The sequence below is a fragment of the Euprymna scolopes genome, chromosome 16 (genome assembly GCF_053919585.1).
Source record: "Euprymna scolopes isolate OS-2025 chromosome 16, ASM5391958v1, whole genome shotgun sequence".
In the NCBI taxonomy this organism is placed as follows: domain Eukaryota; kingdom Metazoa; phylum Mollusca; class Cephalopoda; order Sepiida; family Sepiolidae; genus Euprymna; species Euprymna scolopes.
The window spans coordinates 56,035,915-56,097,732 of NC_136497.1; the positions used below are offsets into that span (position 1 = coordinate 56,035,915).

At 36.4% G+C, this 61,818-nt stretch overlaps 2 protein-coding genes and 1 long non-coding RNA gene across 6 annotated transcripts in view; 1 reads left to right on the forward strand and 2 right to left on the reverse strand.

Moving 5' to 3' along the window:
• LOC145295974 (uncharacterized) overlaps positions 1-2,722 on the forward strand; it is a 114,138-nt gene extending 111,416 nt beyond the window's left edge. The window contains exon 3 of the long non-coding RNA XR_013869930.1: positions 1,766-2,722. This is a non-coding gene — a long non-coding RNA (uncharacterized LOC145295974). The remainder of the gene's footprint in view (positions 1-1,765) is intronic.
• Positions 1-5,391, reverse strand: part of LOC145295972 (ankyrin repeat and SOCS box protein 11-like) — a 27,048-nt gene extending 21,657 nt beyond the window's left edge. The window contains exon 1 of one of the 3 annotated variants that reach the window (XM_080141902.1): positions 5,245-5,391. In XM_080141902.1, the coding sequence (XP_079998028.1) occupies positions 5,245-5,299 (55 nt within the window). In that variant the 5' untranslated portion in view covers positions 5,300-5,391. The other 2 variants (XM_080141904.1, XM_080141901.1) reach the window with 2 other exon arrangements.
• Positions 5,392-32,533: 27,142 nt separating this feature from the next.
• On the reverse strand, positions 32,534-59,354 carry LOC145295973 (RWD domain-containing protein 3-like). Of its 2 annotated transcripts, XM_080141906.1 has the most exons (6): positions 59,224-59,311; positions 44,097-44,150; positions 43,708-43,914; positions 40,586-40,944; positions 35,476-35,603; positions 32,534-32,756 (listed from the first exon to the last, which is right to left on the reverse strand). In XM_080141906.1, exons 3-6 carry the CDS (start codon positions 43,859-43,861, stop codon positions 32,651-32,653), a joined length of 747 nt encoding a protein of 248 aa, XP_079998032.1. In that variant the 5' UTR covers positions 43,862-43,914; positions 44,097-44,150; positions 59,224-59,311; the 3' UTR covers positions 32,534-32,650. The 2 variants fall into 2 exon arrangements, with proteins under 2 accessions (XP_079998032.1, XP_079998031.1); XM_080141905.1 differs by lacking the exon at positions 44,097-44,150 and having other exon boundaries at positions 59,224-59,354.
• Positions 59,355-61,818: the final 2,464 nt, after the last annotated feature.

Sequence of the window (61,818 nt, forward strand, 5' to 3'; positions counted from 1 at the left end):
CGATTTGAAGTTAATTTTTTAAATTCACGTGAACACTAGGATAAAAGTCAAATATAAACAGGTAAAATTATAGAGGGATAAAAGGTGAATCAAATGAAGTATAGGTTGTTCAAGCAGTTACATTCAATTTAGCTTAAATTTGCGGTTTTTGAAAAAAAGTGCAGACTTTCTTTTTGGCGGCACTGCACATGTTGGTTCCCAGACAATGTTACAGAAAGCACATATTATCGCCATGGATCGGCACTACAACTCAGTGACATTAGTAAGGTTCATAATGATTGCACTGCAAATGGGACTTGTTGATACTTTTCCACAAAATAGAAAGCTTTTTCCAGTGTCCATGAAGAAGGTAGGCAAGCTTGCGAGAGGTGAAAGTCGCTATCGATGTCAGGACAGCATAATCTGTATGGTATGGCAAGGTCGGACACCAATTACATTTATCTCAAACTTTCATGACCCGTCACGAATTGACGTAGCAAACAGAAGAAATGAAGATAGAACACTTGATGAAGTTCTGATGCCACAGCTTGTTGAGGACTACAATCGCCACGTGGACAGTTGCGGCAATAATTATCAAATGACATGCTTCCATTGCTCATGCCATCATCACCTTTTCATAAAATTTTTAATGCATGCCTGCTACAATTCATTTGTCATCTGTGTGTTCAAGCAAGAAGCCGATGACAAAAGCTCATGTTTTTTCACTGGATATATCCAGAAACTTTGCATTGACCTGATTGGCAGACAATTACCGCTCAACAGCCATCCACCGAGGACAAATAGAACCATGCCTCCCCACCAACGCCTCATAGCAGGCAACCACTAGCCTGAAATTCCAGAAACAACTGCTTCCAACCATGTTTGCACTGTTCTGCATGGAAAAACACCTTCAATACAACAAAACACACCCTGGAGTAGAATATAAGGAAAACCCACACAAGAAGGTCAAGACCAACGTGAGGTGCTCTGTGTGCAAAAAGTACCTCTGTGTAAAGCAAGGCTCAACTTCTTAGGCAGACTACGATTCCAAGGTGCAATACTGGTATTAGATGGCAGCGAAGCCTATTTTCTTTTATATCTATAAATTTGAACTCATTCTGACCACTGGTTTGTATGATACTAGTAATTTTCTGACCCTGACAAATTTTTTTTATTTTTCGCTGAAGAGGTCAGGTATGGGGGTAAGTTAGAGTGGGAGGCTCGGGTCTAGTAGGGTTAAGTTCCATAATTATTGGTAAAGTAATAAAGAGCTAGGTACCTAACTTCTGGCCAATTAACAAAATGGATGCCTTATTAATTTACTCACAGACAGCCAACATGGAAATTAAAATGCTTATAACTTCTATGAAATATTTTTCACGCAAACAGGTCACAATGGTTCGTAAAACAAATATAAATTGTTTTGGACTATTTCTGCTGCAATGTGTTTCAGAACACCGGTATTTTTCCACTCAAATAAAGAAAACACACAATGTCTGCATTTTGTGCCAAAAAATCAGCCACGCGACCAGCACATGCAACTCCCATGCGTCAATGTGCATATGCATTTTTGTGTGGGTGTATATTATATTGATTTTTTTTTTCATTTTATCAAAAAAAAAAAAAAAAAAAAAGTTGATTCTTTTCAAATAATTAAAAACAATAAATTTTTTATTCCAAATCTAATCAAACATAAACACAATTAATGTACATTTGTAACTCTTGATTGTGACAGATTTGGTAAGGAATTAATTCTATTCATTTGTTTTTGTTTTTTTTTACTAAGAGTGACGTCTGCTGTAACAACACGATTTCATGAAGAGAGAACGTCTGCGACCAAAAAGGTCTTAACTCGACTAGGGAGCAAGAGGCCTCCCAAATGCGACTTTGATGCTCCCAGTCGTCAACGAACCCAGCAACCAAAGGGTCTCAGTAGCAGTAACAGTAGTTCAAACAGCCCTTTTCAGCACTACCTTTTCCACACTGCTTATGCAAGCAACAAACTACTTCTATGCAACTACTACTGTCTGCCTGCTTCCTGAAACTACCCTTCTACAACCAGTGGACTTCGGTTCACTCCTGCAGTCTCCAACGCTTCCTGCAGCCTTCCAACGCTTCCTGCAGCTTTCCAGTACCTCCTGCAGCCCTCAGCAGCATTCCAGTGCCTGTACACGTCAGACTACCTGTTCCAGTGCCAGTCAATGTTAGGCTACCCACTCTAGAGCCTGTCAATGTGCGGCTACCCATACCAGTATCTACTGACGCCCAGCAGCCCTGTCCCATCCCAGTACTCACTGTTGTCGGGTTACCTTATCCTCCAGTATCTACTGACATCCAGCAGCTTTGTTCCAGTATCCACTGTCAGCTGGTTACCTCCTCCAGTGCCGACTGATGTGCAGCAGCCCTGTTCTACTATCCACTATCATCTGATTACCTCCTCTACTGACGTCAAGTTACCTGCTCCAGAGGCTGATCCTGTCTTACTCAGACTGACCACAATCTCCAAGCCTTTCGAATTTGCCTCTTGCATTTATTTCTTTTGGTAAACAAAAGATGATCTGTCATCTTCAAATGAATTTCAGTTTGCCATTCTTCTTTTGCTAATGTCGTTATCTTTTTCTGTGTCTACCTTATAGTTGTACGGTCGATTAGCGCACCTCCATACTGCCTCCTGACTCGCTACAACATTTCCTTTAAAAAATTTTTTAGAATTATCATTTATAATTATCCATTTTGTGAATAAAATCATAATTTACCTAACATTTTTTTTAACTTAATTTATTTTAATGGGTTTTTGTCTAGAATTTCCCCTATATTAAAAACAAAAATAAATAAAAAAAAATATCTGTATGATGTGAGGAAACGAAAATATCATGTTCCAAAAGTCATGTAAATTGATCAAAGTAGTTTTATTTTTAAATAAAATCAAATTTTATGGGTATTTGAAGCAGTGACTTTTTTTTTTTTTTTTTAGAAAAACATCTCAAGACACAAAAGGAGATAACTCAACAATAATTCAAACTTACGAGATTTTTGTTGACATGTCTACGAATTCCAATTAATCACTTAAAATAATTGTTTATAAAATAAAACATACCGTTTTTATGCTTATGCAAATATGTTTTAAACGAATTTCAGGTGAAAACATTATGTACGAAAAAACAATCCAGTAAAAGGTGTGCTAGATGCATTTTTAGTGCTTGTTAAAATAGTCAACAGACCGATTTTTTAAATATGTGGTTTTAAGCAAAAATAACAGTACTTAGTTAATTGTCACGTCGAAAATAGTAATATATCAAAAAATTACGAAAACCCATCCATTCCAATAGAATAAACTGCTATTGTGTTTTTAGTAAAACAAAAAAAAAGTCTATCGTTACCGTCCAAAACAAAACATCAGCCATTACTGGAGCAAAAATGGAATATAAGTATGTCCCTGTATTCACAATCTTCAAGATGTTCACATCTAGGGAAAATGCAATTTCCCCCAATTTTCCGTAAAAATTACTTTTAATTTTAATAGTTTACTTGATGAATTTTCGTAATTTTTGGATATGCTACTATTTACGACATGATAAGTAAGTACTATTGTTTTTGCTTAAAACCACATATTTTTAAAAAAATCGATCTGTCGCCTCTATCTTAAGCACCGTATTTTTAACAAAAAATCATTCACACGTTCTTTTAATTTTATTTTTTAACAAAAAATCATTCACACGTTCTGACATTTTGAATTTAAAAATGGCAGTCTCTAAAATCAAGGGACATAAAGTCAGTTTGTTCATAGGGAATTTGTCGCACATCAAAACATGATAAAACTCGATAATTCGATAAATTCTATTTTTACTTGTAATTATTTTTCTACTACTAATTTGGGGAATTTATACTAATTTCGACATAACACTATGTAATAATGTTTTCACCTGAAATGCGTTGGTTTAAAACATCACCAGTCTACACAAGCATCGATTTTTCTTTATTTTTGTTTTTAATATAAGAGGAATTCTGGACAAGGCCATTTTATTGTTGCCAAAAAATCGCTATATGAATTCGCTAAATAACAAGAAAGTTTTCGTAACACGTTTGGTGTTCCGTAAAAATCTCAGAATAATGGTAAAATTACATATTGATATGTTGGCATTTATTTGCTTCCAACAGTCCCAAGATGTGGCTGAAAAGGGCGGAAGCCAAGGAAAACCGGCCCCAGGGAGAGTTACTCTGGTCGGATACAAAAATCGCTGGCATTCCCGATAAGGGTATCTCAGGCGATCGCGATCGGTAATAAACTCCCTCTCACTTTGAAAAGAGGGGGGTGTAATGCTTGGGAGAGTGCACTCACTGCAGTGGGCAGTGCATCACTGAAAAACAAGCCGAACTATACCTTATTCCGAAAAAGAAAGGGTCGATAGTCCAAGCCAGTCCCTATAATTGCCAGAATTAATGCCAACGCGAAAAACTAACATATTTATGTTTGTTTGTAAAACTTTTCTTTTTTTTTTCTTTTTTTTTAACTTGGAAAGGAAAATATAATTTCGAGAAACTAACAAATATATTCAACAGTTGACTGGTTCAAAGTGATGTTTTGATTATATGTAGTGAAAATTAACTAAATTCAAAAAAGTTTATTATTGAAAATACCATAATAAACGCCAAACGTACCAGCCGCTGCTTGGGCCAATGCCGATTGACCCATATAGTTTTTCACGTTGACATTGGCGGCAGGTTCCTCTAAAAAATATCTCATCCGAGCTAAATCGCCATCCCTTGTCGCCTGATGAAGTTCTGTATCTTCTATGTCGCCTAAATAGTCAAAGACTGGATGTAGCAGTTTTTGTATTGGATTCATAATCGCCAACTTTTCTTGTCTTGTAATGTGATGCTAATCTCTACGGTAGACCGTAATCGATATAAATTAACCGTGCGCAAAGGAAATAAGAAAATAGTCACAAGTCAGGTAGGTATCGTGATTTAAACGTAAATTGTTTAAAGTGGAATAGGTTTCAACATTATCCTAAAACGACTTATATTTTACAAAAGCCATGTTTTAGTAAAAATTGAAAATAACATTAAAAACAAATAATAAGCGAGTTTTATCTTACTCATGAAACACTGAAATGAAAACATGCACGGAAAAATATAAACATCAGTTTTATAAACAAGTCGAAACGAGGTTAAGGGCACATAACTCAAATTTATACTTTTTAAGCTAAAGACAGGAACCTCTTTTTTGGTAAATTTTTACTTTAACTGCAACTCAACACCCACCTTTAAATTGACGACTTATTAAGATTTTCGGGTATGCTGAAAACGAATATCGCATTCAAATTTGGGACAGACAAGTAATTTCTGGATATTAAGACATTTTTTTCCAATGTATTACTTAATGAATTTCAGTGGCCGTCGGCATTCTTAACATGGGAAAGGATGTTTTGTAACACGCATGCGTATTACTACTTGTTTAGTTGGGGAAAATATGGCCGCCAGTGAAAACACATGGGATTACATTAGATAATAAAGGTCTTAATATCCAAAAAATGACTTGTCTATCCGAAATTTAAATGTGATATTCGTTTTCAGCATACCCGAAACCTCTTTAAAAATCGTCAATTTAACGGTGAGTATGGAGTTGAAGTTAAAGTATAAAAGAATACTCTCTTAAAAAAAAATAAAAACAAGAAAGAAAAAGATAAAACATTTTACATTTTGGTACTTGTGTATTAGTACTGCCACAGAACATTTTTGGTTTTAATTTGAAGAGTGTAAAAGAGAGGGAGAATATGCAATTTCAGAACCGGAAGAATCGAAAGTGTCAATAAATATCAACAATACAATAGCAAAAAGTAAAACATTTGTAGAGTGAAGATGGATCGACTGGTTTCTGAATTCATGACAAAGTCGAGAGCGTGGATCAAAACTACTTTCTCTAGAAAGAGAAAAAACAAAAAAAAATATCACCAACTAGCAACGACTCGGGAACAATTACAAACATTTAAAAGAATAATTTTTATTAACCAGAAAAGGATCATTTTTTTGTGTGTGTGCTATATATGTAAGTCACAATCCTTCTTGAATGTGCACTGTCTCCCCATCTGAACTTAAAAAGATTGGGGTCCAATCCATTAATAATGAGGTGAGACGTGTATTTTTATAAGACAAGAATTCCGGAACATTATTAAAGTGGGGGAAAAAATATATTGTATTATTATAAATGTATTGCTGGAAGCTCATAGTGAGTGAAGAAATCCTCTGAAACTGAGTTAGTTATTAATTTAACGAAAAAAACTTTATGCGTGTGAAATACTAGGGAGAAAAGTTTGTAAACTTAGAATATTCATACATTGTTGCTTGCGTAAGCTTTCTTGGTAATGGATAAAGTATTTCGTTCATTTTCAGTTTTTTTTATGACACTTTAATTTGTGCTGCTTTTGTGTGTGTATACATGTGTGTGTGTATACATGTGTGTGTGTGTGTAAGCAGTTGAGGCCTACAGGGTGATAATTTCGGGCAGCGGTTATTCAGTCTGCGAAAAAATGGTTGGAGATCACAGAATCATTGCTGGGACTTTGGTATTTTTTTTTTTTTTTTTTTTTACTCCTGTTCACTCCTTACAAAGCATATCACCACTTGGACGTAAGGGGATGCCTAGGAAAGATTAACAAGATATTTGTTTATGTTAAATTTAAACTTCTGCATATCGGTAGAGCCAGGGAAGCGGGTAACAGGAAGGGAATTCCAAAGTCTAGCTGTCCGAAGGAAGAAACTATTAGAATAGAAAATTTTCAAGCTTTTAGGGGCAACAACAGTGAAGGAGTGAGGTCTTATTACTAAGCGGGTTTGTCGGGGATATGTACGTCGAAGGGGTACAAGTGAAACAAGTTCATCAGAACACATTCCACTAAAATATTCTTTGTGATGCTGTTCATCAGAACACATTCCATTAAAGTATTCTTAGTGATGCTGTTTTACGTCTGTTAGATGGAGTCCGTCGTGTGTGAGAACCACAGGTAGTAGTAATGGTGACTTGCAGAAATACTGTCTAAACTGATATAATTTTGGCATGCTTATGTTTTTATATCTAGAATGTTCCAACCTGTTTACTGTCTTCATACACAAAGAGATAAAAATATATCCTCATGGAGTTGTGTGTCAAAATGACGCATTACAGCCGTATCTCTTATGTGATACAGATTTACGTGGATGACCAGTGACAAAATCAAATTGTTTCTGAAATAAATAGATTCTGGCCATATAGATTCTTCTGTTTACCTGACGAGCGACTTGATTTAGTTTTTCACTGCACATTAATTATCGAAACATTTATTGAACTAAAATAAAATTAGGAAAATACTAATCACACAAAATGTCTTTATTATACAAAAATTCTGAAATGATTGAACGTTGTTAAAGTGTATGACTTAAAATTTATAAATAGTTATGAATAGTTATTAATGGAATGTGTGTAACTTTTTTTTGTTTTGAGAAAACATTTTTAAAGAAAATTCTAATAGCACAAAATAGCAAAATAGTTTTTTTAAGTTTTTGTTTCTTTTTATACAAATTTGTCTCCTCCTGCCTGTTCTGCACTCTTCAAAATAAAACCAAAAAAAGTTGTTTCGTGACAAGTGCCTACAATGAAAAAGGGAAAATTTATGTTTTTCTTTGGAAGAGAAGGAAGAGGGAGAGATGGAGGGATACTTTAATTTTCTTGATTCGGATAATGTAGTTTTGGTTAAATTTCAACACTACGGTATGTTTTATGTTTTGTACATTAGTAAATTAAATTAATACCCTTCGCTGAATCACCTTCCATAACACACACACACACACACATGAGATTTTACTTGTTAGGCGATTACATGTAAACATCCTGAAAAAAAAAAATTGGTGATTATTTAAAATTACACTTCATTAAAAAAAAAAAAAAAATACAGAAAATACATGGTGTACATACATGTGTTGAGTGTTTCAGCAGGATGTATGTTCGAATTTTTGGTGTGTGGAGGTGCAGTGTGATGTGGGAATGTTTTATGGAGAATATCTGTCTTACTGACATTGTTTACATCTTCTTTGAAAAGTCTGCGGTTTCTAGGAAGGGTCTGTCATGTTGCAGTTTAAATAATATATGAGTGCGGGCTTGTCTGGAAACTGCTGAAAGGTCACTTTCTTGTATCTTGGTTTTGTACTCGTACCAGTTGTTCTGTACTTAGGTCAGTGAGATCCTTTGCATGTTGATCATGCTACTTGTTCTGTAACAACTGTTTGTTGAGTAACCAATCCTAAATTTCCTCTTCCCGGACATTGTTCTTGATGTATTTTGTGGGGAGATTGTTAACCAGCTTCCAATTTGAAACAAAAATGTAGTAGGCAAAAAAAAAAAAAAATAAATAAATGTTCTGTCAGCAACAGTACAACTTCAAAATAGTCAATATCGCCCACCTCCAGAAGAGAGGGAATTCCTGTCCGTGATAACCGTGGTAAAAGAAGACACACTCCAATCGCCAGAAACACCCACACACACAGTTTGCAGGACACTGCCGACTCGTCTCTAGCCTCCTGCTTTTATAGTGGCCGGGAATTATCCATTTGCATAATCACATGAGAAAGAAACGTGATTTTCTGAGAGTTGCATGGGGTAAATGCTAATAAAAACCCCCGGACGCCATCTTGGAATTCTCTTTTTCCCCCCAACCGGTGACACAACAGACGTACCCGAGGTAAGCTCTTTTTCCCCTCATTTTAGTTATTGCTACTTCTGCTACACTCCCCTCTGATCTCATGATCACAAATGGGGCAGGGGGGCAGTCGTCTCTGTCTGGTACTTCTCTGAAGAACCGGAGGCAGCACTTCCTCCCTGCCATCCTCCTCATCGCCATTATTGCCACTAGTCTGCTCCATAGGCGGTGTTTCACAATCAGGGCAAGGGGGCAGTATTCGTTTCTGTCGGGTACTCCTTCGTAGAGGCAAGACGGGTGGTCCTTCCTCCGCTTCTTCAGTATGTACATTATATGGCTCAAAATCCTCTTCGTCGTCCTGCATCATACTCTCTGTCTTTTCAGAAGACATCATACTGTCTGAGTCTCCCTCTTCCTCCGATGTAACAACATAATGGCGAGGGCGCAAATCCTTCACGTGACGAGGCACACCGTCCACCAAAATCGACTGAGGGCTGATCACCTTGGTCACCTCACCCTTGCCGAACCTCGTGGTACATCGATTTTGCGGTCTTCTGACCCATACGCGATCTCCAACCTGGTAAAAGCTGTTCTTGGGACCTGGGGACGCAGTTGCGAGATTGGTTTCCTTTACCCGAACTTCGTATTGATAAATCCTGTTGGCAGGCGCAGTGGAGGGAGATGTGTCGTCTCTTGGTGTGATGTTATACCAGTAGACAGCCTCCTGTATGGGACAACACATTCTAGCCGCTATTCGTTTCACTGTACGATGACATCGCTCCGCTATGCCATTCCCGGCTGGAGCGTATGCACAACGGAATCGCAAGTGAACTCCCCATTTACATGCAAATGCTTGGAACATATTGCTGCAGAAAGCTGTGTCATTGTCTAAAAGGAGTTCATGCGGCGCGCCACGCTCGAGGAACACTGCCTCCAACTGATGAATCACGCTTGCCGAGTCCTGCCTTGCCAATTTCCTCCAAATGGAGAAACGCGATGGACCACAGTCTGTTAAAGTTAAAAAATGGAAGGTGCCATAATGCGTGATATCCATTCCAATTCTCTGCCAATTCTCGTTAACTTCCAGCTTTCCCTTTTCCCACCTGACTGGCGCTGGGTCAATGGACTGACATTCCTCGCATTTCTGTATGACCGTTCTGACAGTTGCTTTTGTCGTGGTTGGACATCTTCTCCTGACAAAGTAGGTAGTGCGTCGCTCCCCCGGATGTCCACTATCTTTGTGAATAGCCATGATTTGACTCTCATCCAGCTCGTCTGTGTGGACCGCGCCTATCACTGGGTCAAGACCGTTTTTCTTTTTCATTGCCTCAAACCACCGCTGTGGCACTCGTGTCAGTCGGTCAGCAATGTTTCGTGCTGATGGAACCAGCGTCACATCCACTGTCAGCCCGTACTCTTTCACAAGCTCCTTAAGAGTGCTTAATCGCCTCCTAATAAGCATCTCGCTTGCTGCTTTGGTGCGTACTCGCGCCTTTCCAGTTAGCGTGTCCGAGACCCAATGGTATACGCAAACAGAATCTGTCTTTATGTGTAGCACCTTGCTCTGCCACTGGAGAGCCAAATTGATGCTTTTCAATACGGCATTCAGTTCAACCAAGTTGATATGTTGAGAGTCATCTTCAGGTCGCAGCCAATATGCATCTTCCAGCACAGTTTCACACATCTCCAAGGCTGCCCCAATTGCTAGGGAGCTAGCATCGACCCATACATTCAGCTCTTTGCCGTCCACACACCAATTTCCCTGTGCCGGATCGTTCTGCTGTGCAGATTTTAAGGTTTCGAACATCATACGATGTAGTACGGCGTCCCTTGCTTCATCATCCCAGTCCTTCATTACCGAACTTACTCTCCTTCTGAGTATTCCGCAAGCCACACGAAGCCAACCGCACACCGGAAAGTGCCCGACAAGTCGACCACACAGGGAAAAGATTGTTCGTCGCGTAACAATACTGGGAGCCTCCGGAATTGCATTTCCTCGCTTTCACCGCAGTTCATTGCGTTCCATCCTGACTGCCAATCCCAGCACCCGTGCACCGTCCTTCAACTGCTCCGGGTTCTTGCACTCCAACCCGAACTGCGCGAGGTGTTCTCTCACACGGGTCGCGGGCACCACGTCTTCATTGACAAAAATGTCATCAATGTAAGCAGATGCTGCGCGGCTTATAACTTCTTCCTGAGATAGTACTTCGCTGACAATTGCTCTCATTATCAAGGGAGCCACATTCAAACCAAACCCCAGACGGGTCAGACAGTATTTTTTCCCATCGATTTCCACAGTCTGGTATGGCCACAGTGTCTCATGGACCCGGACTTGTAGGTATGCTCTTCTGAGGTCCAGTAGAGACACGTTAGCACCTTTTTGTCTCCACTCACGCAGCTTAGCCGCACAAACATCTGCGTTGGCCGTAAATGCGTCTACGTAATGATTTAGCTTCCGGTAGTCCATTACCGGGCGCACTTTGGCTTTGTTCTGCTGTATCACAGCCATCAGGGGAATTAGACCTTTGGGGGGTCCCAATTTATCCTCTGGGTATGGCACGAGCCAACCATTATCTATCCAGGTGTGGAGCTCCTGCGTGTATTCTTCACGAATTTCTGCTGGCACTGGGTACTCTGACACTCGATTATGCAGCCTTTCAGGGGGGTGGTCCACAGACCATTTCCACGATGCGGTCCACGTTCGGTTTTGATGGTCAAAGGTAGCAGTGAAATCTGGTTCATCGATAGAAATGGCTGCGCATTTAATACTTTTCCTGGCGCCCAGCCGCACTGATCCTGTAGGCTTGACAACGACACCTCCTAGAGCTTTTATGGCGTCGATCCCTAGAAGCAAGTCAAATCCCAGTGGCTTGCCATGCACCACCAACACATCGACTCTGGCAGACACACCTTCATCAGTGGATACAGAGACCGTTCCAACACCGCAGCACGCATGGGACATTCCACCAATTGTGCTGACATTTACGTTTGTTTTTCTCCAAGACCGGCACCGGTCTGCATGTAAAATTGTCCTGGAGCATCCTGTATCAATAAGCGCTAAACATCGCGTCCCGTCAACATGGATGCTCATCATCGGGAGCGTCGTGTTCACATCTTGGTTGGGAAGGAGACTGGCGCTTATGCGTCCTCCCCTTGCTCGTTTCCCGAGCAGTTCCGAGCCCAGTGTCCACTCTCACTGCAACGGTAACACTGTGTTCCACGTTTTCGACAGTCCCTTGCAAGGTGGCCTTTAACATTGCATTTGAAACAGGTCACGTTAACAGGATTATTCTGGGCCCTGTTGTTGGGTGAGCGTGTGGCCGCAACCACATCCTGATTTTGTTCGCCAGTCGTCGTCAAAATTCTCGCTCTCGACATTAGCTCCCCCATGGTCAGGGCTTTGATGTTCGGCACCTGTTGAAGAGCAATTGAGATGGTGTCAGGGAATCCAGTGACAAAAATTAATTTTGTGAGTCTCTCTGAGCTTTCTCCTGTGAATCCGGCCAATCCAACCAACTGCCTGATTTTGTTGCCGTACACATCCACACGTTCACCAGCCCATCTAACCATAGTTATTTTTCTATATGCTGCAAACGCGTCATCAGTAAATGCCTCCTTTAATCGAGCCTCAATCTGGTCTATTTTCTTTTGATCGTCCTCCTCCATTTCCATGTAGAGGGCCAGCGCATCGCCTTCCAGGTATAAAGGTAGCAGACTCGCTATGTCATCCACGTGCTGAAGTTGTGCGACAAGTCTCACTTTTTTCAGCCACGCTACAACGTCTCCCTCGCCAGAGAACGGCTTGATAATATCACTGCTTATTCTGCACCTTCGCCATATTCGGGCCGAAATAGCTTGAAACAAAAATGTAGTAGGCAAAAAAAAAAATAAATAAATAAATGTTCTGTCAGCAACAGTACAACTTCAAAATAGTCAATATCGCCCACCTCCAGAAGAGAGGGAATTCCTGTCCGTGATAACCGTGGTAAAAGAAGACACACTCCAATCGCCAGAAACACCCACACACACAGTTTGCAGGACACTGCCGACTCGTCTCTAGCCTCCTGCTTTTATAGTGGCCGGGAATTATCCATTTGCATAATCACATGAGAAAGAAACGTGATTTTCTGAGAGTTGCATGGGGTAAATGCTAATAAAAACCCCCGGACGCCATCTTGGAATTCTCTTTTTTCCCCCAACCGGTGACACAACAGACGTACCCGAGGTAAGCTCTTTTTCCCCTCATTTTAGTTATTGCTACTTCTGCTACACAATTCAATAGCAGTCCTCCCAGAGATATGATGACATGATTTATCAGAGTAGTTCTTATGTCTATGCCTTGATTGCATATTATGGCTTTCTTCATAGTTGACTAGATGATCTGTATGCACCGTTCTGCCATTGGGGAAATCTAGGAGGACAGGTGATGTGCTCAAAATCGTATTCTTTGGCAAATTCTCTGAAACAATGAGAGCTGAAACGTGACGCATTGTCACTGATAAGCCTTTCTGAGACTCATTGCTCAACAAAAATTTGCTTGGTTAAATTAACTTCTTTGCTGGAAAATTCTTTTAGTTTGCAGATGAAGGAGTATTGTAAATAATAATCCACAATGAGGACGTAATTGTGCCTGTTCAGACTGAAGATATCAGTAGCCACGATTTACCATGGTCATACTCAGATCCCATCTGGCATGACGGATTCAGCAGTTTGGGATTTCTGATGTTCTTGACATATGGTGCATTGCTGTATTATCTTCCCAATGTCACTATTAATGCCATTCCAGAAAACACAGGTTTTTGCCTTGAGCTTGCACTTGTCACTGACTTGGCGACCATAATGTATTTTTTTCTAATAATTCAGATCACCTTGATTCAGAGATTAATATCCTGTCATCTTTGAGCAATATACCATTTTCTATAGAGAGCTCATCTCAATTAAGACCAATACAGTTGAATGCTTTTACATAGTTCTCTGTGCGATTTTGGCCACACTTAAAGAATCTGTTCCCTCAAGTCACAGTCTTGAGTCAGCATTTATTGCTTAACAAATCTGTGTTAATTTCTTCACTAATAATTGTAGAAAGTCTACTTTAATGTTTAAATCAATGAATTCTTTGTTCTTTTTGTTGAGGAGTCTGGATAGTTTATCTGTCAGTAATATTTCTTTGCATCGTCAATATTTGATGATTATATCATATTTCTACAGTCTTAATAGCATTCATTGAAGTCAGAGAGGTGCTGCTGTTAGGTTCTTGAGGCAGATCATTCCCAAAGTCTTGTGGTCTCTTTCAACTGCCATAAATATAAGTGCAAAATCGTTTGCATCCCAATACAATAGCTAAGAGCTCCTGCTCGATATTAGTGTAACATTGTTCTGTTCGGGTCAGAGATTTTGAAGCAAAAGCTATAGGTTTGCCATCTTGGATTAGGGCTGCTCTCAAATCTCTAGACGATGCATCAACTTGTGTTATGGACTTTTTAGAAGAGTCATAATAACAGAGGAGCATTTCCTTACATATTAAATTCTTTATTTCTTGCAGCAAATTCTGGTGGCTAGTACTCCATGCATAGTCAACATTTTTTTCCTTGGGGCTTGCCGTGAGATCTGAAAGGCTAAGAACGAATGGTGCCATGTATGTAATGATTCCTAGTATCTTCTGTAACTCTGTTGCATTAGTTTGACTAGGAAGTGATTTTATTTTCTCCACTTTTTAGGGATCTGCGTAGGAGCTTCTCAGAGCACAAATTTTTTTTACCTTAACAGTGTTCAAACAGGCTTTGAAATTTAGTAGGTGATGTCCTTTTTTTTCTCTTTAGAATCTCTTTGTCACAGAAAAGACCTTTCGTGTATATCTATACTTGATCGTTATTTTCATGGCAAGTGTTCAACTAAACTTCACTCGATACCCCCTCCTCCACAGAACATTTCCAAAAGTTGAAGTCAACAGTTGTGACTTCCTGTTTAGCTTTATAGACCAATAGCCATTTTTTGTGTCAAGATTAGAGAATAATTAAGTGCTGGACAGTTTGTTGAGAGTTCCTATATTGTTGGTGTCTTGTGGTGGCAAAGCATGATGCCTTTGTTTAAGTCTTTGGAGTCTACGAGGGGCGTGCAATAAGTAATGCTCCTGACCAACTTCTAGTTATCTGATCTAGCTGAGATTTTGCATGTGCAATGATTTATATCTCTACGGGTTATGTGGTAAATTACAACTCTGAACTAATTGTGGTTTCTGTTTTACAGGTGTTTGAATTGAGTCAGGTGTGAAATGGAGCCTGTTGAATGTCGAGCAGTGATCCGGTTTTTGTATTTGAAAGGACGCACACCACAGGAGACTTTTGATGAAATGAAAGAAACTTATGGTGATAATGCCCCATCATATGACCTTGTAAAACGCATGCATCGTGACTTCAAACATACCCGGAAGTCTAGTCGCGCCCACTTCTGCCATTGATGAGGTATTGTCCGTCAAGATGAGGCTGCCATTTTGGAAGATCGCTGCATTACTATTCGCCAAATAGCCCAAGATGTCAAGATTAGTACAGGGTCCGTGGAAACTATGATTCATGACCATTTGCATATGCATAAGGTGTCTGCCAGATGGATTCCCAGGTTGCTCACACCATTCCAGAAGCGAGAACACGTTGAATGCTCGAGGATGAATTTGGAGATGTGCCAAGAAGATGAGTCAAAGTTTTTCAAAAGACCGATTACACAGGATGAAACTTGGGCCCATCACTATGATCCAGAGACCAAAGCCCAGTCAATGCAGTGGAAGCACTTAGACTCAACACCTCCAAAGAAGGCAAAGGTGCAGCCTTCCGCTGACAAGGTCATGCTCACAGTGTTCTGGGACCAGGCCAGAGTAGTGATGGCAGATTTCCTGGCAAAGGGTACCACAATTACAGGAGCCTATTATGCTTCACTTTTGAGGAAATTAAGGGAAGCTATCAAAATCAAGAAGTGGGGCAAGATCAGCAAAGGTACCCTCTTCCTGCAGGACAATGCTCCAGTCCACAACTCGCATGTTGCCAGATCAGAAGCACGGGCATGTGGATATGAAATCCTCCCTACTCTCCTGACCTTGCACCCTCTGACTTTCACCTCTTCCCAGCCATGAAGTTGTTTTTGAAAGGAAAGCATTTTCCAGATGATGCAGCCTTGATTTCTGAAGTCACGTCGTGGTTAGAGGACCAACCTGGGGTGTTCTACAAAAACGGTATCCAGAGCTACATCAACGGATGGCAGAAATGCATAACTCTGGATGGTTCCTATGTAGAGAAAGACTAATAACTGTGCCAAGTTTTGTTGCTCTACTACTATGGGAAGTGGGTCAGGGGCATTACTTATTGCACACCCCTCGTAAACATAGGCAGAATTTAATGTTGCTCTAGCGCACATACACAATACTTTTAACCCAGTCTGTTCGTTCATTAACCTTATTGATTATCTCTTAGGATAAAATTTTATACAGTTCTGCCTTTATGTCATCCCTCATGTGAATGGCCATTTTCTGGATGCATGAATTATCAGAAGGTCATCCGATCGAAGTACGATTTGGTATTCTCCTGCAAACTTCCCAATTCATCAAATTGATCTGAATATGTTTCTATCAGACCTTTGTTTAGTTGATTGGAGCATCGTCTGAAAGAGTAACTGGAGCACCTGCTGCATAATTAACTGGAGCACCTGCTGCATAATTAACTGGAGCACACTTTGTTCTCTAGATGGAGCAGTGTAGAGTAACTAACTTCAAGTCCTAAGGGGAGGATAATACTAGTATAGCAGGGGCCTCGAAGGTAACTAAATAGAATTTAATATATCTCCATTCACCCTTGCATGCACATTGAATGTGTATGGATCTATGTTGTGGGATACTGAATCCGTTTTAAACTGTGGTTTCTTTCTCTCATGCCGGGACACAGTTGTCCATTTTGGTCTACACATTCTGGAAACATTTGCTGGAATGTACATAAAGGGAGTGCATTTCCCTCTGCATCTGTGTCCACCTTAATTCTCAATTCATGCACGCCTTTCCTATTTGGAAATATTACATCCAGTGTGGTCAATGCCTCTGACTGAGTGTTCTTTTTAACATGCTTTTCCACCGAATAAAAAGATATTTTCTCAAAGTCATCATTTATCTGGTCCTGAATGTTAATAGAGTTCTGACGATTTTTATGTACGTGCTGTATACTCGTGTGAAGTCCTTGTTTTTGATAGACCTATTCGTCTGTGGCTGCCTCTCAGAGTTTCTTTTTACTTTTTTGTTGTGACACACCTTAGCCCAGTGGTTCTTCCGACCATAAGATGAGCTAAAGAAATTCCTTTTTGATGGATGCATCCACATTTATCACGTTGTTGGGTTCATAGGTCCATGCTTTATTGCGCTGTTGCATATCCCTTGTTGTTCGCCTGTCTGTCTAGTATAGTTCACTATGTTATAGTTCACTATAGTATAGTTCATTATAGTATAGCTCACTGAAGCCTCGAAGCTCTTGCATATATTGAGTAATTCTGGCATAGACATAGTTATGCTAAAGAGCTGTTTTTGTAATTCTGGATATTTTCTTCCAGCAATAATGTGGTCAGTCACTTCCATCTCATGCTCGTCTCTGAACTTGCATTTTTTGTGCCTGCAACTTACCTCTTGGCAGAAAATCATAAATGTCTTCTCTTTCTGTGAATAAGTGGAAGTGTAATTCAAAAGTTTGTTTATGGCTCTATTTATTCTAGAAACTTCTCCCAAATTGCTGCTAGATTGTGTCTATCAGTTTTGTTTTCAAATGATCAAGTAATAAATCCTCCTTTCAGGATAATAAAAGAATATGGTCGACTTGCTTGTCCTCTTGGATGCATTTCAGGAAGAAGTACAACTTATCTGCTGCTTGAAAAATTGGATGGATTCCAAAAGTTTGACTTTCCCATAATATAAGTGTTTCGCTTATATGGTTAGACATCATCATTATTATTATTTTGAACAAGGGATTAGAAGAAAAGAATTAGTAACTAACAGTTCTGTTCATCAAGTTTCCAAGATGGCATCCTTTTGTTTTAGATAAACATATGTGGGACTCCTTGCTTTGCAACAGCTGATAACAAAAACAAATATTACCAAACTTTAAAAGAACTTGTTTTAAGGTTTACATCCGCTGTAACATTCTGTGTCCCTTTGTTTGAGTTGGTATCAATAACAAGAGACAACACAACAGCATGTTCAGCTTACAAGAGTCACATCATAATAATGGTGAACATGCTTTATTCAAGGGCAAGTAACTCCTTCTGACTAATTTAAAGGAACTCATATCATGACACAAGCATTTTAACACAGTTAACAATTATTTTTGACCACTAATCCTAAATCCGAGAGGTTGTCAGTCAGGGCTAGGATTAAGTTAGAAAACAGTAACGAATGTTTTGAAAAATAATTTATTAGGGAACATGACTGCAATAAATAGGAATGATATTATCAGCTATGAAAGGACATATGAGGTAAAAATGAGTTCTTTAAAAAAGTTAATTAATATCAGGTACAAAATTGACTTACCACACAACCAATCCACCATGATTTCATTTTTAAAAACTATTTATCACTGGATTTTGATTTGTTTGTTGATTCCTTAAATTCATAATTCAGTTTTAGTTGTCTTCTGATTCAAACATACGTAATTTTACATACATGATTCTTGTTTTTGGGTTGTTTTTTTTTTTAATGTAATTATTATTTATACTGAATCAAATTTTGTTTAAGTAAAAATCAAATTGTATTCCTTTTTTTCTTTTTTAAATGCAATTTTTCAAGTAAATAATAAACGAATTTTAGACTTTAAAATCCATGAAACAATGAAATGTTTATTTTAACGCAGTAATAACTTTTCCTTTTGAGTTTTTGCTTTTCTTTCATTGAATATTGAATAAGTTCAGTTTCAGTATAAATTGTGTTTCTTATTTTTCTCTTTGCCAATGCATTTTTCCAAGTTTTCTAATTCTTTTTGTAAAAAGCTCTTATTCATTATTGACAGTCTGATTGCTCAACTGATCTTGCTTGCTTGTACCTCAGGTATGATGTCAGTTTTCAGTGACCAGGCCTGTTTTACGGTGGTCATGCTTAACATCGGTAAGAAGGGATAATAAAGAATGGAAAATAGCTGAAACCAAAGTTCAAAATCGCCTCGTTTTGTTGGTGTTCTGTTATTATTAAATTACCGTCATCAAATGGATGTGTTATATGGCCGATGCTGGTTAATCAATAAAAAAGAAAAAAATGGATTCAATGTGAAGAATTCGGGACTTTCCAAGATTGTCTAACGGAATGCATAATTTGACCCAGAAATATGTGAAAGGATATCGGTTAAAGATTGAAAACAATAGGCAAAGGAAATATTAAACATTACAATACGAAAAGAATATTTTTATAAATAAAATCGTCACAGGGAAAAAGCAGTACATTGATCAGGGAGAGCAAAGCTGCTTCACCATTTCTTCATGTCCAATATCCAACATAACCACATACCTCACCCACGTACCTTTCAGAAATGTCAAAACACAGAGTAATAATTTATCATCAAAAGCTGATTTGTCAGTGTGAAATAAAAGCAATATATTTTTTTGTAGATCAACTGTGCTGTGATTTTTACTTCGCTGCCAGTGTGTGTATATATTTTGTGCCAACAACAAAAGTAGATGTTAACATTCATATGGACTTGAAAAGTACATTTTGAACGAGCCACAACGAATACATAACAGGTGCAGTAAAATATAATAGTGACAGTTATTTCAACCAAATAAATTTTTTTTTTTAATTTATTTACTATTATCCTCATCTTCATAGTTGTTGTTTCATAATGTTTCAGCCAACTATTCCTCTGGCCTTCATCAGGTGGTTAACTGTGATGGTTCCAGGTGAGCATTGTCTGAAGATAGCGGTTTCAATCCTACCCAAAGTCGGCCAGAGGATTAGTTGATCAAAACATGGTGAGACGACAACAACTATGGAAGGCAGTAATTACTGAGGATACAGTTAAGAGACTCAGCTTACCTATCCTATCATGGTTAACCACCTGACAAAGGCCAGAGGAATAGTTGGCTGAAGATGAGGATAACAGTCCACAAATAAATAAGTAAATATACAAATTACTCATCTCAAATAATAAAATAAATAAATATTTGTCCGTTTGAAAGAGATCATGATTCAATGAAGTGGGAAGAAAGATCATCAACCATTACACCCAGTGGTGTGTTGGGTAGCAACAAATCCCCTCCACCTCTGCCTATTCTGAACCAGCCTAGCCAGTGAACCCCAAGAATACTGCATAGCTTCCTCCCCCTAACGTCCTCTCAGCTTTGGCTAACAGCATTCAAAAATTGCCTGAGAATCCCTGTCGGCATTCCTCAGTCAGGGCGTCTCAGAACACAAGCAATAAATTTGCCCCACCTGAAAGCCGGTTGGCTGTCTCCAAATTTCACCTTGTCTAATAACTTAGTTAATTTTAACTATTCTAAACATTACGCAGGGATAACTCATGTAATTGCATTGTTTTAGTGACATAACTGACTGGTCAATGAATGTCACTAGCCAAATCATGTTAAGATAGCACTGACCAGCTGATCCCACAGCTCATTCTTTTCCTTGTTTCATATATCATATATTTACATAAATAAATAGGTAATCCCCTAATTTACATTTATGCCGACATTTAGTTCAAAACAATTTATTTTTTAATAAAAATCATGATTTATGCATTTATTGTATTATGAGACAATGTTTTTGGTCTTAATTGATGGATGTGTAATGTGAGTCTTAAAGACAATCCAGGATTTGATTACATCAAAGGAAGATTAAATGTGTAAAGTATATGGAGATGTTTGCAGAAGAGTAGACTTTGATGGTATGGCTATGGTGAAAGAATGGATGGCAGATCTTGGGTTAGTAGATGTAGAACAGTTGAAGTAGTAGGTTCGGTACACAGGGTAAAGTGGTGCAAAACAGAAAAAAAAGCGATAAAGGTGAACTTGAGACAAAAAGGATAAATAAAGACCTGGCCAGGGAGAGATTAGTTTGGAAGTCAATTTCTAAATGTCGTCCAATCCATGCTAGCATGTAAAATGGGATTCAATGATGATCATCATCATCTATGAGATGCCTCCAATAAGTTTCCAGACTTTTTTCATATGGGTACTTTTATTGATTCTAGTTCCCTTCAAAGTACTCTCTTCCCACTGTCATCAGCATACAAGATTCAAGGAAGGCAGGGAGTCTGTGAGGGATGATGAGAGGTGTGGGAGAAGTAAGGAAGTCAGACTACCAAAGTTGATTGGTCAAATAAAGAATTTCATGGATAAAAAGCGTCATGTGTCTATAGAGACAACAAGTGCACAGTTTGATGTCAGTGTGGGAACTGTACACACAATTATTTGCGAAGAGCTGCAGATGTGGACGATTTGCACAAAGTTTGTCCCAAGGGTGCTCAGAGAAGATAAGAAAGAAAGATGTCATGACAGCAGAGAGATGGTCAAGCTGATCAATTCAGGTCCTGTAGCTCAGGCCTTGTTCCCTGTGATTTTTGGTTATTACCTAAGCTCAAAGAATACCTTAGAGGCTGTCATTATGAGAAAACTGGGGAGATGAAAGGGGCTGTGACAAAGGTCATTGACACGTTCACACGAGAGGATTTCCATGGAGCCTTCCAGAAGTTGTTGGAACGGTACAACAAGTGCATTGCAGCCGAAGGAGATTACTTCGAAGAGGACTAGAGTTTCATGTGTGTATTATCAATAAAAGTATCCATACAAAAATGTCTTGAAACTTATTGAAGGCATCTCATATATAATTTTTTCCTTACGGGATTGTCATCCAGTAACTAGCGTTGTGCCATTTTAACATTTATATAACAATATAGTGATTTATTATGTTTGCCAGATATTTGCCGTGATGGCGACATTGAATACTGCTGTGAAGCTTGTTATCATGCAATGTATAAAGTAGTGTTTGAACGATTAATCGTAATCGGGAATTGGAAAAATCGACAAATTTGGGGGTATTGGAATCGGTATCAGAATCGAAAAAATTGCTGCATATTTTCCGATGCCAAAAAGATACTTTTAATTGTTTTTTTTTATAATCAAAAAATAATAAATATTTATTGATTTTAAAATACCAGTAAAGCTAAAATCCATAGATCATACTCCACAAGTGTAATTTTACGTTTAGGAAAATATCTGCATATTTAACATATTTTTTTTACAGAAATCGGGGGAAATAACAACTCTATAATTAAATATTTAGAGATTTATAAAGAATTGAAATTGGGAATTTAGTACAGAATCTGTAATTGTATCGGGATTGGGAAAAATATTGGAATCGTCTTATTAAAGTATAACATGACGTTACATTCCTTGTAAACAATACATTTCTTTTTTTCCAGTTTATTTGGCCTCCACAATGAGAAAGAACATGTGCAAAAGAAAAGCAGGAACTGATAGTAAGCGTCAATTTAATTAAGTATGGGAAAATGAATTCTTATTCATTGCGAATCCTTCATAAAGACCAATGTGTATCGTTTGTGAAAGCACTCTCTCAAATAATGCAAGTTATGATCTTAGCAGACATTATAAGAAACACCAAACTGAACAAGAAAAAAAAAAAACAGAAGTCCTTAGTTCTGATTTATGGAAAGAATATGTGGTAAAGGAAAAAGAGGATATAACCAAGAGGTAAATTATATTTGTAAAGAAAATCTGTGATAGTTTAGTGATGCTTGAAGCATCTTACGAAATTGCTTTCGTGTGGGCTAAAAAGCATAAGCCTTACTCTGACAATGTAGAAATTGTTAATCCCTGCCTCCAAAAATTTGCAAAGCATGCTGGTGAAAAAAGTATAAAAAGAAAAGTAAATGAAATTTTATCTATTTTTATAAAAAAATTTGCAAAGCATGCTGGTGAAAAAAGTATAAAAAGAAAAGTAAATGAAATTTTATCTATTTTTATAAAAAAATTTGCAAAGCATGCTGGTGAAAAAAGTATAAAAAGAAAAGTAAATGAAATCGCTTTATCAAAGCAGATGATTGTTATCATGCAATGTATAAAGTAGTGTTGGAACGATTAATCGGAATCGGGAATTGGAAAAATCGACAAATTGCATTGTGGAACAAATGAAAAACCGTGTATATGCATGTTTGTTTTTTTTGTTAGTCTTGGACGAATCTGCTGACATATGTGATGTAGCCAAATTTAGCATTTTTCTACAAAGAATTGATGATAATTTCAAGGTTTTTTTGAAGAACTTATTGGCTATGGGTCACTCTATGGAAAAACAAAAGGATCAGACATATTTGAAAAAGTAAAGTTGTGTCTAGAAAATTAACAATTAGATCTAAGCAAACTTTTAAGTGTCTGTACTGATGATGCATCGTCAATAATCAGTAAAGTTGCTCCAAAGGTTTTTAGGTCATCCTCTCCTTAAATATCATTGCATTATTCTTCAAGAATATCTGGGTGGAAAAGTTTTAAATTTGCAACATGTTACGGTATCAGTTGTAAAGTGTGTAAGCAAAATCCGAGCAAGAGGTTTAAACAGAAGACAATTGAGAGAATACTGTGAATTGCTAGATGAGGAATTGGTATTCTTGTCCTCTTTTTTTTCTTTTTTTTTTTTACATAGGCATCACCACTTATCAAGGTCAAGAGGCCACTCGAGGATAAGGGTTAAAGTGTGTACAGTAGTCAATTGGACAATATAGTAATCGTTAGTAATGGAAATTCGGTAAATTTGTTAACTTAAGTGGAACTACTCATAAAAAATTTGTTTACGTTGGACTTGAAGACAACCATATTGTAGTCAGCTGGAAAGCCGGAGAACGGAAGACAGTTCCACAGGCGTGCAGTTCTAAGAAAGAAGCTTTGTTCATGAAATCTACGTTTAGGTTTAGGCACAGATAAAAATTGGGGGGAATTATTGATAGTGTTTTCAGCTAAACGAGTGTTTCTTGTGAAAGTTTGGCGAGGGGGAACCATAGATTGAAGCTCAGTCGAGCACTTGCCATGAAAATAACAATAAAGCAAAGACAAACTCGCAACATCTCTTCTGTGAGATAGAGGTTGCAGAGAAGAGAAAAGGACATCTCCTACGAGGCTACAAAGTCTATTTTGAACTCTATCAAGGTAGGATAAGTCCTTTCTAGCAGCTCAGATGTGGCAACAGTACTCCATCCTTGGACGTACTTAGCTCTTATATAGAGAATTGCATCAGCAGTGAGATATGTACTAGATCGATTGAAGGATCCCACCATTTTTCCAGCGGCCTTGGCAACGGATTTGATGTATGTATTCCATTTCAGATCAGGAGTAAAGGTCAAGCCCAGAAGCTTGTCAAAACATGAGGCCTCCCCAAGACAAGAGCCATTCATTTCAATTGATGCCAGATTGGAATCAGAGCATTGATGATGTAAAGATAAAAGTTTGGTTTTAGAGACATTAAAATTAACCAGCAACCTCTTTCCCCATTGTACCACGTGCTCAAGATCAGAAGAGAGAGAATCGGAGAGAACTTGGTCATTTATGGTATGGTCGTATCATCAGCATAAATGTCTACGAATGATGTAAGGATGTGATTTGGAAGATCATTAATGTCGTCCTCTCGCCCAGGTCAAGCAGATGACTTTTGACCTCGCTGAACTGGTCTGACCGTTGATCGTCTATCTTTCTCTGAGAGGACTTACATGAATTCTCAGTGTCTCAGGTTTCATGTTGATTCTGCTGAAAATCAATTAGCTTGCATGCACACCAGAAAAGGAAAACAGACTCAGGGAGTTCTAACGACGAAAAAGTTAATTTCACAAAAATTACAAGTTTTTACATATGTACATCGTTCAGTTTTATTACACCAAAAACATCAAGATTCGCCAAAATTTTATTCTTTGTTCTCTATGATTGCGGTCAGGATGGATGGAGGGGGTTTGGAGTATTCTTGGAGCATGCATTTTTCTTGAGATTTGGCTTCAATCTGCTCAATTCGGCCTTGCCATTTGCTTAAAGACTAAGGTAACAGAGTTGGTCAAGGCAATCCGCCAGACCAACCAGAATCCAACACATTAAACGGGGAATTCCCAACTCTTTGTGTGTGTGCATCTCAACAGGTCGTCTATAGCCTGTGAATCTGGAACCAAAACTAAATTTCTCTTACACACCCCAAAAGGTCAATCCTGTCACTCAGAAAGCCAATAATATCTGTCTGTTTTTACAAAGCACAGTAAATTCATCCCTTTTTATAGGTCACCTGCCACGGTCCAGATTCAATTAACGTTTAACAGACAACCTCAGCATATTTACCCGGCCTTACTCAGAGTTTTAGGAGATTTTAATTCCCCCCAATGGGGAGCAATATCGCTCCTCCAGACGGTCATGTCATATTTATGTATATCAGGAAGAGAGTTAGGCCCAGGATGGACTCCTGAGGAACTTCAGCATTAATACTGTGAGCTTCTGATTTCTGCCCATTAACCACTATTCTTATGAACCTATCAGAGGTCTAATAATTGAGAAAACATTTCTTTTTTTTTACATGGAGGTCACCACTTTTCAAGGCTCAGAAGCCACTAGGAGATAAGGGTTATTGCGTGTACAGTAATCAATCAGATAGTATCGTAGTAATTGTTAGTATTGGAGATTTGATAGTGTCTTACTTAAGGGGGCAGTTCATCAGGAATTTTTTTATCCTAGCTGGAGATCTTGTGAAGTAAACCTTTATGCCTTTGATATGTCAAGACCAATTGCCCTAGAAAGGTTGCCTCCGTCAAGAGCTTCGCTAATCCTATGAGATATAACTGTAAGCACATCTGTTGTAGAACTAGCAGAACAGAAACCATATTGTGTGTCACTAAGAAGGTTGTTTTTGCTGAGATAGTTGATTACTTTTCCAGAATATCTGGGTGGAAAAGTTTTAAATTTGCAACATGTTACGGTATCAGTTGTAAAGTGTGTAAACAAAATCCGAGCAAGAGGTTTAAACAGAAGACAATTGAGAGAATACTGTGAATTGCTAGATGAGGAATTGGTATTCTTATCCTCTGTTCTTTTCTTTTTTTTTTACATAGGCATCACTGCTTATCAAGGCCAAGAGGCTACTCGAGGATAAGGGTTAAAGTGTGTACAGTAGTCAATTGGACAATATAGTAATCAATAGTAATGGAAATTCGGTAAATTTGTTAACTTAAGTGGAACTGCTCATAAAAAATTTGTTTACATTGGACTTGAAGACAACTATATTGTAGTCAGCCGGAAAGCGGAAGACAATTCCACAGGCGTGCAGTTCTAAGAAAGAAGCTTTGTTCATGAAATCTACATTTAGGTTTAGGCACAGATAAAAATTGGGGGGAATTATTGATAGTGTTTTCAGCTAAACGAGTGTTTCTTGTGAAAGTTTGGCGAGGAGGAACTATAGATTGAAGCTCAGTCGAGCACTTGCCATGAAAATAACAATAAAGCAAAGACAAACTCGCAACATCTCTTCTGTGAGATAGAGGTTGCAGGGAAGAGAAAAAGACATCTCCTACGAGGCTACAAAGTCTATTTTGAACTCTATCAAGGTAGAATAAGTCTTTTCTAGCAGCTCCTGCCCAGATGTGGCAACAGTACTCCATCCTTGGACGTACTTAGCTCTTATATAGAGAATTGCATCAGCAGTGAGATATGTACTGGATCGATTGAAGGATCCCACCATTTTTCCAGCGGCCTTGGCAACGGATTTGATGTATGTGTTCCATTTCAGATCAGGATTAAAGGTCAAGCCCAGAAGCTTGTCAAAACATGAGGTCTCCCCAAGACGAGACCCATTCATTTCAATCGATGCCAGATGGGGATCAGAGCGTTGATGATGTAAAGATAAAAGTTTGGTTTTAGAGACATTAATATTAACCAGCCATCTCTTTTCCCATTGCACCGCATGCTCAAGATTAGAAGAGAGAGAATCGGAGAGAACTTGGTCATTTAGGGTCTTAGATGTGCTACCATAGATGGTCGTGTCATCAGCATAAATGTCTACGAATGATGTAAGGATGTGATTTGGAAGATCATTATTGTGGCCCTCTCGCCCAGGTCAGCAGATGACTTTTGACCTCGCTGAACTGGTCTGACCGTTGATCGTCTATTTTTCTCTGAGAGGACTTCACATGAATTCTCAGTGTCTCAGGTTTCATGTTGATTCTGCTGAAAATCAATTAGCTTGCATGCACACCAGAAAAGGAAAACAGACTCAGGGAGTTCTAACGACGAAAAAGTTAATTTCACAAAAATTACAAGTTTTTACATATGTACATCGTTCAGTTTTATTACACCAAAAACATCAAGATTCGCCAAAATTTTATTCTTTGTTCTTTATGATGGCGGTCAGGATGGATGGAGGGGGTTTGGAGTATTCTTGGAGCATGCATTTTTCTTGAGATTTGGCTTCAATCTGCTCAATTCGGCCTTGCCATTTGCTTAAAGACTAAGGTAACAGGGTTGGTCAAGGCAATCCGCCAGACCAACCAGAATCCAACACATTAAACGGGGAATTCCCAACTCTTTGTGTGTGTGCATCTCAACAGGTCGTCTATAGCCTGTGAATCTGGGACCAAAACTAAATTTCTCTTACACACCCCAAAAGGTCAATCCTGTCACTCAGAAAGCCAATAATATCTGTCTGTTTTTACAAAGCACAGTAAATTCATCCCTTTTTATAGGTCACCTGCCACGGTCCAGATTCAATTAACGTTTAACAGACAACCTCAGCATATTTACCCGGCCTTACTCAGAGTTTAAGGAGATTTTAATTCCCCCCAATGGGGAGCAATATCGCTCCTCCAGACGGTCATGTCATATTTATGTATATCAGGAAGAGAGTTAGGCCCAGGATGGACTCCTGAGGAACTTCAGCATTAATACTGTGAGCTTCTGATTTCTGCCCATTAACTACTATTCTTATGAACCTATCAGAGGGAAATGGTCTAATAATTGAGAAAACATTTCCAGCTATATTTTTTTCTTTTTTTTTACATGGAGGTCACCACTTTTCAAGGCTCAGAAGCCACTAGGAGATAAGGGTTATTGCGTGTACAGTAATCAATCAGATAGTATCGTAGTAATTGTTAGTATTGGAGATTTGATAGTGTCTTACTTAAGGGGGCAGTTCATCAGGAATTTTTTTATCATAGCTGGAGATCTTGTGAAGTAAACCTTTATGCCTTTGATATGTCAAGAGCAATTGTCCTAGAAAGGTTGCCTCCGTCAAGAGCTTCGCTAATCCTATGAGATATAACTGTAAGCACATCTGTTGTAGAACTAGCAGAACAGAAACCATATTGTGTGTCACTAAGAAGGTTATTTTTGCTGAGATAGTTGATTACTTTTCCATTTAACACAGATTCCAGCAACTTACTCATGACACACAGGAGACTTATTGGTCTGTACTGAGAGGAAGATGACCGATCACCTGAATTCTTAAATACAGGGCATATTGATGAGATTTTCTAGGGTGATAGGAAGCAATTCTCCTTAAGACAATGTTTAAACAATTTTGTAGGTATGGGCGCTAGTTCTAGTTGAAGTTTTTTGAGTACTATAATTGGAATACTGTCAGGGCCAGTTGCTTTACTGGAATCAAGGTTTTTGATTAGCTTAGAAATATCACATACAGATATTTGTATATCACATAGTGTGTTTTTTGATACAGGAGGAAATATTGGGGGTTGGCGGCCATGGTTGCAAAGGGTAGAATTAGCTACAAAGTTCTTGACAAAGAGTTTGGCTTTGTCTGATGCTGATGAGATTACCTCAGGTCCATTGATGATAGTTGGGATAGAGCACACGCTTCTGTTCAGGATTCTGTTTGCTATTTGCCAAAACTGGTGGGAACCAAGCCACTGCTCAGCTACTTTAGACTTGACGAACTGTGCATACAACACTCTTGCATTTTTTATTACTTTTTTACAGTGGTTGCTGGCAATTCTGAAAACAGCTTTAATCTCAATACATCTATTTTTTTGGAAGCAATCAAAAAAGTGATTTCTGTGTGCAATGACAGCAGCACATTCTGCAGAGAACTACGGCTGGCTATGTGGTTTTTGCTGGAACTTTTTCGAGAGTATAAAACCATCTATACCTACAATTAACCATTCTGTCAGGTCTGATACTATAGCGGATGCATTCTTTTTAAACATGGAACGCAGAGGTAGATCTGATATAATTGTACGGAAGCTATCACAGTCAGCCATAGAGTATCTATATACTGTACGATGTGTTGGCTCTCTAAAGGACAAGTTTTAAGACGGTTTGGAAACTGAAACACATTGTTCATGATTTTCTAGATGAAAAAAATGAGTTGCCCGAGGAAAGGGCACTTTTGTGTAATGAGAACTTGTTGTTAGATTTTGCATTTTTGTTGATCTCAATTACCTCAATCTTAAGCTGCAGAGCAAAGACCAACTGTTTCTTTGCTTAGTAAATGATATTAGGTTGAGAAGAAAGTACTTGCAGAATTTTTAGTTTGGATTTCGAAAGATGTATTTTCAAATAAGCTTTACTTCATATATCATTTTAAAGAGCACTTTTCACTCTAATCGTTTAAATTACAATTGTTTTAAAACAATTGTCTTCTTTTCAGAACGTTGAATACAAGATGGAAAAAAGCAAGTTCGTACAATTTTCTTATTTCAATTCAAACTAGGCTGAAAAGCTACTGAAACAGCTTGTGATATCAATGAAGCATTTGGCCCAGGAACCACTATTAAATGCACAACACAGTGGTGGTAAGAAATTTCATGGTGGCAATGAGTGTCTTGAAGATCATGAGCATAGTGGTCAGCCATCGGATGTTGACAATCAGTTAAGAGCCTTAGTCGAAGTCAAATCCATGGACAGATGTTTGAGAACTTGCTTCCGAATTAGATGTAATGTATATGATGATTTCCAACCACTTGATAAAAAAAACTGAGAAATGAGTGCCTCACGAATTGTATGACAATGAAAAGAAACACCTTTATGAGGTGCCATTTTCCCTTCTTTTATGCAACAAGAACAACTTGTTTCTCAAGTGCGTTGTAACTTGCGATGAAAAGTAGGTTCTTTACGGCAACCGGTGATGCTCAGTGATGCTCAGTTCAGTGGTTAGATACCGACGAAACTCCACGAAACTTCCCGAAGTCAGAGTTGCACTAAAACAAGGTCATGCTGACTATTTGATGGTATGTGAACATTTTTCAGAAATGAGAAAATTTGCCAAGCGTTATATTTGTTTCTTTGGAACTGCATATAGATGCAAGCAGTCATTTTCTTCCATAGAAATGATTAAAAACAAACTAAGATCACAACTGTTTGATTCCAACTCGAAGGATTGTTGCTTTCAGTCACAAGTTTAATTCCTGATATTAGTGGTTTGGTGAAAAGAAAGCTAAATCAAAAGTCACATTTAAGTTATGCTTAAAATTCTTTCATTTAAAATTGCTAATTGTGCTACATCTGTCATCTTTTTTAATAAATTGGACAATATTTGTTTATATGTTTGTTATATAACAAAGTCATAGAGCATATATTTTTCAAATAAACATGTTGTTATAACTTCAAAATATGCCCATACTACAACACATTTTAAAGACAGAAAGGAAATAGATGTTTGTGTACTGCATCAGAATTGATTGTAAAAAATACTGGTGCATGGAATAAAAAGGTTGGCCACTTCTGATGTAGAGAGTATATGTATATACAATTGTTACTGCTGACTTATATTATTAAATGGGGCTTGTGTTCAGGAGAGCTGAAGAATCATATAATATTATAAGTTAATAGGGATTTTCATAATTAAAAACAAAGATCTAATATACTATAAATACATACTTATAGAAATACATACTAACATGTGTGATACTATCAATGCCTTCCCCAACCCCCCATGTGTTGGGAAGCTGGGTAGAAAGAGAAAAAGAAGTATGACAATGTAGGGAAAATTATGGCTTACCATTAATGTGTCCGCGTGTATGAGCGTCATGTGGAGTCAAGCCGTCGGGGTGGTGGGGAGAATCAAGATCGAGGCGCTCACAGCTTTTATAACTGGGCGATCTTGCAAAGTAACAGAAAGTTTTGCGGCTCGTGTGCAAAATTTTGCTGGTCAGCTACATAAAAGGAAGCTGCGGGGAGAACGGGGAGAATCGGTGATGAGAATCCTTGGAGACAGTTGTATGGGAATCGTTGGAGAGACTGTTGTTGCGTGTGACTGTCTTGCCCTTCTTTTTTAATACCTTTTTTCCTTCCTTTTTTGTGTTACAGACAAAAGACAAGAGCAAATAAGTTTATCAGGTGAACAAAGGCATAGGAAATGAGGCTGATGGAAAGACAATGAATAAGAAATTGTTCACCAACACACACAAAAGGTAGCTAAAATAGTATTGTTAAGCAAGGTGGGGCAGTTTTTGTAGAACAAAGAACTGAACAGGGGATTGGTCAATATATTTTAGAGCTAGTGTGTGAGTGGGTTTTAGGTGTGGCTATGAATTTTGCAACAATCTTTATAACAGTAGCCAGTTGAAGGCCCGAATGTCTCTCGAGAGAAATTGAACAGTTGCGAGTTTGACACAGTCAAAGGAAGATCTTGGCTTGGACTAATTTGGGAGAGCCTTAGGAGATAGAGATGAGCTGATATCAATTGACAAACTCGGTCTCGACAGAAAAAATAAGATATGGACATTAACACATTAGAGGGTTGTTTCCCACGATGGTTTCACACATGCACCCAGAGTACAATTAATATTTACAGAAAATGTTTGAGTTTGTGCTTTCTTTTTTTTTTTACATAAGTCACTTGGAATACTTAAGGGGATGGCTCATCAAGAACTTGTTTACATTGGACTTGAAGACAACCATATTGTAGTCAGTTAGAAAGCAAGAAAATGGAACAGAGTTCCACAAACGTGCAGTTCTAAGAAAGATGTTTTTTTCATAGAATTTACATTTAAGTTTATGCACAGATAAAGAGTGGGAGAAATTATTAATAGTAGTTTCAGCTAGATGAGTGTTTTTCGTGAAAGTCAAGCCAGGGGGGACCATAGATTGGAACTCAGGCAAGCACTTGATATGAAAATAACACTAAAGCAGAGACAGGCTTGTAGCGTCTCTCCTGTGGGAAAGCAGTCGCAGAGAAGGCTATGAAGTCTATTTTGAACTCTGTCAAAGCAGGAAAAGCTGCTTCTAGCAGTTTCTGCCCAGATGTAGCAACAGTACTCCATCTTTGGGCAAACTTGGCTCTTATACAGGTAGAGAATTGCATCACCAGTGAGATATCTGCTGGAACAGTAGAACGATCTCACCATTTTTCCAGCAGCCTTGGCAATGCATTTGATGTACGTGTTCCATCTCAGATCAGGAGTAAAGGTCAGACCTAGAGGCTTGTCAAAACATGGAACCTCCCCAAGACGAGAGCCATTCATTTCAATTGATGCCAGATGGGGATAAGTGCATTAATGATGGAAAGATAGAAGCTTCATTTTAGATGCATTTCTTTTATTTTTCATCCCTTCGGTAATCATTAATGTGTGGGAGACAATGACACAGCCAGAACGAGAAGACAAGATGAAGAAGAAGAAAACCATAGAAGCAACATTAGGGTTGATGATGTTGTCAAATGGGGTCACACATACATTATTTGTATCCTATTCTTTTTTTTTTTCTCCTTATTTCTTTTCATTACAAAAACAGTTATTTGTGTTTATTTATTATATTTCTATCTGTTATAGGGGCTCATCTTGCTATGGAGCAAGCAGACTCCTTACCAGCTTGTCATTGCATACTAACAAATGTGGGGAAATTGTGACACAAAACTCACTTATTTTGAATTGAAAGAAGTCAAAGCAGTGAAAAAAAATTGTAGTTAATTTTATTGCAGTTTTATTACAGTTTTCTGGTAGTTTTATTACAGTTTTATTACAGTTTAATTACAGTTTTATTACAGTTCAGTGAAATTTAACCCACTATTTTTATCTCATTACATGTGTTTTGTATAACTGAAGAAGATGTGCAGATTTAAAGATATTTTCTAATTCGGCCATACTGGAACATTCCACAATCTGAAAATCAGAGAACCTTAAAAAAAGACAAAACAAATATGATGGTTTAGTTATTATCAAATTTAATCCTTAGAATAAAAAAAATTGTTTCAATTCCTTTTCAACATACTTGAATTCCTACTAAACACTATCCTAGAGTATCTAAGGTCTCCTTGTACAGAGATTTGTCAGGACAACCTGGCATAAGGATACTTTCCCTGAAAGTAAACCATGACTAAATATTCAAAATAACATGGTATTTGCAGCACAAATGACCAACATACACTGGCTTTTATGAGAAACTAGCCTGGGTGCCCGGCGTTGCCCGCGTGTTTGGAGGTGTGTATTGAGAAAAAAAAAAAAAGTGGTAGTAGGAAGACGGGCTTGAACCCGTACTGCGAAGGAGAAAAAGAATGTGAAAAAAAAAAAAAAAGTGACATCTTTGCTGTTAAGTCCATCACCAAACCAGAAGTAATGAAGGTTTAAATTAAGGCTAGTCAATCGAAAAGAGGAGATGACTTTCAAAAATGTCATCAAAAAATGTGATCCCCTCTTTGTAAAAAAGTGCCCAGTTGAGGGTAAAGGAATTAATGTTTTAGTTAATTTTTCGATATTTGTCGTCCGAAGGGTCGTGCTTCAAAACGATACCAATCTCGTGAAAATCCGTCAAAAGTTTTAAGTGGACATACATACATACATACATACATACATACATTTAAACAGACGGGTGAGATTTATATTATAGATAGTGTACCTTCTCCAAGTAATGTTACCTCAAGCAACAGCATGAAGCTAGATACTCCACCAGATTAGATGAATTCTTATCCTAGAATCCAATAAGAATAAGAAACCACAAGAAAAATATACTATAACAATTTGGGAAGCAGAAAATTGTTTTCAAGTTCTTTAATAACTCAGTCTTTGAGAGGTTAAGGAGAACTATAATGGAATATTTGAATGTCTATGTATCTTATATAGAGATCAAGTATTAGCCCTAAGAAAGGGACCTCTTGATTTCTGAGAATTTCAACTGAAGTAAAATAAAACAAGAGAGAATTTTACATGCTGTATCATCATCATCATCATCATCATCACACAGTCCGTCAGTCTTGACGATGACTAGTTGGGACCTCAGTGCTTTATCCTTCGGTGTTGGCATAGTCCTCTTTCTGTGTGAAACATCCGGTCACAGGCACTGCATATGTGGGTGCCAGGGTTGTGTCATCTATAGTGTCTCAGCTTTAAGGCTTCTCCAATCTTTCTTTCTATTTCTTTCTTTCCTTTGTGGAAACTGTTCTGCCAACCACTCCTTTCTTTGGCTTGTTCCTCCCAACTCTCGACGTTGATGTTCATTGCCTTCAGGTACCGCTTTGTTACATCTTTGTAGCAAAGCTTCTGACCTCCTACCTTGCGGGTTCCATTTTCCAGTTCCCCATAGAAGATCATCTTTGGATATATATATATTATTCCTTAATTGGAATTCATTTTTGAGATGAGCATTATATATTAATTTATTTTTATTTTTATTTCGGACTATTATTCTCATCTTTATTAGTTGTTGTTTTTGATCTTTTATTATTATCAATGTTTCGGCCAACTATTCCTCTGGCCTTCGTCAGGTGGTAACAGCGACGGATAGGAACTTCGAATCTCATAACTGTATTCTCATAGTCGGGTCCGTACCGATTGGTATACATATATATATATATATATATATATATATATATATATATACCATTTTTGGCAGTTACAAAGTTACGTGGTCATTGTTCATTTCATAGTGGGTTGTTTTTAAACAGTTAAGAGTTAATTTATTTTTATTTCGGACTATTATTCTCATCTTTATTAGTTGTTGTTTTTGATCTTTTATTGGTTTTGTTTATTCACAACGTTTCGGCCAACTATTCTTCTGGCCTTCGTCAGGTGGTAACCGCGACAGATAGGAACTTCGAATCTCATAACTGCATTCTCAGCCATCACTGCCATCTGTAGTTGTTGTCGTCTCACCACATTTTGGCCAATTACCTCTGGCACGCTTTGGGTGGGATTGAAACTGCTATCTTCAGACAATGTTCATCTGGAACTGTAGAGATTCAACGTCTCTATCAACTGCGCCACGGGCCCCGAAGGGCGATCAAGGTTGGATTCTTTGATCTTATAAATCCACATTTATTTATCTGATCTTCTATAGTTGGGTCCGTACCGATTGGTATATATATATATTATTCCTTAATTGGAATTCATTTTTAAGATGAGCATTATATATTAATTTATTTTTATTTTTATTTCGGACTATTATTCTCATCTTTATTAGTTGTTGTTAGGGCAAGCTTTTTAGTCAGTTTTTGGCCGAAAATTTGGCTGTCAAGAGGTCAAAGTTCAAAAGATTTGTCCTTTGCGGTCTCTAGCAAACTATTCAGCCAATTTTGGGTCTAAACATTTGAAATTTTACATAAAAGGGTATTCAGACATGCAGCAAGCTTTTTAATCAGTTTTGGGGTGAAAATTTGACTGCTAAGAGGTCAAAGTTGAAAGAGATGACCTTTGCAGATTCTACCAAACTCCTACGCCAATTTTGGGTCTAAACACTTGAAATTTTAGATGTAGGTTATCTGGACATGAGTCAAACTTTTTAATATATATATACATATGCACATAAAGTTATGAACAGTACATAGGGCCAGAGAAAAGCCGGGCTGAACTGCTAGTTTAAAATATTTCTTAGAAAATGATTAACAAAAGAAAACATTCTTTACCCAATATTTTTCTCTTGGTTTGTTTCTGTGTACGGCTCTTCTGTTAAGACAGTCATCATTCTTTCTTTGCAACTGTGACCCCGAGAATCCACATCAACGCAAGCGGTCTTATGCTGCACTAAATAATTCTAGAAGAAAAATTTAAATCAAGAAAAGAAAAGGCAGAACTATTACTATGAATTAATCACATTTTCTTTTTTTAGATTAGAAAATAAAAATGGATATTCAGTAGGTAGTTGTATGTTTTATTGGGATTTTCCCAATTATATTTGGTAACAAAGATATGGTGACACTAACAAGAAGAAAAGAACACAAAAACAGGTGAGAGCATTATAAAAGAATTCTATTTGCAGGAAAAGAAAGGAAAGTTTCTCGCAAACAACTGGTGTTTGAAGGAACTTATTTTAAAGATGCGTCTTTTTAACAGTTTTATATTTCCTATGTTATTTCACCTGGGTTGAAGAAATAGAGCCTCGTCTTCTGTGTTTCAGTTGCTGATTTTAATCCTCGCATGTGTCCCAGTGTCTAGATGACAAAGACAGCAAAAGACGAACATGTTTCTCTAAGGATCACGACAGACAAAAGAGGAAGAATCTTTGGGAAAAAAAAAAACACTTACGTGGGGTTTAGTGAAGATTCTAAAAAGTTAGCCTGTGATAGGTTGTTTTTAATTGAATCATAGGGTACCCAGTTAGCGACTCCATTATAATTTCAATAATTTGGTTCATGTCAGGGACACCACAGTTTTTAAAAGGGAAAAGCAATATTGGAAAAAATAACAGAGTTCATCCATACAAAAATAAATTAAACTAGCAGGACCTGTTGAAAATCCACAGTGAACTCTTTCATATGTAATATATTGATGTTGGTATTCTGTGGATGTTCAGCGTAAATGGAGATGCCCTAATATTATTGTAGCTCTTAGCATTTATCTAAGCTATAAGGGATACCTGGCATAGCCTGGTTGTAAAATACACTTAAATATGATATTTTAATTTATGCAAATTTTGTATATATTATTATAGAGTCAATTTTCTATCGATTTCCATATATTATAAAGTTGTGATTTCAAAAATAAAAAATTTATACATATGATTTGAGTTCCTTCAGCTATAATCAAAACCGAAACCAAAACTTATGTAGAATTTTTGGTAAAATTATTTATAAAAAAATAGATAACTTGAGTGCCATTACCTATAATCAAAACCGAAACCAAAACTTATGAAGAATTCTTGGTAAAAATTATTTATTACAAGAAATGGAAGGTAATAACAATTAAACGACAGTCACTCGGAAGAAAACAGATGTAAGTGTGACAGACAAAATAACACACACTATCATATTAATATATAAATTTTATTGCCAACAGATTTGGGGAAATAGCCGAATTCAAAGTCACTGATGACATTAATTTTTTATTAGAGTTTTTGCAATAATATATTGCGGTCTACATCGCATCAGATATCAAAATGCTGTTTTACTTTATTTTACTTCTAATAAAGTTATGTGACAAAATTACTTAAGATTAGGATCAAAATGTAGTATCCATTCTCTATCCAGTCAGTGAATGAGAATAGTCATCTTAGTCTGAAGCAATTTACATTTTTGTCTAAACTAGAGTGTCCTTTTTAGAGTATAGAGGGGAAGGTAATTTTAGAAAAACTGACAAAGTCAATCCATATAAAATAAACTAGCTGCATATATCCAGCCTTGCCTAGTCAAAACATATGGTCGAGCGAGGGAGTTTGTTATGTACTATTTAAGATGCATCAAATATCCTAACTTTTTACGAAAAATGACCACACGTTGGATTTAGGGAAGTATAAAACACATCCATCTTGAATAAAATAAAATACGCATCAAGTGTGCTCGAAAGCCAAATCACAACGTAATATCAAGAAAATAAACAAATATTTTACTTGTTTGAAATTTATAACATAAATATATTTTGGAGCCAAACTCCATCCTCGGTATGTTGTTTTCTTTCTTTTTTTTTTCTTTTCTTCTTTCTTGACAAGTTGTAAAGTTGGAGAAAGAAAAGTGTAGCGGACTGGTGGATATATTATATATATTCCCCAGTCGTACAAAATAGGAAAAATGAATTGAATTGAGAAAGGAGCGAACAACGCGTTTATTGAAATAAACGAACTAGAATTTATTTTGTGAAGAAACAAATTAAATGAAAGGATACATCACGTGTTTAGTTTGGTGTACGTCTCTCGCTGTTAGCTAAAGTCTATTGTTTAGAGAGAGAGAGTGAGAAAGTCAATCCAGTTTGGCATGCGTCTCTCACTGTTGGCTGGTGAGAGGGAAAGTCTATTGTTGTAGAGAGAGAGAGAGAAAGAGAGAGAGAGAAAGTCAATCCAGGCCATGGAGAGAGAAAGTGTGTAAGGTGTATGTACTGTCTGTTGGCTCTTACCCCACACATAGTAGCAGGGGACGTGACGCGCGCAGGCGCGCGCCCCGGAAGGGAGCGGTTGGTCCGTCGACTGCTTAGGTTGGGAGCCGAATCGAAAAAAAGGAAACAGCTCAGGTCTCTTGCTTTTGTAGTTGTTTCCGGTGGTCTTTTGCGCATGTGTGGATTTCCTTTAAAGGGAAGTGACATTGCCCATGTGTGCGTACGTGTGCGCATATGTGCGCGTACATGTGTGTACGTTAGCGTGTGTGTGTATGTACGTGAAAGTGAGTTTATGTACGTGAACGTGAATATATGTACGTGTGTGTACGTGCACACGTATGTTTGTGTGCGCGTATGTGTATGACAAGAAACGTGGTTTGAAATGTGAACGCGTGTTTTGTGTGAGACTAGAAAAGCTTGCACAAAAGTCTGTTTGTAAAGAGCCACGCGTTGTATCTCAGCGGTTGTATTTTGAAATGTTGGAACACATACGCTTGACTTCCATCTTGATTCATGAAAATCAAACGCAAAGTAACTTTCATTACTTAAATGGGAAATAACTCCTATAGCTTTAATAAATAAGTTTATTTCCGGTTTTAAATGCAACTGTTGTCAGCTATTAATAAATGAAAATAAATAAAATTAACTATAAAGCAAATGAAAATTAATTAAATAAATTAACTTTAAATAATACTTCTAAATAGAACAATTAAAATGACTATTACAACAATCAATTAATACAATCAAACTAATTACTAAAATACATTTTCTTTAACGTAATATGCAAATGACGTTACTTCCTGAATGCAGATTTCCTTTGAATAAATAGTATACATAGAAATCATGCTCGAATAAAAGTGTACATATGGTCTGTTTTCAATATAAAAATTATTTTGTGAAACAGTGTAGCTTTTGTACATATTAAATTGTGAACAAACAAACATACGGATGGAATACTGTTGCCATATCTGGGCAGGACCTGCTAAAAACAGCCTATCCTGCCTTGACAGAGTACAAAATAGACTTCGTGGCTTAGTGAGGGATGCCCTTTTCTCTACCCTGCAACCTCTCTCCCACAGAAGAGACGTTGCGAGCCTGTCCTTGTTTTATCGTTATTTCCATGGCAGATGCTCGTCTGAACTCCAATCTCTGGTTCCCCCTCGCCAATCTTTCACGAAAAACACCCGTCTAGCTGAATCCACTGTGAAAAATTTCCCCCACTCTATATCTGTGCCTAAATCAAAACGCGGATTCCATGAACAAAGCTTCTTTCTTAGAACTGCACGCCTGTGGAACTCTGTTCCGTCTGCCTGCTTCCCTCCGGACTACAATTTGGATGTCTTCAAGTCCAATGTTAACAAATTTCTAATGAACCGCCCCCTTAAGTAAACACTTCAGCAAATCTCCTCACTAACTTAATGTACTTGCAATAACCCTTATCCCTGAGTGGCTTCCGGGCCTTGATAAGTGGTGATCACTGTGTAAAAAAAAAAAAAAAAAAAAAAAAAACATACAGACAAGAATATGACTTTATTATAATACAAGATTCAAGCAAGCATAGATACCCGGACGGTCCACAGAGTTTTATAATTATCTAAATTAAATTTATTGATGGCAGATAATGGATTTCGAGAAATAGTTGAATATACAGTGACTATATTTCAGCCTCATAATTCTCATTTCCTTATTTTGTCTTTTAATTCTTACAATCCATGAGCAATTTTTCTGACAAAAGGGGAAGAATTGCTTTTTTTCTGGGCCTATCTAACACTTATCATTGACTAGTTTTTCAATCTTGAAAAAGTATCCTTCTTTTTTTTTTTTAGCCCCTTACATAAAGTGACTTCATGCCTTGTCTGGAGCAATTTTCATAAAAAAAGAAATACAGTCATTGAATAAGAAATCAGGTATCTAGCCTTCGGGTTAAAATCCAAGTGTAGTATCTGTTCTGATGCTGGAATAAAAGTGTACACACGGTCTGTTTTCAATATAAAAATTATTTTCTTCATATTAAAGACACATCTTCTTCAGCACAAGACTGTTTCTTACTGATGACTGTATATTCTGCTATTTCTCTAAATTTGTTGTTTATAATCAATAAAATTTAATTTAATTTTGTATGGATCGACTTTGTTATTCTTTTGGGTATTGGCTTTCTTTCTATATAAACTGACAACTTGTTCCAAGAACTTCATTTGATTTTTTTAAAGAAATCTTCAGATTTGTACATCAAATTAACACCAAATACTCAGATTATTAAAAAAAATAAATTTAAAAAACTTGTACGCTCGGAGGGAAATCAGTTTTTTTTTGTATATTTATAATCCTTGTTTTTTTTGTTTTTTTCTGTCAAATGTTTGCAGATGTTCAGTTTTCCATTGTAAGTTTTAGTTTCTGTACTCCGACTGTTTTTTTTTTTTAATTAAAAAAAAAATATTTGCAAACAATAAAGTATGCAAATAGGATTTTTTTTACCTAAAGAACAGTCGAAAATCAAGTCGGGGAACTAAAACTTACAATAGAAATCTGAATCACTCTGCTAAAAATTGAACAGGTAATTAAAAAAATTTACATGATTTGAAAACTTAGTATGCAATGGATCATATTTTGAGAATTTAAAAGAAAATTATTCAATGTTTTTTTCATAATCACTACTCTAACACCAACCTCTCTTATCAAGCTTCACAAGAAATTTTGTAAATTCATAATTACCTTCAGATTTTCTCGATCCCCAATCAGCAAAATGAAAATCAACTTCTGGCAAAATATCAGACGTCCAGATAAATTGTAAGTTTTTGACCAATTTTTTATTATTTTAGTGTACTTTGATTTGGAACGCATGTGATCCAACTGGACAAAAGTGATCCAATTTGGTTGTGCTCGGCTGCAGTTTGTTTCTTTTTCTTCTCTGCTATAATTTGGATAAGTTTTTAGTCGGACCTCTTCATTTTTCAAGAGCTTCTTCTGGTCCACATTTGTTTTTTTCAAAGGCAGACAAAGTTCTGTTGGATCATGGAGGGAGGTGATACTTTCTTTCGCCAATTCTATAAGCTCCATTAACATAGATTCACCTATATGGATTTGAAAATAAGTTTACAGGTAAAGTTTTTTTTTTTTTTCATTTAAAGATTTTAATAAATTAGTAAGCAAAACAAAAGATTTTGAAAAGTTAAAATTTTAAAGTTTAGAACCTAAAATCACACATTTTTTTATTTTTAACAATTTCTTGAAAAAGCACCACTGTAAAATGTTTTTGACTCCTAATGGGGGTATCAGATGAATGGATTCGCAAATCATTTTTATAACCACCGGCTGTGCTAAACAACCAATGAAAACGTTTCAAAATTATTATAAGAATTGTCGAATTTTGGATTCAATCAGTTGGCCTTGATAATGTGGTGATGCCTATGTAAAAAAAAAAAAAAAAAAAAAAAAAAAATCTGGAAAAGTTAACTTACATAATTGATTGTGAGATGATGGGTGCCTCCACAGTACAAATGATGAAACAAGTTCATCTGTGGCACGTGCACAATGCCCAGCAAACTGAACATGTCTATTGCAAACTGAGGTTGATACTCTTAGTAAGTCTCCATATACCATTTCTAGAATTTCACTATGACAGATTGAGTACTCTTCTCAAGCTAAAGAAGCTCACGTAATCCTGCATTTTACATCACTGATGCTGATTTTCCTGATGACATTGCGATGTTGTCTGACAACCCCATTACTAAACTGTACAGGGCTTCATCCGAATGCTACCGATACTGAGTGCATGTCAGTTAACATTCGCAACAATCACGAAATTAAAACCCTCACAAATAACATCCTCAAATGTGTTGAAGACTACAAGTATCTAGATTTACACATCAGGAACTTTGAGAAAGACTTTAACATTAGAAAGGACATGGCTTGTAACAAAATGGATAAGATCTGGAAATCCAATCTTGGTCGCAAATTCAAAATCCAAGTCTTCCGCGTACTTATTGAGCCAATCTTACTCTATGATTCTGAAAGTTGGACTCTTTCAGCAAAACAACAGCGTCGTTTGGATGGATGTCACATAGAATTACAGTAGCACAACAATGATGTCATTGATAGAATGCAGGAACACACTGGAATTGTTTTAAAGAATTTTCTGAAACAGCACCACCAAGACATAAATCTCATACTGTAATAATATTTAGATGTGAGTGTGTAAAGGTATCACAACTATAACGTTATTATTTCATTTAATAGAATACATACAAGAGATGAAAAAAGAAAATACAATTAAAATTTATGTAGAAAAATCTTACAACCTCTTTCCCGCAGAAGAGATGTTGCGAACATGTCTTTGGTCTACCGTTATTTTCATGGCAAATGTCCATCTGAGCTTCAATCTATGGTCCCCACCCCCATGCTAAACTTTCACAACAATCACGATTAACAATTTCCCCTACTCTCTATCTGTGCCTAAATCTAAACGCAAATTCCATAAACAAAGATTCTTTCCCAGAACTGCCTGCCTGTGGAACTCTGCTCCACTGGCCTGTTTCCCAGCTGACTACAAAATGGTCATCTTCAAGTCCAATGTAAATAAATTTTTAATGTTCCGCACCCTTAAATAATCAAATTGTACCCAATTTCCACTACCAACAATCATTACGCTGTTTTCTCAGATACCACTTTACACTCATTAATCCTTATCCTCAAATGGCCTTTGGGCCTTGATTAGTGGTGACTCCCTTATAAAAAAAAAAACTTGAATTATTTCTTATCTTACATCCATGTACAACATCCACTACTTTGTTCAATTTCATGCAATGTTTATTTGTGTCTTCTTCTCATTTTTTTTATAATTACATTTCACTAATAAAACAGTTGTGTTGAACAAGTAAAAAAGACTAATAAATGCCCACGTAAAGTTAAAAATGAGGTAGACTGGAATTTTCTAATTAGAATTTAAGTAAGGATATGCGTCCTGGCAGTGACATCACAGAGAGAGGAAGCCGCCAGTTTTTTGTTGCGAATGAGCAAGAAAGAGCTTTCTCTTTCGATTAAACCAGCTGACGAGAAAGAGAAAAAGAGAGATGTGTGTGAATTTAGATTGCTACTGCTGCTATTGTTGTTGTTGTTGAGGAGGAGGAGGAGCATCATTCATTTATTAATTTTGAATGAATCAAATGATTACTGCTGGCATTAGTTTCCTCCGGTACTTATGAGAAGAACCACATGAAGTTTGACAACATCCCTAAATGAACGTGTTTCTGTGGAACGAAGCAGATTCGAACTTGGCACACCCAGATTGTCAGTCCATATCGTTAAGCTTTTAGCCACCGTCACCTTCCAGCTGCTGTAGTCTAAACCATGAGGAAGGGGTTAGCTGTTATATGCATATAAATGTATGCTATGAGGAAATAAAAAAAAAGAAATTTTTAAAATGCAATTGCATTTGTCAATAACGTTTATGAAAGCTGTTATTGAGAAAAAGGCAATGATACAGATGTTAAGTTGTCTCCTATTGTATTAAGATTAAAAAAAAAAAAGGGTTCTGTTCTTTATTAAGTTCTTTGAGTGATCTCCCTTGTTTGTTGTTGTGGATTATTGACTGGAAAAGAAAGATGGAGGCTTTTTGATTAACGACCATGTGTTTGGAGTTATGTGAATAGTAAACTAACCAGAGAGGTAAGAAGATGGAAACCTGACGACTGTAACTGCAGAAATTCTGCCAGTGAAAGGAACACATTATGGGGATTGAGAAGGATGCACTGTAGAGAAGGAAGAACACGCCAGCTATGCTACACTGCTTGACAAAAGCCTAATTTTAATAAAAAAAGTTGGCTTTTTCTACATACCAGTGAATGTGGTCGCACGTACTAGCATTTTCTCTTTGACTTGATTAATAATTGCCGCAGGTAAAGAAAGAGATGTTAAATTTATTTCTGGAATTCCACTTGATGGATAACCTGATGGAAGAACAAAGCTAAGTAGCACATCATGGGAACCCATTTGAGCACACGGTTCAGATATATTCACGTCGACATGGATTAAATCCTTGGATCCTGATGGAAAGAAAAAAAAAAAAGTAAGAAATTTTTCAAATTTTTAAATAAAAAAAAAAATAAAATCTGCAAAAATGTTTAGGTTTGGATCATAATAACAGGATTTTCTTCTTTTAATGGGGGAACAAGAAAAAAGGGAAAACAGGGAGAGAAAACAAAAACAATTTGTCATAAAAACCTACTGAACAGCAGGGTAGCTGGATTTTAGACAGTACTAGTGCACTTATTGATCCATGCTGAAATAATAATGTTATTATTTAGAAAGCCATTCTTAACATGGGGAGGGGGAGGATATTTTGTACCTATTCTTTATTTTAACCTTACAATTTAATAAAAACGGGTATTGTAAAACTTTAATTAAACTTGAAAATACTATTTAAAAAATGGTGCTAATCAATAAGTGCACTAGCACCTTTTACACTTCTTGTTCCAAATCAACTTTCGGCACGCTTAGATAATCGGAACTTAATTAGTTAAAGAATGTTCGAATTCATTTAGTAAGAATAAGTAAACAGAAACTACACTTTTTATTGTTATTTTGTTTTTAGTTGTTTTTCTTTTGTATTGGAGATAAATTAATTTCATTGAATGAGACTTATACCGCAGTGTAGATAAACGCAATGGGTTCTCTTCTGACTTGGTTCTTACTTTCAGCAGTGAAACAGCTCATTCACAACAAACACTCATCTAACTACAACCACTGTCAGCAATTTCCCCCCCCTCTCTCTCTCTCTCTTTTTCTCTCTCTCTCTCTCTTTCTGCCTAAATCTAAACAAAAATTCCATGAGCAAAGTTTCTTTCTCATGGAGTAACTTCTTGACTGACTATAACAGCCGTTTTTAAGTCTAATGTAAACAAATTCTTAATGAGCCATCCTCTTAAATAATCAAATTTTCACCAATTTTCTTCATTACCGATCATCATTGTGTTGTCCTACTAGTCACTTTACACTCATTGATCCTTCTCCTTGAGTGGCTTTCAGGCTTTGATAAGTAGTGACTCCCTATCAAAAACAAAAAAAAAAAGGGAGGCAGAAAAGATAGAAGATCTATCTTTTGACTGACATCCTTAAAGCCACCTAAAGATTGTATTCAGGTTGCAAAACAAGTCAAGGAGCATCCTATTTCTCATCTAACACTCCTTATGCAAACTCACTCCTGAAATATTTCTCCCACAATGTCTCTTTAGTCAGAACACTATTAGAATATGCCAGGCAAGAGTTCAACGACTAGCTGCTTGAATGGTATAGGAGCTATGGAATCTGCCCTACAAAAACCAACACAAGAAACGTAACCTTTTCTCCCTTGAGTGCCAATGTTTATGCAGTATTTCATTTTGCTCTACAATCTCTTTTATAACCATTATGATCTCTCTCGGGACTTATTATTCACTCCTGTATCAGAAAGAGTTCTACAGAAGCATCATTGGTAACTGTTTCACTACCAATTTTGATTGAACCAGAGGAAAGCTACTTTCTCAATCAGGATCCCTGGATCTTGGAATGAACCTCCAAGAGGTATTAAATACACTAAGGATTCTGCAAATCCAAGTGAAATTCAATTGGACTACTGTATTCTCTTCTGTGTAAATTTCTGCCACATTTTTCTTTACATGGCAACTGAAGTATGCATGGTTTATTTTTGCCGAAATTATTGAATTAGATTTCTAGTGACAAATCACTAAAAATGTTACTATGTGATTTTATGTCAAACTTAGTCTTCTAGTATATTAAATCAGTCTATTATCAGAAATAGCTGTCAGTGCAGCTACAGGATCAATTGTACTTGAAGCACCTCAATTTAGCTTTTGCTGTCGCAGATTTTTTTTTTTTTAAAAGGGGTTTTTATTTACAAAACGTTTTACTACTTCAAAAAAAAGTTTTTTATTCACAAAAAGAGCACATTCCATGGAAGTATTTGTAAAACAAGCACAGGAATGCAACATTGTGGTGATGTGACAGAGGTTGAAACTTGGATGACAACATGAGGTCTATTAGGTTAGAAATTCTTTTCCATGCCCTGTCTAAAGGGTAGAGGTCAGTGGTTGGTGCGCCAGCCAAGATGTGGTAATGATACTCGATGCACAGGTGAATAATGGCTTTTAACAAATATAGAATACTGGCAGATGTCAGAAGTTTTCTAGCCCATGAAAATGTACCTTCTTTGCAGCAGACTTGGCAACAACTATGTACTTATCCCATTTCATGTTGCTTGAACATATTAATCTGAGAAGTTTGGATGTTGGATTCAGAAAGGTGCATATTAACTGAGGATAGGTTGGAGAAAAGTGCACTAGAGCGATATTTTGGCTGTGGGATTTCATCAAACAGAAATGGAGTCATGTCGTTTTTTCTAGTGCGACAAGAGTTTCTACCTACAAAAAAAGAGAGACACAACCCACTACAGATTCGTTCGTCACAAAGACATGCAGGCAACACTACAACCCACAAGCACACAGTTGACACAACACATTCAACTCGATGGCTTGCAAAGAGACACAATGAACAACTGCAAGCTTATTATACTTTCTTTCCTCTCTCTCTCTCTCTCTTTTCTTAAAACAGCAAAGACGAAAATGTAATTCTGAATTTTATAAAAAATTGCATTTTTTTATAAAATGTCTTTACATGTGTTTACATTTATTACACAAAAACAAAAAACAAAAACAAACAAAAAACAAACAAACAATCCAACTCCATAAAAATAGCAACTTAATAAGAAAAAAATAAAAATAATAAAAAAACAAAAACAAAACAAACAAACCAACTACATAAAAATAAGCAACTTAATAAGAAAAAAATAAAAATAAAAACAAAAACAAAAAACAAACAAACAAAAAACAAACAAACAATCCAACTACATAAAAATAAGCATCTTTATAAGAACACGTTTATTTTTCGGAGCCACGGACAAAGTATGTTCTTCTACCTAAGAAGCTTCATCTATGGGTTTGATTATGTGCTGAAACATGCAATAACAGCTCCATAAAAAAAAAAACAAGACCAACAAGGAACATTTAACATTTAGGATAGCTTTTATGGAGAATAACATTTTTAATTTAAATTTGAATGTGAAAAGATTCGGTTTTATACTTGGAAGGAAAGAGAAACGAAGGAATTGAAAGACGAATGTTTATAAGAATACTTATTCTTTTTTCGGGGGTGGGGTATGTTCTCTTCAGTTTTCGGTGGTCTTGCAGTAGCTTTTAGCAGAGAAGTGTTGTTGGCTTTAACTTCGAAAGGGTTTTTTTCTTCTCACTTGATGCTGTGTCTGTCTCTTGTTTTCTTTTGGTTCCTTTTCTTTCTGCTTTCTTTCGGTTCACAAAACCTCAGCTATTTATCTCTCCCCACCGGATCACACAACACGCCGGCTTCTCATCTTCTATTCTAGGTGCACACGCTTCTCATTGGCCAGATTAATTTTTGACTATTTTTCTTTTTCTGACTGGAAGGGTGCATGTAGCCGATGTGTAAAAACACTTTTGAATACTTTGTATGTAACAACCGATGAGTCAGCATTATAGTTTTTCTTCATAGATCTCCACAATGCACATCCAATAAGAGAGAAATATTCTAGAAAAATCAGAGAACTGTGGCAAGCATGAACAAGCGAAATGAGTGACTAGCATGCTAAGCCACTGCCTTTCCTTCTCTTCTCGTTTTGCTTTCCTTTCTTTTTCCAATCTTCCTTTTCATTGCTAATACCAATGTTTACAATTAGTGGAAATAGGAGTTACAAACAAACAAACAAACAAAAGACAATAGTTTACAATTACATCCACATAAACAGGCCACATAACAAAATTCTAATAAAATTATTATCACACTTTGATTAACTAATTCAAGAAGAGTTACACATGGTTTTAATACAAGTCTGGAGTTGAGTAAGTTATAGTGGGTTTGGCACTTATATATGACATGGGCCAGACTATGATTATTTTTCAAGGCCAAATGTTTGAGAAAAAAAGGCCAAATTCCAAAAAAAAGCCACACTTTTTGCAGTAAACAGGCCATTGGTGCTTCTATGTTATTCGAGCGTTTGGAAAAAAATCCAATGTTCCTATCTACTTGCCTCCCTGCAAGGGCAGAGTTAGACACGAGGTCGATTTTTAACATGGGGAAAAGAATAAAAATAAAGATTGCCTCTGTCTAGAAGGATTTCTCCTCCACTGAGGACAGAAAAGAGGATGTGTAGTACAGAACAGATACTACACTTTGCTCCTAGCCAAAAGGCCAAGTAATGGTGGTTTAATTCAAAAAATGTATTTTTTCAATACGTGTTATTACAATTATATTTTAATACATTTTTATACAATAACTTTTGGTTTTCAAGTATTTTGCTGTTATTTATTTATTTTGGTGTTATTTATTTATTTATTTTGGTGTTGTTTATTTATTTATTTTGGTATTATTTATTTATTTATTTATTTTGTGTGTGTGTTATTTAAGCAAGAAGAAATTATTTTTTATTAAATTTAGATGAGAGAATAATTCAATGACTTTTTTGGTAAATGTAAAGTTTAAGCGTGATGCTCTTTTTTAACATTATTATTTAGAAACCTATTATTTAATATAGGAGGGGAGTGTTTTGTAACTATTTCAAGAAGAAATTGGAGTTATCGCCCCTAACAATGGCACCATCTGTATAATGCATAAGTTCCAAAAAAACAATTTTTGTTCAAATTCAACATAGAAAATAATATCCTTCTAGACTGAGGCAATTTTTATTTTTGTTTCTATCCAGAGTGCCCCATTTTGGGGAGCTAGATTTTCCCCACATTAATAACAGACCTTGTATCTAACTTTGTTCTGGGGCAAGTAAATAAGAACAATATTTTAAAATAAAAAAAAAGCTTAACAATCAAAGGGAAATAACATAAAAAAATTTCTGAGACAGAAGCAAATAAATCAGATTTTTTCATTTTGATTTTAAAAAATCCACATTCTTTTTACCCCTTTTTACCCTCTGGGGATGAAATCAGAATTTGTCCAGGGTCACATATTACATTTCCAAATGAATATCTACGTGATCTTTCTTTTGGGTAATTTTCAACAAAACCTGATAGTTGGAAAACATTCTATGCACCAAAAAGTGCTATTTTTGGCAAATTTGACTGCTTTTTAACTCCCTGAGGATGCAACTAGAATTTTCCCAGAGTCAAATATTACGTTTTCAGATGTATATCATATGGTCTTGCTTTTGGGTAATTTTTAGCAAAATCTAATGGTAAAAAAAGATTTTATGTCCTGAAATGTGCTATTTTGGCCATTTAAAGCTAAAAATGTGCTATTTTGGCCATTTAGAGCTAAAAATGTGCTATTTTGGCCATTTAGAGCTAAAAATCACTATTTTTACTCCTTTTGACTCCCTGGGGACGAAACTAAAATTTTCCCAGGATAAAATATTATGTTTCCAGATGTATATCTATGTGGTTTTGCTTGTGGGTAATTTTCAACAAAATCTAATGGTCGGAAAATATTTTATATCCCGAAAAGTGTTATTTTGGCCATTTTGACTCCTGGGGACACAACCAAAAGTTTTATCGAAAATCCGAGAATGTTACATTTCCCCTCTTACCTAGTTGTAACTTCATGCAAAATTTCAGCAAAATGTAATAAGAAGTCATTGAGAATTTTTGGAACGAACAGACGAATGGACCAGGGTGAATTCTAATGTCCAAATCCGACTAAGTCTGCTGACCAATATTTGTTGAAAGAAAACCACAAGTTATATTTAAATAATAAACAGAATAATCAAGGGAGGTAACTGAAGTTTGTCTTGTTAAAAAAATAATGGCAGATGAATGAACTGTGAAATCGTGAAAGTACATGTTTTATGTAATAATGCAGTACTATGTTACTAATTGCGATATGACAATTAAGTAGATAAGATTGGTTTTAGTTGAAACTGGCATAAAAATTATGTAGACAATAATGGAAATTGAATTTTGCAGCTTTCAATTTTCGTTCTATTTCTGAAGAAGCGCCAACATTTTCCTTTTTTTTTAAATAAAATATACAATTTCTCGAGGTTATGTTGGTTTCAACATCCCAAATTCTCTTCTGAAAGAAAGAAAAATGAATGTCTTAATCAAACGGAGTTATCTCCCCTACATTAACAACTTATTATGCAAAAGGAGTTACAATTAATTTTGTATTATGTCGTAATAATAAAAAAAAAAAAAACATGTTAACATTTAACATTGGTGCATATTTAGAAGTACACTTATTAAAAAACAAGAAATTTTTTTATGGTTTCATAGGACAAAGACATGTTATTTTACAAATAAGCATATAGTGGCGAGAAAGAAAAAGACAAACACAAGGTGGACTTAACTAATTGTACTTCAATCATTTTCTTTAGCTTAAAATTGCAATAAAGTTAACGTCAGATTACAGTGGTAATTTTTTAATGTGTTCTTTTAAGCAAAAAACAATATTCATTATGTAATTGTTATCTCAAAAATAAAAATATATCCAACAAATTACAAAATTTGATCAAGTAGATATTTTTTTATACGCAAAAGTAATCTTTAGGGAAAGTTGCATATTTTGCCCTTTTCTCTATAATCAGTTAGAATAGCACCGAAAACAGAAGAAATTGAATTATCTCCCTTGTTTTTCGAAAACTGCGACCTTAATCTCAGCCATCGATTCTTACCGTAATATCTATTCATGTTTTTTTTTTGTTTTGTTTTTTTTCCACTAATAGCAGATGCTGTACTTGCTCAAATTTCATCATTTTTGTATACATTCTATTTTTGAGATGATAATTAAGTAAGCAATGTTATTTTTGCTTAAAGGAAGATATTTTAAAAATTATCGCTGTGTGGTCTAATTGTAAACAAGCATTTTTTTTTTTTTTTTTTACATAGGAGTCACCACTTATCAAGGCCCAGGGGCCACTCGAGGATGAGGGTTACTGAGTGTACAGTAGTCAATGGGATAATATCATAGTAATCGTTAGTAGTGTAAATTTGGTAAACTGGATTACTTAAGGGGACGGTTCATCAAGAACTTGTTTACGTTGGACTTGAAGACGACCATGTTGTAGTCAGCTATAAAACAAGCAAATGGAAGAGAGTTTCACAGGCGTGCAGTTCTAAGGAAGAAACTTTGTTCATGGAATCTATGTTTAGGTTTAGGCACAGATAAAGAGTGGGGGAAATTATTGACAGTGGTTTCAGCTAGACGAGTGTTTTTCATGAAAGTTTGTTGAGGTGGAGGGGAACATAGATTGGAGCACTTGCCGTGAAAATAACGATAAAGCAGAGACAGGCTTACAATGTCTTTTCTGTGGGAAAGATGTTGCAGTGAAGAGAAAAGGACATTCCTCACTAGGCTACAAAGTCTATTTTAAACTCTGTCAAGGCAGGATAAGCTGCTTCTAGCAGCTCCTGCCCAGATGTGGCAACAGTACTCCATCCTTGGATGTACCTGGTTTTTATATAGATAGAGAATTGTATCAGCAGTGAAATATTTAATGGAGCAGTAGATGGATACCACCATTTTTCCAGTGACGTTGGCAACAGATTTGATGTATGTGTTCCATTTCAGATCAGGAGTAAAGGTCAAGCTCAGAAGCTTGTCAAAACGTGGCGCCTCAACATGAGAGCCATTCATTTCAATTGATGCCAGATGAGGATCAGATCATTGATGATGTAAAGATAGAAGCTTGGTTTTAGATGCATTAAAAGTAACCAGCCACTTCTTTCCTCATTGATACCACATGCTCAAGATCAGAGGAGAGAGAATCAGAGAAACCCTGGTCAGTTACAGCGTTTGATGCGTTGCCATAGATGGAAGTATTGTCAGCATAAATGTCTATGACGAATGATCTTAGGATGTGATTTGGGAGATCATTAATGTAGATCAGAAAGAGAGTTGGGCTCAGGATGGACCCCTGAGGGATTCCAGCATTAATACTGTGAGCTTCTGATTTCTGCCCATCAACCACTACTCTTACGAACCTATTAGAGAGAAATGAGAAGACATTTCCAGCTATACCGTAGCTGGAGATCTTGTGAAGTAGACCTTTATGCCATACCCTATCAAAGGCCTTTGATATGTCAAGAGCAATTGCCCTAGAAAGGAAGCCTCTATTGTTTATTTAAGAAAATCAAATTGTATGATCTTTAGCGATTAAGTATTTTTCCCAGCCATTGGTAATCTCTTACTTATGGAGAAATAGATAAAATAATAGATAATAGATAAAACTTGTTAGTCGAATTGAATTGTCTTAGACTTATCACAATTCGCCTTTGGAATTTGCCACTTGCATTTATTTCTTTTGGTAAATAGAAGATGATCCGTCGTCTTTAAATGAATTTCAGTGTTTGCCATTCTTCTTTTGCTAATGCCGTTATCTTTTTCTGTGTTTACCTTATTGTTGTACGGTCGATTAGCGCACCTCCATACCACCCTCTGACCTGCTGCAACACTCTTCCTGCCAATTGTACTTAGAGTGATGGCTTGATGAAGGGCAGTTTTATTTATGTTTTCAGCAAAAATTGTTGGCAATTTGGAATCTTAACTCATTGTTTTAAAAGAGGTAACTCTATTTTACCAAAGTAGTTTTAAAAACTCATTTTTCTTACAATTACTCAAATGGTTTGTTTAAGAAAAATTGCAATATCGTCGCATTTTACTCTTTTTGCTACGAGCAGTTCAGCCCGGCTTTGCTCGGGCCCTATGTACTGTTCATAACTTTCCCTACGTGTGAATACACTTTATGTAAGCTTTCAAATGTTTAGACCAAAATTTGTCTGAGTAATTTTGTAGAGAGTGCAGAGGTTAATTTTTTTTAATTCTGACCCCAATTTTGACCCCTTAACATTTATTATTTTGGTCTCAAATCAAAATACAAAGTTTTACCTATGTCCAAGTTACCTACATCAAAAATTTCAAGTCTTAAGACTCCAAATTGGTGCAGGAATTTGGTAGTATCTGCAAAGGTCAATTCTTTCAACTTTGACCTTTTGGCAGCAAAATTTTTGCTCCAAAACTGATTAAAATACTTGCTGCATGTCTGAATAGCCATTATGTATAAATTTCAAATGTTTAGGCCTGAAATTGGCTAAGTAGTTTGCTAGACACCACAAGGTCAAATGTTTTGAACTTTAACCCCTTGGCAGTTCAAATTTTCGACCGAAACTGATTAAAAAGCTTGTCCTATCACTGAATACCCTTTAGATAAAATTTCAAATGTTTAGAAATTAGCTGAGCAATTTGGTAGAGACTGCAAAGGTCAAATTTTTTTAAACTTTGACCCCAATTTTGACCCCTTAACATTTATGTTTTGGAGCTCAATCAAATTAAAAAGTTTGATCCATGTTCAAATAACCTACATTTAAAATTTCAAGTGTTTAGACTCAAAATTGGCAGAGGAGTTTGGTAGAGTTTTCAACGGTCAAATCGTTAAACTTTGACCCCCTGATAGCCAAAGTTCTGACCAAAAACTGATTAAAAAGATTTCCCCAAATCTCAACATTCCTTATGTCAAATCTCGAGTCTGTAGACTTAAAATTGACAAAGTTATTTGGTAGGGAAATGCACATAGACACACACACAGACATTTTCACTTTTATAGATATATAAATTAATGTCATAAAACTTTGTTACATTAAATAAAGTAGTTGAAAAAAAATCTGGTTCTTGTTAAGATATAGTCGATGGATCGATTTTTTTTAAATATGTGGTTTTAAGCAAAAATAACAGTACTTAATTGTCACGTCGAAAATAGGGTGCTGTTGGATACGTCCTCGCTGATATGACAGAGATAACTCTATTTTACTAAGTCATTAGCATACAAAGAGCATCCACATATTTCGTATGTTTGTTTTTTCTTATTAGTTCCTGTAAAAAAAAAAAATTATTTAAATTTTTATTTAAAACAAAGAAAAAATTGAATCCAATCCGAGATTCTTCAGGAAATGCCACACAAGTTTGAGTATTATTTTTTAATTAAAAAAAAACTTTCTTTAATTTAAAAAAAACTTTTACTCATCTTTTTTCATTTAATTATTTAGTTTTTTTTTTAACAGTTTAAAACTTTTTTATTTAGTTAAAGATTTTAGCGTTCCAAATTTTTGTGTGAAAAAATAAATTAAAGAAGTTTAAAATTGTTAAAAAAATGAAAATGAAAGAAAAACCAAATAATTAAAGGAAAAAAAGAGTTCTTTTTTTTTTTAAATTAAAGGATCGTACTAAAATCTTTCATCGAACTTGTCTTGTCTTGGTAAAATAGAGTCATCTCCCTCAGATCAGTGACAACATATCAAACAGCGTTGAAAATAGTAATATATCAAAAAATTACAAAAATCCATCAAGTAGAACAAGTGCTATTGTGTTTTTAGTAAAAAAAAATGTCTATCACTGCAGTATGAAACACTACGTCGGTCATTACAGGGGTGAAAAGGGAGATAAGCATGTCCCCTTTATTCACAATTTTCAAAATATTTACATCTAAGAAAAATGCAATTTCTCCCAGTTTTCTGTAAAAATTACTTTTAACTATAAATAATTTTCTACTTGATGAATTTTCGTAATTTTGGGATATATTACTATTTTCGACATGACAATTAAGTAAATACCGTTATTTTTGCTTTAAACCACATATTTAAAAAAAATTATAAATCTGTCAACTCTATCTTAACAAGCACCAAAAACAATTTCTGGGAATTTTTTTTCTTTAAAATGATAATTTAGATGGGTTTTCGGGTATGCTGAAAACGAATATCGCATTAAAATTTTTTGCAAAGAAGTAGTTTTCCGAATATTTAACAATGTCATTTTTTATGTTATGGTTGGTGGCTATTTTGGTATGCATGAGCCCGCTCGTATGTGTAAACGTAACCCCGAGAAACTATGCATAAACGTGCACATACCAAGATGGCCATCAGCAATAACATAAGAAATGACATTGCTTAATTTGCGGAAAATTTAAATGTGATATTCGCTTTCAGCATACCCGAAAACCTTAAAAAATCGTCAATTTTAAAGGAAAATGTTACGGTGGAAGCAAGGTAAAAATGTACCTTTTTTCTTTCATTAACATAAACAATTGGGCAAACATTAAAAAAATGCAAGGTAAGTAAATCAGTAATTTTTTTTCAGGCACTTCGGCATTAAAGTGCCATGAGGCGACTGAGACGAGTTATCGGCCCCTGTTCTTTGAATGAGAAATGCTCTCTACCAGCCAATCTGTGAACCTCCAAATATGCACGAGTGTCTCCGAGATCGCAAAAATATATAATAACGAAATAAATAATACAAAAATATAGGAAAAGCAAAACATTTATTTTATAAAAAATATAATTTTAATATTTTAATATTATTTCTTTTAAATGAGTGATTTATAAGTGAAAATAAATGTTAAAAACATGAAACATTTACAGATTGTTTTTACAATTAGTTTTTTTTTGTGTATGATCATGTAAAATGTAGCAACAGATAATTATTTTCTGTACTTGTAAACTAATCAAGACATTTGTCGCAGTTTCAAATCACCGCCTCCATTTTTCTTTCTTCCTGCGCCCCCCCCCCGCCGTTCTTTTCGCCTTCCCTTCCCTTAAACAAAGGACGCGATAGGCTAACTCAAGCTAAACGTATGAATATATTTGGGTTCAGTGAACACATTCACCTTCCCTTTCTTTTCATCATCAACTTCGCTACGCATGTCGGAATTCAAATATATCAAACAAAACGCCAATAATTCAGGCAATAGACTTTTTACTTTTTAGAGGAAATTGAATTAAATGGAATCAGCAAACTCCCAAGCTACTTTTGATTGCATAAATTTCGTTCTAGAATTAATTAGAGTCATTTGTTTGTCTTATTGGGAGTGACGCCTCTAACATCACGCTGGCCAAATGAATACAATCAGCCTCGGCCAACTGGCAAGTTTTGGCCAGGTGCCAGTCTATGCCAGGAGCAGGAGGAGGCTCCCTCTCGACAACTGACGCTACCAGTCCCGCCGACCGAACCCACCAGCCGAAGCATTCCCAGCGACACCAGCCGTCTCAGCAGCAGTTCAAACAGCCCTTATCGGAGCTAATAAGTTTCTCTACTAATGCGATTCACTACTGCTTGCCTCCTGAGACCTACCAGCAGCGGACTTCACTCCCAGTCTCCAGCGCTTCCTGCTCATTCCTGCAGCCTTTCCAGTCTTTGGTGCCCTCAGCTCGCTCCAGCGCCTCCAGCTCACTCCTGCAGCCTTCCAGCCCTTGGTGCCTCCAGCTCCTTCTGCAGCCTTCCGGCAACCTTGCCTGCACCTCGCTCCTCCGGCCTGCAACCTCGTTCCTCCGGCTTGCGACCTCGCCTGCAACCTAGCTCCTCCAGCCTGCAACCTCACTCCTCCGGCTTGCAACCTTGCATGTGCCTTGCTCCTTCGGTCTGCAACCTTGCCTGCACCTCGCTCCCTACCGACCATCCGTTCCTTAACACTGACCCTTCGTTCTCAGTATCGTCCATTCCTTAATACTGACCACCTCATTCTCAGTGTCCACCGACTGTTCCGGATCGCCCTGACATCCAGACGATCATTCCAGACCCAGCGAGCAACCCTAAACCACGCTACGTCTGGAGTACCTATTCCAGCCCTTCAGACCTTAGCTTCTGGTGACGTGCAACCTTCTAGACAACCAGCATCCAGATCATACGATTTTTCGCTTCCTTGACAAATAAAAGGCGAACTCTCGTCTTTAACCAAACAACCAATGTCTATCATTTTTCTTTGCCTTTTTGCTGTTTACTTTTTGCCCATGTCTACCTTGTTAGTTGTTGGGTCGATTGTCCCTGGACAAACAGCTCCACAACACATTAAAAAATGAAAATATTGAAAAAAGTTTAAGCTGTATGTATCTGTTATGAAATGAAGTTCTCCAGAAAAAAAATTTCACTTAATTTCATCAAGTAGTTAAAAAACATTTTTTTTACAGCGAAAAACAATTTGTTATGATACCGAGCAAAAGGTCTGATTTTTAGGAAGAAAAGCTAGTATTAAAGATGGGGAGGGAGTGTAGGCGCTTAAAATTGAGTTATCTCCCCGTGGCGTTTCTACTAATCCAAGCAAAAATTAAAAAATTCAAAGATGTCTACATTTAACGTGCTACCATAAAAACGTGTTTTTCCGCTGTAAAAAAAACAAAAAAACAAATACTACTCGATCAAATTAAGTGTATTTTTTTTCGGAGATTTTCAGTCCAAAACGGATACGCACAATATAACCTTTTCTCGATATTTTCATTTTTTTAATATCTTGATTAAACTGTACAAGTACCTTATTTTCTTTTTTTTTTGTTTTCACAATAAGATTGTATAAAAATATATCAAAATATAATTTTAGCAAAATGTAGCAAAATATAATTTTAAAAGCATGAAACTTTTAAAGAGGTTTAAGAATATTTTTTTACACAAAGATTGTTTTTTTTTCACAGTAAGATTGTATAAACATATACCGCACACCCCAACACCACCGCTACCCCCCCGCCTCCTTCCCAATGTAAACAGTAAAATCTCCGAAAAATGTTAAATGGTGTTCTAATCGGTAAATATCGGTGCGTTACTTACAGAAAAATGGTTAATTAAACTGCAGAAGCACCTTTTTCTGCTTACATTGAGGGAAGAGGCAGGGTGGTGTTAAGGCGCTTACCCCAACAGTACACCACTCCGCCTCTTTCCCCAATGTAAACAAGAAAGCAGTAAAATTTAAAAATGTTAAAATGTATTCTAATCGGTAAATGTCGGCGCGTTACTTACGGAAAAACGGTTAATTAAATTGCAGAAGAAGCACCTGTTAAGCCACACAAGTGCTATAATTGAACCCCCCTCCCGCAAAAAAAAAAAAAGAACGAAAAACATAAAAATGTTTGGTGCTTATATTTTTGTAAACCACATTAAAAACTACGTAAGACAAAGAAAAAGTCTTTCCGACACCCCCATCCACTTGGAATGCTTTTCTTCTTTTTCGTATAAGTTTAAATCTTCCACAAAAGATTCGTACGCCATGTGAAAAGGCAGTTCTCTACGTGAAGGCACAGTCAACAACCGTCATTTATGCTGCCGCACGCGCGTAGCATAAACGGAAGCTGTAAAATGGCTGAAAGTAGTTTGTGTGTTCAGGGGTTAATACCATGCAAACGGTAAATTTGCCCCGGGTTTGATTATCAGATTGGTTGTCAGCAACCTTGATTACCTATTAAAAAATAAATTAGAGTGGTCAGTGTTCTGTTATAATAATCTGAATATTTACCAAATATAATTTTAATATAGAAGTTTTTATTTATTTATTTATAAAAAATTTAGGTACTGGTCGCGATTAGAGTTCCCTGCCGAACACCCTAAAAAAACACTGACTTCTCCCTTAGTTGCCATAGTAACTAAACGATCATGAATTTTTATCGACTTTGTTTTACTGTTTATGAATATTGAAATAAAAGACATTACTACACATTTATTAATAATATCTCACTTTTAATCACTTTTATCGACTTTTTTTTTTACTGTTTTACTGTTTATGTGTCACTTTTATCGACTTTTTCTTTTATTTTTTAAATAGCATTTTCTTTTTAAATGACTACGTTTTAACCTTACAATTGAATAAAAAAAAAAAACATTAAACTTTAATTAAGCTTAGAAATACGATTTAAAATATAGCGCGGATCATAAGTGCACTACGATTTATCGACCCCTGTTCGACTGACACACTCTATCAGCCGTTCTAAGAACGGCCCGTTCTTGAAACTAAAATACACACATTCGCCTCATGGCACTGTCATGCAGAAGTGCTTTTTTTTCACCCCTGTAACATCGTTTGGTATTTTTTTTTTTACAAGAGTACCCAGCGTAGTATAAACACCCCAACCTCCCCGTGTTAAGAACGGCTTTCGAAACCTCAAAGTCATCCCATTCGTAACATGGGTATGTTGGGAATGTTTATTTCCGAAAGCCGTCCTTAACATGGGTATGTTATGGTGTTTATGCTACGCTGGGTACTCTTGTAAAAAATACCCATCGTTTAACTTAACGTGGTATGTTTTCGGCTGTTTTTATTCGTTATCGGACTTTACCAAGCATATGGAGATATGGGAGCTGATCTATATAACCAGTAGTGAATATAATAAAAATGTTTTCACTTGGTAGTCGTTCATTTAATTTTAAAAACAGAATTGAACTTGTTAACAAAATGTACACACACAACGTTACAACGAACAAACAATTAATTAATTATATTGAAATCAAAGCAATACTTTTCCCAATTTTTTAATTATTTAACTTTCAAATATAACACGTAGGAAAAAAAAAAAACATACGCCAGTGAACGAGTTCCCCTGGAAAACAGAAAATTTCTCCTAAAACATTTAATTCTTCTCCGGCCATGACGGTGTTATCTAAAAAGGGAGATAACGTTTGTAAGACTGATTTGGAAAATGAGAATTCAAGCTCTAAGTTCAATTGTAGCATAGGGCCGTTAAAATACATTCCCCTTCTTTTAGATTTGCAATAAATCCGAATTTACTGTTGAAAAGTTAATTTAGATTCTGTAAATAATTATTTCAATCAATGAAATTATTTAGAGTGAGAATAATTTCTGCATTACTCCTAAAATTAACTCCTGTTGTTAAATTTCATCATACACAAAATTCTGACACGAAACTCGGACGGAAAATTGCAGTTGCAGTCTTTAAACAACTCCTAGGACGATGGCCTTATAACTAACGTTTCTTTTATTTTATCCTTTAGTTCTCGAATTCCATAAGCGACATTTCTGACAAGGGGGGGGGGGTGATTGCTGTTTTCTTCAAAATCTATCCATCTAACATTTATCGTTAGCTAATTGTTAACCTTAAAGTAGTATTTTTTAAACTTCTTTTATCAAATAGCTTCCTGCCTTGCCTGAAGTGATTTCCATTAAAAAAATCAAGTTCATATGTTTTTTTTTTAAGTTAAGTATAAACGTTTTCACTTTAAAGAAAAACAAATGTTAAAATGTTTACCCTCCTCCCCCCTTAAAAAAAGTCCCCTGTTCTTAACTACAAAATTAAGAATTTAAGTTATGTACCCTTAGTCTCGTAATAAAATAATAATATTCTCTATCTTTACTTTTATATAAAAGTCACTTTGTGGGTGTGGGGGAAGAGAGAGAGAGAGAGAGAGAGAGAGAGAGAGAGAGTTCCTTATAGGTTCCCAAGCGGATGAGCCTATCTTTTGCAAATTTCACACAAAGCTAATTTATATGTCTGGCAGTGTTCTTAGATACTTTTTGTACAGAAAATTCAACCGATGGGTATCGAAAATCAAAAAAAAAATCCGATCCTACAAGCAGTTTTTTTTTTTTATAGAATAAAAAAAAAAAAATTTTTTACACGGGAATTTTTATACATTACACCGGCAAAAGAAATAATAAAATCTTAGCAAAGTATTTCTTCTCAAAAAAAACAAAAAAAACAGAATTATTGACATCGGGAGGTATAGCTCTCAGTGGTAGAGCATTCGACTACGGATCGAATGATCCATTATTCAAGCCCAAGTGTACCTTACCATTTTATTTAAATTTTGTCTTATTAATGAGTTCAATTTATAATAAAAGAAGAAGTACCATTTAAAATCGCTGCAAATCATTGTTTTTTGGGGGGGTTTTTTTTGCATATTTTTTTTTAATTACATTTTCACCCCAAACAAGGCACATTGCCACTTTGATGTAGGGGCTACTATTAGGGACATAAGCTACAGGGGTACTATGTGGGGAGTTGGGCAGCAAGATGTCGGTTGACGTTACACTTGAACTTCTGCATATCAGTACAGTTGGGGAAGCAGGAACCCGGAAAGGAATTTCAAAGTCTAGCGGTTCTGGGGAAGAAATGACTGGAGTAGAAGGCTCTCTTACATCTCTACTGTGAAGGGGTGGGATTTTTCTGTTTGTCGGGGTATTTACGTCGAGGGGGTACAAGTGCTTGCAGTTCATCGGAGCATTCACCGTTAATGTACTTGTAGAACAAGCAGAGGGATGCTACATTTCATCGATGGGACAGAGGCTGAAGCTTAGATGACAGTTCAGGACCTATCAGGTTGGCGACTCTCTTTTGAACCTTGTCTAGGAGCGACAGACTAGTAGCAGATGCACCAGCCCAAATATGACAACAATACCCCATACATGGGCGAATGGTGGCCTTATAGAGATACAGGATCTCAATGTAATTTTTCTAACTCACGTTTCCTGTGACTCTTAGACAGGATGCAAAAATGAACCTCAAATCTAATAGGTTCCATCAGTCAAGCTCCAACTTCTTCCATTATTGCAATGCGGAATTCCTGTGTCTATTTTACAAGTATTTTAATAATATGTACTCTGATGGACCCAGAGCATTTGTGCCTCATTGACGTACACATTAATTCATGTGAGTAATCTCCCCTGAAGACTCTCCCAGCCAGTGAAGCAACTTCCAACTGGAAGTTATACAGCCGTCATTACTGTAAATAGATTTAGTTTGAAGGAGCACGAATAAAAGATATTCTCTCCATATCGTTGTTGAAGTTCATCATTTCATGAGTTTATATTCTTCTTTAACAGTCCATGATTTTCCAATTAACATTGGTAGCAAAACAAAACAAAGCTATGGCTTTAAAATTCATTTCACTGTCCATCTTGGTTAAAGACAACTACATCACATGGAAGAAAGAAATGCAAATATAGGAAATGGCTACATTGCTCAAGAAAATGAAACACAGCCCAATAGTGTTTCTTGCTTTGTAAGGAAAACCCAGAGAAGCTGTTTTGAAATTAGATGTTGCAATATTAAACTCTGAAGATAGAATGACGAGATTATACAAAAAATTACTTTAGAAGACATAAACCAATTGACATTTTTGGCTTATAAGACTTTTGAAGGATACTGGAGCCAGCCTGA

Bases quoted from the DNA above. Each gene is read 5' to 3' on its own strand.
- LOC145295973 (XM_080141905.1), bottom strand. From the start codon at position 59,290: ATGGCCGGAGAAGAATTAAATGTTTTAGGAGAAATTTTCTGTTTTCCA. The intron at 35,604-40,585 runs GTAATTATGAAT...TTTTTCTTCTAG, and splicing joins GGGATCGAGAAAATCTGAAG to AATTATTTAGTGCAGCATAA. The intron at 32,757-35,475 runs GTAAAGAATGTT...TCTTTTTTTAAG, and splicing joins AACCAAGAGAAAAATATTGG to GTTCTCTGATTTTCAGATTG.